The sequence below is a fragment of the Nuphar pumila genome, chromosome 5 (assembly GCF_984573655.1).
Source record: "Nuphar pumila chromosome 5, dmNupPumi1.hap1.1, whole genome shotgun sequence".
Classification (NCBI taxonomy): Eukaryota; Viridiplantae; Streptophyta; class Magnoliopsida; order Nymphaeales; family Nymphaeaceae; genus Nuphar; species Nuphar pumila.
The window spans coordinates 123,263,802-123,335,890 of NC_143253.1; the positions used below are offsets into that span (position 1 = coordinate 123,263,802).

General features: G+C 39.4%; 1 protein-coding gene, 1 long non-coding RNA gene and 3 pseudogenes across 2 annotated transcripts; 1 reads left to right on the forward strand and 4 right to left on the reverse strand.

Moving 5' to 3' along the window:
- Window positions 1-1,139: 1,139 nt before the first annotated feature.
- LOC149838490 (uncharacterized) lies at window positions 1,140-2,389 on the reverse strand. Its single transcript, XR_016432191.1, has 2 exons — window positions 2,208-2,389; window positions 1,140-1,385 (listed from the first exon to the last, which is right to left on the reverse strand). It is a non-coding gene; the product is annotated as an uncharacterized LOC149838490 (long non-coding RNA).
- A 6,967-nt stretch (window positions 2,390-9,356) lies between these two features.
- LOC149838491 (phosphatidylinositol 4-kinase gamma 5-like) lies at window positions 9,357-25,543 on the forward strand. The gene is made up of 2 exons (XM_090006624.1): window positions 9,357-9,679; window positions 22,932-25,543. The coding sequence occupies exon 2, from the start codon at window positions 23,237-23,239 to the stop codon at window positions 25,175-25,177; it is 1,941 nt and encodes a 646-aa protein (XP_089862750.1). The 5' UTR covers window positions 9,357-9,679; window positions 22,932-23,236; the 3' UTR covers window positions 25,178-25,543.
- Window positions 25,544-29,912: 4,369 nt separating this feature from the next.
- On the reverse strand, window positions 29,913-30,314 carry LOC149838492 (L-type lectin-domain containing receptor kinase SIT2 pseudogene; annotated as a pseudogene).
- Window positions 30,315-56,197: 25,883 nt separating this feature from the next.
- LOC149838493 (L-type lectin-domain containing receptor kinase SIT2 pseudogene) lies at window positions 56,198-58,530 on the reverse strand (annotated as a pseudogene).
- A 6,493-nt stretch (window positions 58,531-65,023) lies between these two features.
- Window positions 65,024-67,350, reverse strand: LOC149838494 (L-type lectin-domain containing receptor kinase SIT2 pseudogene; annotated as a pseudogene).
- Window positions 67,351-72,089: the final 4,739 nt, after the last annotated feature.

Genomic DNA, 72,089 nt, shown 5'->3' on the forward strand with positions numbered 1-72,089 from the left:
GATATGGACTCTGTTTGGGCATCCAGATCCTGGATTTTAGATAAGATCCAAGCCATATTCTTCAATTATTTTTTGTGCAACCTTTAGCAATAAATTGGGAAATCATCAGATAAGGCCTGACCTGGCCCATGCGCAGTCAGATCTAGTAGGGAATTTCCCATTTCTTCATGAGAACTGGACCCACAGATTGTGTACAGGAATGCCACTAAATAGTGCACTTTATCGACTTGTTTTTATTCTCTATCCATCTTTTGATATTTATATGAAGGAAAATTTAACAATGTCGAGTTGTCAATGAGGTGGGTCCGACCCGTGTCTCTAGTTCTGAACCTAGAACCCGAATAGTGTGTTTGAGAAGCTAATGTCATCAGGTTGGTTTGCTTAGGATAGGCAGGCCATGTTCAGGTCCAAATTGGTCGAAGTAATTTGATGTGTATACTTTGAGGAAAAAAAAGTGAAGATTCACCTTGCTGGATCTGACCAGAGTACTCTTGAGTTATGGATCTGGATCTACTTGCAGCAGATCCACATAAAGGTCCTTGAATAAGCACCTGCCTAGTTGATCTTCTTATGAGCATACTGGGTCCATTCATAGGCGAGCTTGAACTCAGTTGGACCAAGAACCAACTTGGGCATTCCCAACCCAGATTGAGGTGTGAGCAACGGCCCAACCTGGTTCCCTTTTTTCCATTTTTTGGTTATTTAACAAGGAGAAAGAAACCCCTTGTTTATATGTAAAAAAACACTACAACAGAGCAGTAGATTAGCGACGACCACCTTTCGTCGCTAATCCGTCGCTAACCATGTTAGCGACGGATTAGCGACAACGCGGCGACAGTATGCTTACGTCGCGAATATTTCGACGCTAACTGGCGACGGAATTATTCCGTCGCCAAGTCCGTCGCTAATTGCGACGGAATAACGAGCGCTATATTCCGTCGCCAATCCGCCGGTACTAAACGGCGACCACGGCGTGGCGACGGATTTAATTCCGTCGCTAAGCCGTCGCTAGATTAATATGAATAGCGACGGAATCATCCGTCGCTAATCCGTCGCAAAAACGAAAAAAAATCAAAAAAAAATTATTTAAAAATTAATTACGGAGAACTGTACAATTTATATTTCCTGTACAATTTATATTTCCTGTAAATAAAAAACAAACCACACAAAAAAATTCATATAACAAGTATCTATAATAATTAATCGTTCCACCTTAAAACTAAAAAGTTTAATTATTTACAATTCAACAATTACAATTAGGAAAAATAAAAAAAATAGAACTTCTTCAACACAGTCCTCTAATCATCGCCAAGATTTTGTGCGTCTTCTTGTTCATTGTCTTTATCTGTCCCTTCAGCTCCACTACCCTGATTATCGCTAGCAGCCTACACAAGAAAAGAACAGTCAGTATTGATAAACAAAATATAATGAAATAAATTACACACTATATGTGATTCTATCATGTGCTCATGTGTGATCTAAGGCAATAAAAAAACTCTATATGTGATTCTATCATGCTCATATGTGTGCTAAGGCAGTCAAAAAATTGAATATGTGATTATAGCATGTTCATATGTGTTCTAAGGCATATAAAAAAACTCTATATGTGATTCTACCATGCTCAGATGTGCTTTAAGGCAAGCAAAAAACTATATATGTGATTCGATCATGCTCGTATGTGTGCTAAGGCAGTAAAAAAATTGAATATGTGAATATAGCATGCTCATATGTGCTCTAAGGCAGGCAAAGCCAAAAATTTTATATGTGATTCTATCATAAATGATATATAACATGTTCATATGTGTTCTAAGGCAGTTAAAAAACTCTATATGTTATTATAGCATGTTCATATGTGTGCTAAGGCAGTCAAAAAACAGAATATGTGATTATAATATGCTCATATGTGTTCTTAGGCAGTAAAAAAACTGAATATGTGATTATAGCATGCTTATGTGTTCTAATGCAATCAAAAAAACTTTATATGTGATTCTATCATGCTCATATGTGCTCTAAGACAGACAAAAAGTTAAATATATATATATGTGATTCTATCATGCTCATATGTGTGCTAAGGCAGTAAAAAAATTGAATATGTGATTATAGCATATTCATATGTGTTCTAAGGCATCTAGAAAAACTCTATATGTGATTCTACCATGCTCAGATGTGCTTTAAGATAGTCAAAAAAACTATATATGTGATTATACCTGAGAGGGACCTGGAATCGAAGATCCCCTATCCTGAACAGCGGCCTTGATCTCATTTCGGAGAAAGGGGGCGACGGTGTATTGGAAGTAGTTATTCAGTGATTCATTAATGATCTCGCGTACATCATCACCGGAAAGAATAGTCGGCTGCTTGGAGCTTATGTCGGCGCAAGAAGTTGGTGAGCCGTAACTGGAAGAACCAATAACTGGTGAAGTGTTCATATTACTCCCAAACCCGAACACGCGACCTTTTTTGGGTTCACCTGCTGCAGTCACCCATGCTGTAGGATCAAATGATGGATGCTGAGTAGCGTCTTCACCATATCGCTCTACCATTTGTTGCTCATATGCCTCCTACAAAATAATGTTTAAAGTATTCATTAATAATTAATGATAACATTATGATGACTTGCATATATATTGCAATGATTATTAATAGAATTAATACATACCGTTGTCGTTCTCGCCTTCTCTGATACGAAGACTCCCGTGGTCTTCCGTTTATGTGTTTCTACAAACACATCCTTATATGGTACACTGCCTCCTTTTTCTGCTTCCTGCGAAGTTAAATGACAAAAGATTTAGTACACAAATTTGCAACTATACTTATAAAATTAATATTATATATTGATGAGTTACCATTTTCTTTAGGTGGCTCCCAAATGTCTTAGATCCACCTGTGTGTAGATGGGCTTCGGGCATCTTCGATCGATTTTGTGAAGCCTTCGCAGAGCGATTTTTAAATGCATCTCCCGCCCACATATCGCACATTTCATCCCAGTAATCTCTCCTGATAGTAATAGGACCATGGCCCTTCCACAGTAATGGATCATCTACTACGCCAGATGCTTTTTTTGCTGCAGTCTTCATAGTGTGCAGCATGTCTGCAAATCGATTGGCAGCCACCTTCTGCCACACCTTCCTTGCATCATTTTCTTCCACCGTAGTTGCAAAGCGATTCGAAGCCTACAAATATTTTCAGAAAGTTAGTAGACATTGCTTAAATAAATTAAATATGAAACACATTAACTATGAGGAACAACTGTATACCATGAATGAGGACCACAATCTGTCTAATACCTCCTTTGGGTACTCTTTCCATTGAGCAACTGGTCCTGGTAGATGTTGAAGAAGTGAATTCCTAATCTCCCGTACTACTTCTTGTGGCTCAAACCTCGTGCTGCACATGAATTGTTACACAGTAAATATCAATATAAAATATTTAAAAGATATGCAATAATTGAAAACAAAATACTTACGGTCGATTATCGATATACACTATTCGAATGAGTCTTCTTGTGCCAGCCTGTGAAGACCCTGTTTCCTGTGTTGGCTGTTGACTTGTGCGATCAACTGGTGTAGGTGGGTCGTATACAGGCGCAACATCATCTGTAAAAAAATACACACCAAGTTCTCAGAATGTGCATTTGAACTAATCAAGCATCTAATTAGTTATATGATATACCTATCACAGGAGCCCGTGAAGATGAAGGTTGAGCCTGGCTACTACTGGATGAGCGACCACTATAACCTCCACGAACCATATTCTAACAAATAACATATGTCATACAATACATTCAAATAATTAACATCAAGTATTACAATGCATTCAAGTCATTCACATCAAGCATTGCAATGCATTCAAATAATTCAAATCATTGACATCAAGTATTGCACTAATTCAAATCATTCGTTAATTGCACTAATTCAAATCATTCCTGCAGCATCAAATATCAAATTCGTATATGGATTATCGTGCACCACATTCACCCGTGCATCAAAATCGTTTCTAAATTCTTCTCCATGAAACGTCCAGTTCTGATAATCACTCACAAAACCCTTCTTGTATAGGTGATGTCTAACGCCATGAGGTTCTACAAATCGATTATTCTTACAAATCTTGCAGGGACACCTAATCCGACCTGTGGGATCTACCGTACTGACACTTGCCGTTGCAAATTCAATAAAACTGTCGACACCATCCATATATTCATGCGATAACTCATTGTCTACTATCCTACGGTACATCCATTCACGGTTTGCAGTCATTCTGTCGTATGATGTTACGAATAGTATCCTAACCAGTTAAAAGAGAACCATCAGAATACTATGATGAAGAAAATATCAAATTTATCATGCAATATATGATGTCATACAATCACAAGAATTATGATGCATGCATTGATAACTTAATATTTTCATGTGCAAACTATTCATGACACGATACATTCATTTGAAGCATGCTTTCAGTATACAATTTCACATGGAAGACATAATCAAATTGAAAGTAACTACATGTAAGCATGGATACAATCACATCAAACATTGCAATACATCGAAATAATTCATATCAAACAAATATCAAACATGTACCTGCAGCAAACACACTTCAATATCCCACTAACTACTACCATGCATAGCCTGGACTCCGTACTCCAAAAATAAGAACACTTCCATATTCATACATTAAAATCATGCTCAGCATGATCTTCGAACTCCAACAAAGTAGTCATAGATATCAACAACTAAGTGAGTGTGTGAACAATAAAGTGTTATATTCAATAAATTAAATAACATGTGATGCGCTTGCATCACTTACTCACCACGGGTATTTACCCGATTTGCATTATTTTTGTCACTTACTTACCACGGGTGGCGGGGCACAAGCAAGTTCTGTTGAGAAATCTGCAAAAAAAAATGATGTTTTAAAATGAAGTCACCATGAAATTATTCGACCATATTAAATCATAAAACCTTAAAATACAAGAAAATAAATTATAAATAAACCAAAACATCATAAACTATAAGAAAAATAAACCATAAAATTAAATAAAAAAGCCACAATTTAAACCTTAATCAAACAAGGAAAAAACCTGCCAAAATCAAATACAAAAAAATCCTTCATCAAATTAACTAAAAAGTATTAATTAAAAAAATGTGATTTAAATCCCTAATTATAGAAAATAAAAATAAAAACTCTAAATAAATAAAAAAAACCTAATCAAATTAACTATAAAAGCCTTAATTAAAAAATTTTGATTTAAAGTCCTAACCAAATTAACTAAAAATCCTTAATTAAAAAAATTATGATTCAAATCCCTAATCATAGAAAATAAAAATAAAAGCTCTAATCAAATCCAAGAAAACCCTAATCAAATTAACTATAAAATGCCCTAATTTTTAAATTTTGATTCAAAGCCCTAATAAAACAAAATCAAATAAAAAACCCTAATTAAATTAACTACAAATAGCCTTAATTTAAGAAATTTGATTCAATTGCTTAATAAATGAAAATCAAAATAAAAAATCCTAATCAATGAAAATCAAAGAAAACTAAACAATAAAAATAAAATAAAAACCCTAATTTCTGAAAAAAGAAAAAAAAGAGCAAGAAACCAGGGGGTCGACCCCCGGCCGGACACGGCAGGGGGTCGACCCCCGGCCGGACATCAAAAGGGGTTGACCCCCTGCCGGACAAGGCAGGGGGTTGACCCCTGGCCGGAGACGGCAAGGGGGTCGACCCCGGCCGGACAAGGCAGGGGGTTGACCCCCTGCCGGACATCAAAAGGGGTTGACCCCCTGCCGGGGTTGACCCCCTGCCGGACACGGCGGGGGGTCGACCCCCGGCCGGACATGGCGGGGGGTCGACCCCCCCCCCCCCCCCCCCCCCGGCCGGACACGGCAGGGGGTCGACCCCCTACCAGGGTTGACCCCCGGCCGGACACGGCAGAGGGTCGACCACCTACCGGGGTCGACCGCCTGGCAGAGTCGACCCCCTGCCGGAAAACGCAGGGGGTCGACCGCCTGGCAGAGTCGACCCCCTGCCGGAAAACGCAGGGGGTCGACCGCCTGGCAGAGTCGACCCCCTGCCGGAAAAAGCAGGGGGTCGACCTCCAATCCATTTACGTACCTGCGGTTGCTCCGGGCAGCGACGGCGGCAGCGGAAGGTTGACGGAAGGAAGAGGGCGGCAGGAGGGAGAGGGCGGCGGGCGGGAGCAGCGAAAGGAGAAAGGAAAAAGAGGGCTGGGATTAGGGGTAATGCGACATATAGCGACGGCTTAGCGACGGATTAATTCCGTCGCTAAGCCATCGTAATTCAAAAAACAAAAAAGGCGACAGAAAATATTTCGTCGCCTAGGCCGTCGCTATGTTGCGACGGAATCTTAGCCGTCGCAATTCCGTCGCTAACTGTCGTATTTATTGCGACAAAACATTCTCTCGCAAAATCCGTCGCTACTTAGCGACGGATTTTGCGAGGGAATGTTTTCTGTCGCTAGTTTCGTAAAATTCTACAAATATAGCGATGGATTCATTTCTCTCGTTAATCTGTCGCTAAGTAGCGACGATATAACTCCGTCGCTAAATTCCGTCGCTAATCAACTATTTTTTTGTAGTGAAAGGAGAACTGCTCATTTGGGTATGGATTTTTCTGCATCCAACTTAGGCAAGCCCTCAACTGGGACTAAGTTCAAAACCTGAATGTGCAGTCAGATGTGGATCCAGGAGCGGATCTGGCTAAACAATGAGGACCCGAACATTCTTGCCTTGTACTAAATGGCTACAAACTCCACCAACTTATCTCGGCCCGGACTTCCAGTGCTTCGATCCAATTCACGGGATCTTATCGCTCCACTTTCAGACAATGGGTGGATGAGAATTTTCCATATTTCCTGAAAATCAAACCGATGGTAAGATTTCGGGGAAAATTTCGCCCAATTCCTGAATTTCAATGATACAAACTACAAAGGCACCAATGAATCAATTTTATCCCCATCATCCAAACACAGCTCCGCGTGAACATGACATGGGTAATGGATCCGGATCCAAGTTCTTTCGGATCCTGATGGGTCCCACACAGGTGCAAGCCATGTGCTTTATGGGTGGTTGATGGGATGGGTCTGTCACGGGCCCCACTCTATGTCATGTGAATGATTGGGGTAAGACGGAAGCGCTTCAGTGTTATCTTCCTAAAACAATGGGTCATGTCAATCTATTTGTGTTCGCGCCCGCCGGAAGTTCGACCCAAAAAGAGCCGATGGTGGGCCCCACCGAGAACAATCAGTGCTCTCTTGAGCATGCAATCAATTTAAAAGAAGAAAAACAAAAAAAGTCTCTCAAGCCCCCAACAATTTTTAAATTGTCCAATATGTCCTAAAGGTCGGCAGGCAAGCTGGTTGTGGACCAGTAGTTGTTCATCTTGGTACTGTTGGCACATGTTTGATCAAGCCTTTCTTTGTACTAATCTTGTTTGGTTATAGCAAGGAACCATTTTTCCGCAATTATTTTTTGTCCTTACGTCGTCGCTTATCATATATAACAAGACAAGGATGTGTCCAATTGGTGATTGAGGCATGAACATGGCAGAGTTTTGTGTGAACAATTACTTTTCATCTTCTTGGGTAAATTTGCAACTATGAAACGTCAGATTAACCACTTAAAATTCATATTCTTTTTGTTTCATTTTGAGAAGTAGTTTCTAAGCAATTTCATGTCAAATCTGAAGGTTTGTCTTGCAATCTACCAAGTCAAATCGATTCAATGTACCTCTTTTGCTTGAGTATTGGATCTGTAGTAGGTTCCACATCTGATCCGACTTCTGACTGAGGATCCACTGATCTCTTGGTCTTGTGCAATCAGGGTGCACCCTAAAATGAAAAGGAATTTGGGAATTGCAGAGGGCATTTTAGACCTTCTACAGCAAGAGTACGGAAGGCAGAACAGATGCCATATGATTGCACAAATATTTGAGCATTAGCATCTGATCACCCTCCGTCTTGAGGACAGGCCTGTCAGTTGTGGGGCCCAAGGCTCGATGGAGGGCGATCAGGTCTTAATGCACAAATTTTGTGCCAGGTGATTGCACCTGATCGGGACTCTGACGGTGCGGGGTGAGGAGATTCGGCTGACACACAGGACGCCGGATGATTTTGTATAAAGAAACTCCGACAATTGGCCTTTTTTTAACTAGTCAGATTCTTTTAATTTATTTATTTTTTTATTCTATTGGATAACGCCCACAGGCGTCTGACGCCGCCACGTGTGGGAGGCCATTGACATGATGCTGGACAAAGGTGACCTTCCGTTGACGCGAAAACTTATGTTGAACCCGACCCGGACCGGGCAGTCTTCATGGATCGAGCCCACCCTAAAAGACCCGACGCTGCAGTAGGGCTATTTGATTCCTCCACCTAGCCGATCTTTGGACATCCACCGGGGTTTAGTATTTCCAACCTGATCAGGTCAGCGGTTCCTCCAATGCCGTGTTCATCGCATGAGCAGCATCTGAGGAACCTTAATACTGTCAAGAATATCTCACTGATCTGATCCGAGATCCAAAATAGTGGGCATATAGTTTGACCTATTTGGATCCTAGCCTTAACATGATTTGTAGAAATTCGATAAAAAATTGACACTAATGGATCAACATCACCACCAAGCTGGGTCGGAGGATCCGCTAATTGTTCGACCAACCTCACGACCCGGACTCCTGTGGCCCGAAGCAAATCCCAATTCTAGAAAGTCAAAGGTCCACAGATGTAATCTCCCCTCCCGAACTCACTAGGGCGACCCATCTTAGAATATGATAACTTGATTCTGGGCCGACTAAGATAACCCCGTTACCTTATTTGCCTTTCATGACCAGTACAGGGCTTCGGATATGGTGAGGTCAGATCCCATCTCCTATGTAATAAGCATAACCAGATTTGGATTTGATACATAAACGGTTCACGATGTAAATTTATACGTAAAGCCCAATTAGGATCCGCCGTTTCAGATAATATGGTCCTAAAGAGTCTTATCGATTGATATCCGAACCAAACCCGATTCGCTTACACATCTAATTAATACAAGGGGTATTTTAGACGTTTATGTTGATGGACTAAACCGTCTCTCGTCAACGGCAGTGGAGACACAACGTTCGGGCCCCACAACAGGACGCCTTTCCCAATCATCGGCGGCCACGTCACATCGGACCGTATGGTCAGGGCTCCTGATGATCGGACGATAGAAAGCCTGTCGAGGTGGGATCCGACGGAGGAATGCCCGGGTTTCTAGAGGCTTCGACGGAGGAATGCCCAGGTTAAGTGAAGGGGGGAACCCGGTCAGTTAACCGCGGTTAATTTTTAACCACAGAGGCCCCCGCTTTCCGTCGCGTTAAGATCTTGTGTGAGAGAGAGAGAGAGAGAGCGAGCGAGAGCGAGCGAAGGCGAGGATCTCCTTTTTCTCCTCTCCTCCTTCCCCCTCCCCCCTTTGGGTTTGTTTGCAGACTGAAGGGTTCTCCCTTCTCTCTGTTTTCCTTCTTCCCCTCTTCACAGAGAGAGAGAGAGTTTGACGGTCGATCGGTCTGGAATTGGATTTCCGGCCATCGATCTCAGATCTCCGGCGAGATCGACGGCGGAAGGGATGAAGAGTTAGCGAACTAAGGTTTGCTTAAGTTCTGAGCTTAGAATTGGTGGAGATTTCTTGCAGGAGTACGTAAGGGATTTCTGTGACCTTGCTTTTTGTTGTTTGAGTATGAGATTTTGTAGATCGGAAGTGTTATTCTTTCTTTCTCCTGACGGAATTGCTTTCTTTTTTTTCTTGGACTGTTTCGTGATGGCCGATACTTGTGTATTTATGTAGTTAGCTTCTGCGAGATCAAGATCTCGAGAGATCTCTCTGTTTTTTTATTCTGGATCTCGTGATGCTTATTTTCCGGTCCAAGCGGGTGAGCATTTTTACATTTTAGTGAAAATTTCTGGAATTTCTTGTCGACACCGGTAGGAAATGGGGGGAAATGCGCGAGTTCAATCTTGTAATAGTTTGAAGTGGATCGGATGGGTATTTTGCTTTTATGTTTTTCCTTTTCAAATAGTTTCGGAAATTGAGTAGGTTTTGAGGAGGAGTGGATTTATAAGTCCTGTATTTTCAGCGGTGTGGAGAGCTAGGATTTTGGATAAATTTGTTTGATTTTACTGGGTCGAGTTACTCCGACTTAGGGTCCAGCATCAAAATTTCGGTCTGCTTCTACTTCTTTTCTCACCATAATTTGTTCAGTTTCCGTGAGATTTGAGTTGAAATAGTGTAGAATTGTGCAAATAATAGTGGACATGCGATTGAGTTCAGAGGAAGATGCATAACTCTCTGTCCTTTTGTAATTCTGTTGTTGCATTAAGTCTTTCTGTAGGCTTCAGATGGATTATTTCCTTGGAGTCTAAACAGCAGAAGTTTTCCGTTCAGAATCATAAGGTACCACATGCATGGTCAAAAGAGCAGAGTGATTTCTTTATTTTCTCTGCCTTTGTACTAGTGGATTCTTAGATTTGGATGCACTTTTAATTCTTTGGAAGCAGCAGTTCTTGATGTTCTTAAAGGTGGATGCATGCACAACGTTCTTCAAGCCAATAAAATGGCCTTTTTTTCCCGATCTAGCAGTATAATGGTAGGGTTCTACTTTGAACGAACTTGTTAGTTTGAGTTCATTAAAGAAGTATGTATTCCCTGAATTATTAAAGGGAAAGGAAATCACTGGGTTTTTGGAAATGAAGACATGATTTTTTCTGGTCTGTCACTTGTTCTTGAGTTGACACGAAAATCTTATGGGACTTTGTTTAGCCCAACTGGAATTTCTGATATTATTGTTTGGAGTTCTGTGGATTTAAAGGAATTTCGTAAATCTTCTACTGCTCTGGCATTCCTTTTCTGGGTTCTATATTGATTTGATAGATTTTCTTCATTTATCTTGGAATTTATGAAAAAAGTATTTGAAGTTATTGCAAAACGCTGAAATCTACACAGGATCATAGAAAGGGATACAGAGTTATATATGTCTCTTTTGTCGTGCATTGAAATTTGAACATCGTAATACTGTTGAAGTTCTTCATAATCATGAATTCTTCCTCTGGTAACTGCTCTGGCAGGATAGCCGGTTCAGTTCAGAAGTGGTTTGACTGTTCTGTTAAGTTAATTTTTGACTTGTGCTTTGGTGTAACACTCTTGTGTATAAGATCTTGGAGCCAGATTGGAGTGAAAACTATTTGCTTCATGGTTGCATTGGATTTTTCCCTGGTGCATGGTTGATTCTTAATACATATCTTTTGTGGAAATGTCTTTTTTTAGCAAGAAAGGCAAGATTAGAGTTTGAATAGGGAAGCTACTTTTATCATTATAGTTTTTTCCTGTTTAAGATGGATGGTCCTAATGATGTTATCTTTTTGTAGTCAAATATGCACATCATACCATATACTTCTGTCCTCTTGCAATCATACACCTATGTATGCAAAACTTAAATTTTCATTCTTTGCTTCACATGTGATTTCATTTAATGGAATTATGTTTATCTACATAGAAATTTGTGGAAGCTTTGTTAATATTTATTCCTCTTCTTTTTCTTATTTTAGTTTCTGGGTTCTTGGATATGATTAAAGCTGTCGAAGGTCGGTTGACATTGCTTTTGTTTGAGTATTTTTGTACTGTCTAGGGTAGGATGGCACTGTTGTTTGAGTTTCTTTAGACTTTCTAGGATGTTTGCAGAAATACAAGATCTGTTGGATGTTTTTCCTTTTACCTCAAATACAAATTGCATGCGTTATGGTTTTGAATGAAGTTCACTGGAGGTTTACTGACTTGTATTTAGTCGAGGTGTTATTTGAATTACTATCTTGGGTACTTCAAGGTACTTAAAATTTCCCATTCTACTCATTTTGATGCTGGCACACTTTCTAGATAATAATTGAGGTGTTACTCCAACTTGCCAAAATAAAAAATTAACTCTATCAATAACAACGTCCTTGCAACTAAAATAAACAATAGATGGGGCTAGGTCGTCGCCCAGAAGCGACGCGTCACATCGGCGCCCGGGTGTGGTGTCAAATAAGCAAGGGTTCCCTCACTTTGTTGGACGGGTGGGGGTAAAGAAGTTAGTCCAAGACCATAAAATTAGGTTAGCCACTTGGAACATAGGGTCTTTAACTGGTAAGTTGGTAGAGTTAGTAGATGTTATGTGTAGGAGAAAGATTGATATTTTATGTCTTCAAGAGACCAAATGGGTAGGTGAGAAAGCTAAAGTGATAGAACCTTGGGGATATAAGATTTGGTATACAGGGATAAATAGGAATAAGAATGGAGTAGGGATTGTTATGAGTCGTCAGTTTATAGATAATGTAGTTGAGGTCCGTAGGAAGGGTGATAGAATTTTACTTATTAAATTAGTATTAGGTACGGATATTATTAATATTATTAGTGTTTATGCACCTCAAGTAGGTTTAGATGATTCCATTAAGCATCAATTTTGGGAAGATTTAGATGGAGTAGTACAAGGGATATCTTATGGAGAAAAGCTTTTCATCGGCGGTGACCTTAATGGACATGTAGGCATTAGTAGGGATGGATTTGAGAGTATCCATGGAGGCTATGGTATAGGAGAAAGAAATGAAAGTGGAGAAAGGATTTTAGATTTTTGTTTGTCCTATGATATGATCTTAGCAAACACTTGGTTTAGGAAAAGGGAGTCTCACCTAGTAACATTTAAAAGTGGGGTTAATACTAGTCAGATAGATTTTTTCCTACTTAGAAAGAGAGATAGGGCTTGTTGCATCGATTGTAAGGTTATACCGGGAGAAAGTGTAGCTACACAACATAGAGTCTTAATTTTAGATCTTAGAATTAGACAATGCCGCAAAAGGGATAGACATAGGATAGATCCTAGAATTAAGTGGTGGGCACCGAAAGGAGCTAAACAAGGAATGTTTGTAGAGCAGGTAGTTAAGGAAGTTGATTGGTGTCTCGAGGAGGATTCAGAATCAATGTGGAATAAGATAGCGGGTGGCATGAGAAAAATGACTAAGGAGGTATTGGGTGAGTCTAAAGGCGGTGCACCACTAGGTAAGAATACATCATGGTGGAACGAGGATGTCAAATTAGCTATTAAGGTTAAAAGAGAGTGTTATAGAAATCTAAGTAAGAGTCGTGATAATGAGAATTTGGAAAAGTATATGATAGCAAAGAAGGAAGCTAAAAAAGTTGTTCGAAAAAAGTTGTTCGAAAAAAGTTGTTCGAAACGCGAGGGCTAAGGTATATAAGGAGGTTTATGACAAGTTGGATACCAAAGAAGGCGAGAAGGATATTTATAGGCTTGCAAAGATGAGAGATAGGAAATCGAAGGATTTGGGTATGGTTAGATGTATCAAAGATGAAACACAAAGGGTTTTAGTCAAAGATGAGGAGATTAAGGAGAGATGGAAAGATTATTTTGAAAAGCTATTTAATGATAGTCATGCTCAAGATCTTGAAGACTTCTCCATTCCTTTTCATGAGATAAATCATGACTTCATGCGCAAGATTCAAAAGAAAGAAATTGCAGAGGCTTTGAAGAAAATGAAATCAAGAAGGGCAGTTGGCCCAGATGGTATACCTATCGAGGCTTGGAAATGCTTGGGAGAGAAAGGTTTAGAATGATTGACAAATCTTTTTAACTTGATTTGGCGAACAAATAAGATGCCTAATGAGTGGAGTAAGAGTACTTTGGTGCCTTTATATAAGAATAAGGGTGATATACAAGATTGCACAAACTATCGTGGTATAAAACTCATGAGTCATACTATGAAACTTTGGGAGAGGGTGATTGAGTCTAGGTTGAGGAAGGTTGTCATGATATCGGAGAATCAATTTGGTTTTATGCCTGGAAGATCAACTATGGAAGCTATACATCTTCTTAGACAACTTATTGAAAGATATAGAGAGAGGAACAAAGATTTGCATATGGTTTTTATTGATTTAGAGAAGGCATACGATAGAGTACCTGGGGACGTTCTCTGGTGGACAATGATGAAGAAAGGTGTTTCTCTCAAGTACATTAGTATAATTAAAGATATGTATGAAGGAGTAGTAACCAATGTCCGCACTTGTGGAGGGGTGACAACCAATTTTCCGATAACGGTTGGGTTACATCAAGGATCTGCTTTAAGCCCTTTCCTATTTGCGATAGTGATGGATGAACTTACGAGATCAATTCAAGAAAATGTACCGTGGTGTATGTTGTTTGCTGATGATATTGTTTTGATTGATGAGTCTAGAGCTGAGGTTAATGCTAAGTTAGAATTATGGAGACAGACATTGGAAGCTAGAGGTTTTAAGTTGAGTAAGAGTAAGACTGAATATATGGAATGTCGGTTTAGTAAGCAACGAAGTAGTGATGGGAGTGTAGTGAAGCTTGGTGAGCAAGAAATACCGGTGAATGATTATTTCAAATATTTGGGATCCATCATTCAAAAGTATGGAGAAATTGATGGAGATGTAAATCATAGGATAAAGGTTGGGTGGATGAAATAGAAAAGTGCAACTGGAGTGCTGTGCGATCGTAGAATGCCATTGCGGTTGAAGGGAAAGTTTTATAGGACGACTATTAGACCCGCTTTACTATATGGTACGGAATGTTGGGTTGCCAAGAGACATCATATTCAAAAAATGAGTGTAGCTGAGATGCGGATGCTTAGATGGATGTGTGGAAATACAATAAAAGATAAGATTCGGAACGAGGAGATACGTAAGAAGGTAGGTGTTGCACCCATTGAAAATAAGATGCGAGAGAATTGTTTACGGTGGTTTGTGTAATGAAAAAGAGGCAGAAGCACCAATAGAGCAAATGTCACTCTTAAAGAGTGACCACTAAAGCCAAGAACACAATCACCAAATGTGCACACACAAAAACTCTCAAATATGGAAATGACTTAAAGTCATAAGTTGGATATTGAAGAAGAGAAGAGAGAGGGGTATAAAACCCATACATAAGAAGGAGAACACCTCCTCTATTTATAGAGGAGGGAGGCTCTAAGGAAGAGACTACAAGGGGGCTCCCTTGTAGTCGTTGGGAGCTCCAACGGTCAGAAATATGACCGTTGGGGCCCCAACGACTACAAGAGTGGGGCCCCTTGTGGTCATCCTAAAAGGAAAAAATAAAAAGATAAAAAGTAAAAAGCAAAAAGGGAAAAAAGATAAAAAAGAAAAAGAAAAGTACATTGACAGAATTACAATAATACCCCTATCGGGTATTTCAATAAAATAGAATATGTATATATATATATATATATTTTAACACGCCCCCTCAAACTTTATGGGGAGAAGACTGAAAGTTTGCTAAGGAGAAACATGAATCGTGGAGTTGGGAGCGCCTTGGTGAAGAAGTCCGCTTGTTGATGCTCTGAAGTAACATATGTAATGAGATAGTCCCTCTGAGGTATTCGTCTCGAACATAATGGCAGTCCATTTCAATATGCTTGGTCCGCTCATGAAAGGTGTGATTACTAGCAATGTAAATCGCACTTTTGTTGTCACAGCAGAGCTTGGTGGGAGTAGAAATGGGGACGCCCATGTCAGCAAGGAGACTTCTGAGCCATACGATTTCCATAGTTGTCATTGCCATGGCCCGATATTCAGCTTCAGTGGATGACAGTGAAACCTTCTGCTGATTCTTGCATCTCCACGAAATGAGGGATTCACCTAAAAAAATACACAGACCCGTTATTGAGATACGATCATTGGGATTTCCTCTCCAGTCAGCATCAGTAAAAGCAGTTAAGTCAAGAGAGGAGGAAGAGGATAAGAAGAGTCCTTTGGATATAGTATTTTTGATATATCTGACAATTCTCAATACGACTGCCATATGAACCGAAGTAGGTGCATGCTGAAACTGGCTTACTGCATGAACCGCATGAGCAATATCTGGACGTGTGATGGATAGATAGGTGAGAGATCCAATTAATTGACGGTAGGGGGTTGCATCCTCAAGAAGAACACCATCTTCAAGTCTCAGTTTTGCATTAATGACTTCAGGAGTCTCAACTTTCTTTTCATCAGATATTCCTGATTTGGCACAAATTTCTGCAGCTAATTTCATCTGAGATAAGATGTATCCTCGCGGGGAATAAGCCACTTCAATCCCTAAAAAATATCTCAAATAACCAAGGTCAGCCATATCAAAAGTTTCTTTTAACATGGACTTTACATTATTTACTCCCTTTTTGTCATTCCCAGTAATGATCATATCATCAACATACAACAGAAGCATAATAATGGAGTCACCTGTCCTTTTAACAAAAAGAGCAGTGTCAGTATAACAAGAAGAAAAACCTAAATTTATTAATACATTACTAAACCTATCATACCAAGCTTTAGGGGCTTGCTTAAGACCATATAAGGCCTTTTTTAATTTCAAGATTTTTTCATTTAAATCCATACCCGGAGGCGGTTCTATATACACTTCTTCATTTAAATTACCATTCAAAAATGCATTTTTGACATCTAGTTGAAAGATTGGCCATTTTTTAACTGCGGCTATAGCAATAAGAGCTCGAACACTAGTCATTCGAGCAACGGGGGCAAAAGTTTCATCATAATCTACCCTATACTCTTGGGCATATCCCTTGGCTACCAACCTAGCCTTATATCTTTCCAATGAACCATCACTCTTAGTTTTCACTTTAAAAACCCATCTACATCCAATGGGTTTCTTGCCATTGGGAGGATCAATGATTTCCCAAGTTTGTGCCTTTTTAAGAGCATTAAGTTCAAGTTGCATAGCATCATTCCAATGAGCATATTGCTTAGCATCATTGTAATGAGATGGTTCATGAAAAGAGTGAAGGGCAAGTAGACATGCTCGAAAATTAGGCGAAAAAGAGTCATAAGAAACAAATCTATTTGGTATTTTAGAAATCCGATTTGACCTTTGAGAAGTCTCTTCGATGGACTCATTTTGGGAAAATCTTTCAAGGGCACAATGAGGATTCCTTTCATTCCTTCTAGAGTAGACTTGTATTGGTCTTGAAACATTTTCTTCTAGGTTTTGATCATCGCTTGGATGTTCAACAAGATCTTCACTAAGAGATTCATTAGAATCAATATGATCATCTTTAGGCAATAAGTCAAATAAGAATGAATAATCAATATTTTCATTTGGTTGGTGCGAAAAACCACTTTCCTCTTCAAGAAATGTGACATCTTTAGAGATATAAAGCTTGTTTTTAAGTATGTCAAAACATCGATATCCTTTTTGTTTTTCGCCATATCCCAAAAAAATGCATTCAATAGCCCTAGGGGAAAGTTTATCATTCTTGTGGGTTAAAACAAAACATTTACATCCAAAAATTCTTAGTCTTTTATAATCGGGAGACATATTGTAAAGTTTTTCAAATGGAGAAAGATTTTTCAAAGAGGACGAAGGAGTTCTATTGATAAGATATGAAGAGGTTAGAACCGCTTCGGCCCAAAAAGATTTTGGAATGTTTTTTGAGATTAACAATGTTCTTGTAGTCTCTATTATGTGCCTATGCTTTCTTTCCGCAAGGCCATTTTGTTGCGGAGTGTTGGGGCAAGAACGTTGGTGACAAATTCCATTTTCTTTTAAATAGGTTTGAAAATCATTGGACATATATTCGCCTCCCGAATCGGATCTAAGAATAGATAGATTTCCCAAAAATTGGTTTTTGACCATTGCATGAAATTCTTTAAAGAAGGAAAAAACTTCGGATTTACGACTTAGGAAGTAAATCCATGTGAATCTAGTAAAATCATCAATAAATACAACGTAATACGAAAAACCACCTTTAGACAAAATAGGGGAAGGTCCCCACACATCGGAATGGATAAGTTCAAATGGCCGAGTGGTAAAGTAACTTCTTTGTGGAAATGGAATAGCTTTAGATTTCCCAAAAATGCAATCTTTACAAGGCATGTGATTGTCTTTACAAGTATTGTTCAAAAACGGAAAAAGAGACATTTTTACAAAATTTGGATGGCCAAGTCTCTCATGCCATATTCCAATACTTTTGTCTTTTACAAGATTGCACGATGGCTTAGATGAAAGAGTCAAAAAATCCATGAAATAGAGGTCACCCCTTCTATGGCCTTGCCCAATCAGCTTCCCTGACTGGAGATCCTGCACGGTGCAATCCTTGGGTGAGAAAGAGACTTGGCATCCATGATCGGTAATTTGAGATACGGAAAAAAGGTTTAAATTTATTTTAGGAACGATTCTTACTTTAGGAACAAAAAAATTCTTAAAATTAAGAGATCCAATACTTTCAATTCTTAATGATGTACCATCGGCCGTTGAAACACAAGAAGATATAGGTTCAAAAAAAATATTTGAAAGAGAATTTTTATGAGGTGTCATATGAAAAGAAGCACCGGAGTCTAGTATCCACATACCTGGAGGAGATGAAGAGTAGGCAATGGCGGCCCCGGATGTTGAAGGAGAAGCCTTGAGTAGATGTTGGAGAACTTCAGAGATGTGATTTAGAGTTTCTTTGATATCTCCTTCTTTGGTGCTTTCTTCCTTCTTTGGAGAATCTTCTCCAACCGCGGCAACTTTTCCTTTAAGCTTTGGGCAAACGGGTCTTATGTGCCCCGGTTCATTACAATAATGGCATATAATCCCCTTTCTAGGTCCATAGTTATTTTTGTTAAAGTGGGGAGGTCTATATGCTTTAACATTTGATTCGGGCCTAGTAACGGCCAAAACATTATCACTCTTAATGCTCAAACCAAGCCGAGTTTCTTCTTGACATATCTCGGCAAGGGCATCTTCAATAGGTAGGGCTTTACTTCTATGGAGAAGAGATGCCCTTGTTCAAATTCCGGGCGAAGTCCATGAAGGAATTGAAAAAAGTGCTCCTTTTCAATTTGTTCTCTTCTTAGCTCAATATCTTGTGGGGCAACCCACTTAGGCTCAAGAAGAGCAAGCTCATCCCAAAGGGGGGTTAGAGAGCTAAAATAGTCCCGGACACTCATGTCCATTTGTTTGGTAGAACGGATTTTCTCTTGACAAAAAAATTGTCGAGCAAGATCCTTTTGGGTATACATACCCTTAAGGAAAAACCAAGCTTCATTGGCCCTTCTAAATTTGGCAATATTAGCACAATTTTTAAGATCTACATTGTTCATAAACCATGCCAAAATTTTGGCATGGTTACTTTCCCAATCCTCAATTTTGGATTGATGATCATTAATGGCTTTGATGCGCTCATCGCCATCTAAAGCCTTCTCAATCTCATTTTCAATTTTGGTGAGAACAAGAGAGGGTTCAGGAGTAGTTCCCATAACAAAACCCCAAAGTTTCTTACCTCTTAGGTGATTTTCCATAGCGGAGGCCCACATGAGGTAGTTGGACCCATTTAGCTTAAAAGAGAGCTCCACTTTAGAGTCACGTTCCATCGGCACTAAATATTCTTCTTTTCTTCAAAAAAACTTTGAGAGGCACGCATTCCAAGATGACAAGAGAGAAACCCAATCACCAACCGAGCTCTGATACCATGTAATGAAAAGAGGCGGAAGCACCAATAGAGCAAATGTCACTCTTAAAGAGTGACCACTAAAGCCAAGAACACAATCACCAAATGTGCACACACAAAAACTCTCAAATATGGAAATGACTTAAAGTCATAAGTTGGATATTGAAGAAGAGAAGAGAGAGGGGTATAAAACCCATACATAAGAAGGAGAACACCTCCTCTATTTATAGAGGAGGGAGGCTCTAAGGAAGAGACTACAAGGGGGCTCCCTTGTAGTCGTTGGGAGCTCCAACGGTCAGAAATATGACCGTTGGGGCCCCAACGACTACAAGAGTGGGGCCCTTTGTGGTCATCCTAAAAGGAAAAAATAAAAAGATAAAAAGTAAAAAGCAAAAAGGAAAAAGGGAAAAAAGATAAAAAAGAAAAAGAAAAGTACATTGACAGAATTACAATAATACCCCTATCAGGTATTTCAATAAAATAGAATATGTATATATATACATATATGTATACATATACTTGTATATATACGAATGTATATATATATATATATATATATATATATATATATATATATATATATATATATATATTTTAACAGTTTGGACATATTCGGCGAAGGCCTAATGATGCTCCAGTTAGAAGGTTGGAGAAATGAGAAAATATATTAGTTAAAAGAGGTCGGGGTAGGCCTAGGAAGACTTGGATGGGGATGATAGGAAAGGATATGAATGCTTTGAACCTCACCGAGGACATGGTATTGGATAGAAATGATTGGAGGAAAAGGATTCATGTGGAAGACCCAAAATGAATTTCTTTTTTGGTTCATATCGCTGACCCCAATTGTTTTGGGATGAAGGCGTAGTTGTTGTTGTTGTATGGGGAATTTCTTTGAAATTTCAAGCACTCACTTAAGTTTTATCCTTTCCCCAAAAATTCACCTAAGCTTGCGAATTCTTGAACTACAACCAAGCTTTCCCTTGGTTAACCACAAGCAGATTTTGGCATGGGTTTGTCGAGCTAGTCATTAACATCCATTCATATGTCTTGTTTACTGCTACCAATTTCTTAATCTGTCACTCATCCAATCAGCCAAAAATTGAAAACATGGATAAGGAAAGAAATCTTTTTCGTATTCTGTTTATGTATCTAGTACAAACATGGAATTCTTCGTAGAATAGAAGTTTTTGCTTACCATGTGTTTGCTAATGCTAACTTATAGGCATCCCACAAATTCTGCCAAACAAGCATAGGTGCACTTTCAACTTCTTATAACTTAACAATTCCCATCTATGGATTTAAAAGAAGATGATTCAATCAAACCCAGTAACAATACATGAATTTTGGAACCTAAAGAGTTGAAATGCAAGACTCAGACTTTCAACAATTGGCCAATTTCCTTACAAGTATCTCATTGAACCAAGTACGCATATTAGACAAAAAAAGTATCAAGATCTGATCCTGTTTTGATTCAAAAGGAGAAAGACATTTTGAAGCTAATTAAAAGAACCCCCCAAAAAAAAGTGACAAAAGAAGTAACCCAATGTGGATCCAAAAGCAATAAGAAGCAAGAAAACAAGGACATCTAAGGTAGGGTAGGTATCTTTGTATTGTAAAATGTCATATGGTACAATGCTTTACGACTTTTACGAGACTCCACAGTCAATACACACACACAAACACACATATATGTGTGTGTGTGTGGATCTTGGTTTTTTATTTTACAGTCACTTTTAAAAATTTTGTTGGATTATTTACGGTTCAATTTTCAACTTGGATTTTTTTGTTAATGGTTATTGTTCATAATGGCTTAAGTGTTGTTTGATTTACTCATTTAAGACAACAATCACTTTTAAATGTTTTATTTTGTGAATTCTGTACGCATGGACAGGCATGTATGTGTGTGTGCATTTTGATGGTCACATCCTTATGCTGTAGTTTTATGTCTTTTTTGTCATGACATGCATCTCAGCTTAAATGGCGCACCCATGTATGCCTTTGTAACATATAAAATCCAGGAAACAATGAGGTAAATGCACCTTCTACATTTGGTTGAACAGTGGAAATGTGCTTCTCATATATGCAAGAATAATTCATATGGTAAAAGAAACAGGATTCTCACTTCGGAGGGCACACAACCACAATTCACAATTATGGAAACAGCTTCCAATTCAGAATAGCACATTGAATGACGTTGGAAAACAACTATACTTGCCCGAATACAACCTACTGCTATGAGAGATCATCCTCATATTCCAGTGCGCTCAAGAAAAGGGACAAAAAAGGAGGCATATACCCACAGCCTTCCTTCAAAAAGAGCATGTGCCACACCAGTTACCATGCCTGCATTTATGTTGCACAAGGAAAACTTAAGTTACATTAACAAAACATAGATGTTATCGTGATTCTAAGCAATAAAATGATGTGTTTGTATGAGTTCGATTGAGAAGTTTCAATGCAATCGATTGGATTTGTAAAAAGAGTTATGCTTTGCGATTCCATAATCCCAATTTTTCGATGCAAATCATGAAAATGTGGAGGCAGAAGTGCCCTAAACTCGGAATATTAATGAATTTGTTCATCTGTTTGTGATTGTCATAATTAGGGCTTGTAGTAGATCCACGGATACCAATACTGGTAGCTAGGTAATATCTTTGGTGCAATTTCTTCGCTTGGGAGACGTAAAGACAAATTGTGTTGCTATGGAAGTGCAGGGAGTTCATGGGATAGGCTTATAAAAAATGAATGGTTCCAAAACAGAAAAAAAAATGCAAATTGCAATAAAATGAATGTGATCATAAATTAAAATTTTTAGACATACATTTTCTAAAGCCTTTCAAATTTGAAACAGTATGCTGAATTAATGCAGATATTGTTTGTGACACTCAAGGGAACTATTTTATGGTTTTGCAGTGAGTGCAAAGCAAATTAGCAGGTTTGTCCTTTGCTATTAATTCTAGTTTTCAAACAATTGTTATGTGTGGATTTATTAAATTCCTCTGTTGATTTGGTTGCAGAAATAAGTGAAAGAAAATTAGTGGTTAAATCATGTGTACAACGAGTAGGAAATTTATTAAATTAACTTCTCAATCAAAGTTAATTTTGAACCGAGCACATTTTGTCAGGTTTGTAACTTTAATTGCGTAATCAAATTCTGATCACCGGGGAAGACCCTTTCTCTTTTCCTCCTTGAATTCATGTAGAATTTGTTTTATTCAGTAATCAATAATTACAGCTTTATTTGGTTATTATTTTGATCATATAAGGCTATCTCTTTTGTCAACTTCTTGTCAATATTTTTCTTAGGTTACATGTAGTTTTGTGCCTGTATGGTTCATCATTTATGGTTCTTTAGGTTTCCTAATTATAACAGTTCAGAATAATTGGCTATTCTTCTCTATATTTTGTTCCTGTCTTTCTTTCTCAGTTTTCTAACATGCACAAAAACATCTTACAGGCTTTACAGCCATTCCATCTGATGTATTTTCGAGGGTAGAAAGGGAACTTTTAAGTGACATGGTGAATGAAATGGCTTCTGCAATGTAGAAATTCTTCAATTCTATTTGGATATCTATTCTGATATCGTGGTGGTTTGGGCCTGAGGATAGCAAGTGCCAATTTTCCATAACTGCTTCATGATCATTACTGCAACTATCCATCTTTCCCTCTTTGAAGCAGGGTCGACATTGGAGTTCGGCACCTGCTGGGGGGAAAAGTTTTTCATCACCTGCCTTCTTGTAGGCAATCTTCTGTCTTCTGTCCATGTCTCCTAATTTGGATAGCCCTGTCCAGACTCAAATGGCTGTTGCAGTCTTTAATAGTGCTCTCAGCAGTGAATACCATGCTAATCAGAGAATGGCAGGGACTGTTGGAAGAAGGCGTGTATTTGTTCAGACAGACACTGGGCGTGTTCTGGGGATTGAATTGGATAGGGGCGACAATGTCCACACTGTGAAGAGAAAGATGCAGCTAGCTCTCCATGTGCCGACAGAAGAGAGCTGTCTCACTTTTGGGGATCTTGTGCTGAAGAATGACCTTAGTGCTGTAAGAAATGATTCTGCTCTGCGCTTGACGAAGAATGTCATGCACAGGAGCTCTTCTACTCCCTGTTTGTCACCTACCAGCAAGGATCTGCAACACAGAGACCGTAGTGGTCCAATTGAGGTATTATGCTACTCTGATAAATGTTCCAGAACAAAACAACTGGTTAAGGATGTTGTCAATGCAATCAAAAGCGGTTTAGATCCAATTCCTGTCCACAGTGGCCTCGGTGGTGCTTACTATTTCAGAAACACTAATGGAGAAAGTGTTGCCATTGTGAAACCAACTGATGAAGAACCCTTTGCTCCTAATAACCCAAAAGGTTTTGTGGGTAAAGCTCTTGGTCAGCCAGGTTTGAAGAGGTCTGTGAGAGTGGGTGAGACTGGGATCAGAGAAGTTGCAGCTTATCTTCTTGATTATGATAACTTTGCAAATGTACCGCCTACTGTTCTTGCGAAGATCACTCATTCAGTTTTTTGCGTCAATGAAGGTGTTAGCAGTAACAGAACCCGAAACAGGAATCAAGTTAGCAAGATTGCTTCTTTGCAGCAGTTTATGCCCCATGATTTTGATGCAGGTGACCATGGGACATCCAGTTTCCCGGTTTCTGCTGTGCATAGGATCGGAATACTGGATATTCGAATTTTAAACACAGATAGACATTCAGGCAATCTACTGGTTAGGAAGCTTGATAGGGTTGGAAGGTTTGGTGAGGTGGAACTGATCCCAATTGACCATGGGATGTGTCTCCCTGAAGACTTGGAGGATCCATACTTTGAATGGCTGCACTGGCCTCAGGCATCAATTCCCTTCTCAGATGATGAGCTTGATTACATTGCAAAGCTTGATCCATTCAAGGATGCAGAGCTGCTCAAAGCGGAATTGCCAATGTTTCGGGAGGCATGCTTACGTGTACTGATTCTGTGTACCATTTTTCTTAAGGAAGCAGCAGGCTTTGGGCTCTGCCTTGCAGAGATAGGAGGAATGATGAGCCGTGAGTTTCATGGGTTGGAAGAGGAGCCTAGCGAGCTAGAGGTTGTCTGTATTGAAGCAATGAGGCTTGTGGCTGAGGAAGAATCATTCTCTGATGACCTGGAAGGAGAGGAGCTTGGCTCGGATCAATTTCAGTTCCATATTGACTGTGAGGAAGAGCTCAATCAGCCAAAACATTCGCAGGTTGATTATCAGAGCAAAGGATATATTGGCTCTAGTTTCATTCCTAACCTGAACTTTGAGTTCAAACATTTTCCTGCTTCAAGTTTTCTTTCTCCAAAGGGTGGAAATAGCAGAAGCCCTTTGTCCAAATTAGATGAGAGCTTGGAAGAGGAAGAAATGGACAATAGAGATGAAACAGCAGTGGTTTCTGCACCGAAAGAATACATCTGTAAACTTTCAAAATCGTTCAAAAGCATGGACATCACTGGTAAGTATCAACGCCATGGGGGCATTTGGGGAGATGGTTCTCTTGCTGGTGGGAACAGACGGAGTGCCGAGGAACAGGTCCAAGTTGGGGCAAGCTTTGTGAAACTACCAGACATGAGTTCGCATGAATGGGGGTCATTCCTGCACAAGTTCCAGGAGCTGTTGCAGGGTGCTTTTGAGGCAAGGAAAGGCATGAACATAAACCAGAGGCAGAGGCTGGGCACGTCCTGCCAATTTTGAGAGTTGGAAGAAGTCTGATGGTGTGTGTATAAAGAAACAAGTAATGGTTGAAGGCAGATTGCAGGTCTGGCTTGCTAGCTAGCTGTTTTCTAGTTTTAGTCGCAGAATGGAGTGTCATTAGGTGGAGTGTCATTAGGGTGTTTGTAGAAGGAAATGTGGATGCTTCTGCTGGTGTCCGTGGTGTAAATATTTTCTCACTTCATGTAAGAGGATGCATAAGTGTCAATTAAGTAGGTTTGAATAGGGATTCCTTTTCTTTTCTTTTCCTTTTTTTTTTCTTTTCTTCCTATGGCGACTGGCTAGGAGAAGAAAAAATCTTATGAATAAAACTATAAAAAAAGGAAAAAATTGTACAGTGGCAGAAAATATTGCAGTCCTGAGCTTTAGGACATGGACTTTTTAGAAATTGTATGGATTTGGGTTGCAATACTTGTTTGTTTATTGCGAGACAAAATATGGCATATGCTCTAGATTAAGTACAGCCTTTAACTACCAACAGGGGCTCCGCCAGTCTGGCAGGAGCAGTTAATGCATGTCACCTTGTGTTGGGATGTTGCAAGTTCGAACTCCATACGGTATAGTTGTATAATTGTTAGGGGGTGTAACCCCAGCTTTCTCTGTGGAAAAAAATTTACAGCTTTTAACTAATGTTTACTCTGGCTCATAGATCTTCTCTAGTTTGTGTGCATAATCCTGAGCGTTGGGTGTGTACTCTATCCTCTGCCCAACGAGTTATTGGTCTGATATTTTATTTTCAAATTGACTTGGTTATTCTTCCGTCCCAAATTTATTTGATCTTCAAATCGTCTTGCGAGTTAGCATTGTTGGCGTTAGTATGCTGTTAATTGTTCCTACTGTTCTTATTCTGTTATTTAACAGTTAAATACCTGTTTTAGGGCAATCCATTGTTCTATAAAGGGCCGACTCTGTTTCCAATTATTTATTGTTATGTTATCCCAATGGACATTGATGCCCCATTGCAACGGATTTTGGAAAATGACTAGCGGCAAGTGCTGCTCGGGATGGATATCCATGGTTGTGCTGCTGATTTCGGATATGTAGGGTTAGATTTACCCAAAAAAATTACAAAAGCACTTTTGATTATAACTATAGCTGACACGTGTCTGTGTGGAGAGAGAGAGAGAGAGAGAGAGAGAGAAAGAGAGAGAGAGAGAGCCGAAAAGCGATCAACGTTACTTAAAAGTGAAACTCAACAAAGCGTTGAGACCCACAAGCACAAACACAACAGCATAACATGAGAACACCAATAACACAAAACAGAACACTCATAGAGGACCACAAACATCTATATGAGGATCGGTTTGTGGCAGAGGCAGGACGGTTAAGGTTGAACAGGACATCCCGAAAAGTAGCATCATTTCTGACCATCCATATGAACCACCACACTGTAAACAACCAAACTCTCCAAATAATCCTCCACTTCTTTTCGCGTCTACTTATAGCAGGGCCGAGGATAAGATCTAACGCAAAGCAATCCTCCCGCACAACAACTGAGAGAGAGAGAGAGAGAGAGAGAGAGAGATTTGGTCACGGAGTCTGCCACCTTTGAAAATTATAGGTGCAAGTTGTTTTGATCCATTTGATTATGTTCAGCATGGAAATGATTCTTCACTCGTTTTTTTTTTTTACAATAAAACATAATTATGAGTGGAGAAAATATCATACATTGTAGGCTGTTGATTTTTGAAGCCTTGCCGATGTCATAGTCAGCCGATTTTCATTAAACAAGACATGTAGATCGCATCTGTGAGGATAGCTTAGCGAAAAACAAAAGTAGAAAAAAGAGATGTTTGTATTTCTTGACTATACAGATGTGATCTGTGTGCATGATTTTATATGGATAAGCTCTTGGAGCACTTAATCCCAACACATGTAGGTTTTTATGAGCTTTGAACAATCGAGAAACCAAAATCTTTGTAAGCATCGAGGTTTCAAGTATCGGGTTTTTTCATCCAAAAGATTCGGGTGACGATTCCTAGTAATGGTTCATGTTGAACAGATCTATGGGGTTAGAATTGCTTAATTTCCATTGTTCCTGCTTTCGGTAGCGTAGCTTATTATAAGTAGTTGCTAGAGGTAGTTTTCTCGTGATCTCTAACTCAAGATTACGCCACTCTCTGTCCTGACCCTTTCACTCATTTATTTATGAGAAAGTATTTGGTACCCTCTCGTGGGCAAGGAACTCCTTCGTTGGAACTTATATTGGGAGGTTGTTTTGACCAAATCTAACCCCATGGATGTGTTCATCATGATCAAAATAGTAGAAAATGACTCCTGAATCATATTTATACATCCCTGCCTCTGGTGGCAAACTAACTTTTTTTTTTTTGTACTTTTTTGTAACTGGGAATTCAGTGAAGCGGGAAGTCTTGGCCAAGGGATTCACGGGCATGACCCATTTTGAAACTGTTCACATCAAGGTACCACCTCCATCGCTTATTCATAGGAATCTCATCCCAAAATTTGAACATGGGACGTCTGAGAAATGCTTGGACAGTCGTACTCACTCACCCTTGACCAGGGGAACCGAGCTTGGGTGGGCCAATTCCACTTGTGTTGCATAATAGAAACAATGTGGTAGGCATTAATTAAGGGCCCATTTGTTTGGGTTGGGATCAGGTGATATTGAAAATCACCACCAATGGTTATTTTACCCGGACGAACTTGAGAAGTCCCTTCATCTTAGGACAAATCAAGCTGCCCCCTAGCCAAGGGTGCGAAGCCCGCTCTACATTACTTAACCATTCCCTTGTAGATTAAATAATAAGCAAATTAATAAAACTAATTGCAGGAGCACATAACTGGTATAAAGTTTTGAAGATTACCACATTGCACAAATACAAACATTTCTGCACTAAAGAAAAAGCAAAAACAGATATAGATAGCTAATCCAAATAAAACAATTAAGACTCTGCAACTTGTCCTAAGATGTTGGCAACACTTGTGTCAATGAAAATTTAAAATCCACTATAAGATCCATGCAAGTCCCTGGAGATGTGAAGAGTTCTCAAAGCATCAACTAGACTTTGAGTTATACTTATCAGAAGGATATTCTAGGACCAGTTGGTCAAAGCCTTGATCATCCTCCATGACCAGCTTCTCCGTTTGTTCAGCTCGTTTACTAGCCTACTTGACACACTTTTTAATTACAGATCGGACTCCCATCAGATAGGCAGAACTAGGAAAAAATAATAAAGGAAAAGATCAGTGGAAAAATATATGTTGAAAAAGGAAATTTGTAGTTGCAAATATGTTCTACAAATATTTTATATCATAAAGTGTACATGTTGAAGAGTTTAGCGTGCAGGCGATAAGACTAGAGTTCATATCCTATTGCTTACAACTTTGAAGCTACGTATTTATTTTAGAAATAACCTGGTTCGAGCTCAACTTAGCAAAAAACTGAAATAGATACGAGAAGTGATGCTTGAAGTGGAAGCGGGAAAGCGAGTACTAAAAAAGTAGTATGAAGCGAGAAGTTGGGATACGGTTGTGAATCGATTATGCAAGCGCACAAGTATAAAACCAACATGCGAACTTGTTATAAAAAAAATTATTATTATTTAGTATGAAAAAGAAAGAAGGTTATGGAGAAGCAAGTGAAAAGTGACAAGGGAAAGGAAAACGTTAAAAGAAGCTAAAGAGAATCGATTTAAAAAATGAGGAGAAAGAGGGCTTCCCACTAACGAGAATCGAGTTTCCCAAAGCTTGCTCTTGATAAAGCGAGGAGTTTCCCGCTTCCCAAGTGAGTTTATGAGGAAACGATCTTCCCAATGTAGCAAGAAGCTTCCATTAACTATGGTTTTGAGTTCAATTCTATTAGTTTTAGCTTTGAAAAGATGTATCTTTCCATCTCAAGCCCGGACAGCTCGGTTGGGCACGCTACAAGAACAAGCTGAGTTTGTATACCCTTTGTTTGGTTCGTTCTGCTCATTTACCAGCCTTAAATACAGAAGATCCGATGGGATTATCCCTCCCAACTCCGGGATTCTGCTACAGCCTCAGAGGGGATGTTGTTGCCCAGAGAGTGGATCAGGTCAGGGGTACCCCTGACGGTAATCCGTTACATCTCTGTTGCTAGAAAGGAAAATAGATCCATCAAAGAAGCAAGCCTAGCGTTTGACGAGATGCCTGAAAGAGTTGTGGTGCATGGAGCTACCATGATATCAGTTTTTGTGATATGAAGTTTGCAAATGTAATGCCTTATTTGGTCACCTTGATAACCTTCTTTCTTCCTGCTCTCATCTTCGTAATTTGAGATTGGGTGAACACATTCATAGTCATATTACTGTGAATGACATTAGATTGGACACTCGCAAAGGTAAACAACGTGTTTCTTATACTTATGAATCGTAATCATAATCAAAATGCATCACATAGCCATTTCGTCGATGCAATCATCATCATTTTCGCAACTACTGATAATTAACAACTGCTTTATTTAAACAAACATTAGGAAAAAATAAGAAAAATTAATACATGCAGACATCTTTTCGAGTTTTAACGCTGAACTTCTAAATAAAGTAAGACCTTTCATAATTTACATTGAAATATGAGTACTCCTGTATCAGAATCTGTTCTACATCTAATGGTAAGGTTCAGGATCTTGCTTGAGTTGCACCGCGTTGGTTCCAAATGTTGAAGTGCTCAGAGCTGTACAAGCTCAGCCTGAATCCAGTTGACTTCTATGAGTGACTTCAAGGCTTTCTCAAACTTAAGCGCCAGAGTTTGATGAGACCTTCTCGGAAGATGGATAGGCTAAGACAAGCTGGTCGAAGCCTTCATCATCCTCCATGATCAAATTCTCAACAGCATACTCTTCTAAAGACACATCCCCATTCAGAAACTGAACCACCTGCCTCATGCTAGGCCTGGCCTCAGGTGCTGCCTGCGAGCAGAGCACACCAAGCTTGAGCACCAGCCCCGCCTCTTCCCCTGCGTATCTCAGACCCATCCTCTCATCCATTGCCTTCAGTATCCGTCCACTCTTCCAGCATATAAGCACCCAGTCCACCAGGACGATATCTTCACCTGGTTGCTGTAAATCAATAGGTCTCCTGCCACAGAAAACTTCAAGAAGCAATGCACCAAAGGAGAAGACGTCAGAGCAAGGCATGGCCTTACCGGTGCGCTAGAGCTCCAGCACCATATACCCCAGCGTGCCCACAACACGAGTTTAATGAGAAGCAGATCTATTATCCTTAGCAGAATGGAAAGCATCTCTACTGTGATGAACAAGGAAAGCCTCAATAGAAATCTGCTGTGATGAACAGGGAAAGCATCAGAATGAAAATCTGCATACACGTTATGGTTACTGTGATGAACAGAATGGAAACCTGCATACACGGATTACACGTTATCTTAAGCAAATCAAAGAAAATGGAAATGAAGATAAAGATGTGCAAAATCAAGAATATTATGAACATGGCAGGAAACATAAAAAAAAACCATCAAGTATTGGCAAGAGGAGAAGAATACTAAAATTGATCCCTAGGAGGAAAATTCAAAAATGTACAAAAGCATAGATTATGTATTGAACAAGTAGTGATTTTTCTCTCTCGTGGATGTAGGCCCTCACCGACTGAACCACGTAATTTCCTTTGTCTCTTTTTCTTTTTCTCTTCCCGCTTTATGGTATCAGAACACTTGTAAGTGAAAGTCGAGTTTCACTTTACTATTCATCAATGCCTGCATCAAATGTGTCGGGTTCATCTTCCATCTCGATTTACCTGTACCCAGCATCCTTGAATGTCTCGAACATCATCTCTTTGAAGCTCAGCCATTCAAATTTTCTCCTCTGGCAGATGCAGGTCCTGGCTCTTGTTGAAAGCCAGGACATGTAGGGATTTCTCACTGGTGAAACCCCCATGCCAAAACTGGCGATGATAGAGAATCCGACAGAAATGGGGATGCTCGGAAAGAAGTCCCCGTTTTTGTGGCCTGGCATAAGTCTGACAGGTTGTTGAAGGTATGGATCACAAATACGTTGTCGGAAAGCTTACTTGAAATTGTCTTCAGACTTGCAAAGCAGGTTATATGTTCTCCCCCCCCCCCCGAACAGGGCCGGTACTGAGATCTCATGTTCGGGGGTTCCAAATAGCGCCACGTATAAGATCCAGACCCCGATGACTGTCCGCATCATACTGCATCGTAATTTGGTGCCGCAACAAAGACTTAAGTACCCTTTACCGCCATTCGCTTCATCTTTCTCGAACGGACATAAATGCCCTCCTTCTAGAAAACTGAACCGTCGGTTCGTGAAAAGGACAAAACTGCCCTCCATCGTTATCGCACCAAAACGTTCTGCAGAGTTTGCGTATGTAGCAAGCGTTATGTTGTAGGATTCAAATAGTTCAAAACAATCCATTCTCGCTCTAAGCACTCTATCGGAGTTTCTTTGCTTTCATCTGGAGTCGTCGGAGCATCCTTTCCCTTTGTTCCAGAGCATCGGTTTCCGTCTTACGCGCAGGCGCAACATAATAACCACCTTCTGTTGCGTATTAGTTGTTACTGTTGCTTACTCTACAGTTGGAATATCCAAATTCCCATCGTTTCGGTGAGTTTCGTGTAAGGTTTCTTTCTTCAATCTGAAGCTTGCTTCTTATACAACGATTTGTTTCTTATGAACCCAAATATTCCAACGATTTCTAATCGTGATGATCGTGTAATGTGTTGTGCAGGTTATCAATGTTTGCTCCTCATCACATTAGAGATACCCCGTCGTTCTATGGGTTGTCTATTAGAGAAGTGATCCGCCAGTCCCATCTATCTAAGGTTTTTGAAAGATACCAAAATATACTTAAGATTGAGAACGATGAAGACAGAGAAAAAGCCTTGGAATCGTATTATGCGGAGGATTATTCATCAGATATCGAGGTTGCGGACCAAAGGAAGAACTCTGAATAACGAAAGATGCAGAACAAGGATGACGAATTGAAGGCAAAGCAAAGAAATATTGCCGAGAATATAAATAGAAGGCGGAGGATTAACGCACGGGAGAGAGAAAAGATGAAGAAGAATGCAGAGGAGTTTCAAAGTTATGTTAGCAATTTAGTGGATGAAACTGCGGCACAATGTAAGAGAAGAGACTTGGAGCGCAGTGCAATGTTTAACAAGGCATGGCTACTGAAGAAGGAGGAGGAGAGGCGAAGGCAAATGAATAAGGAGGAAGAAGAGAAGGAACAAAATATTCCTCAGTATGAGGAAGAAAAGGAAAGGCGAATGAGGGAGAAGGAGTTTGAGGAAGCTAAGGAAATTCAAAGGCAGGAGAAGGAGAACGAGGAAAAGAAGGAAAGGCAACGGAAGAAGAAGGAGGAGGAGGAAGAAAAGGAAAGAGAAAGGAAGAAGCAGGAGGAAGAATTGCAGGAAAGAAGGAAACAAGAACTGGAAGAGAAAAAAAGGCGGCGGAAGGAGAAGGAGGAGAAAGAAAAGGAAAGGGAAAGGAAGAAGCAGAAGGAGGAAGTGCAGTAAAGGGAAATGAAGAAGCAGAATGAAGAGGCGAAAATGGAGAGAGAAAGGAAGCAGAAGGATGAGGAGAAAAAGGTGAGAGAAAGGAAGGAGGAGGAGGCGAAAAAGGAGAGAGAAAGGATGTAGGAGAAGAAAATGGAGAGAGAAAGGAAGCAGAAGGAGGAGAAAAGGGAGAGAGAAAGGAAGCAGAAGAAGGAGGAGGATAATAGGGAGAGAGAAAGGAAGCAGAGGAAGGAGAAGGAGAAAAGGGAGAGAGAAATGAAGGAGAAGAAGTTGGAGGAGAATAGGGAGAGAGAAAGGAAGCAAAAGAAGGAGGATGAGAAAAGGGAGAGAGAAAGGAAAGAGAAAGAGGATGAGAAAAGGAAGGATGGAGAAGGAGGGCGAGAGAAAGGCATGCGATGGTGGAGCCGGTAGAGATGAAGATTGAAAGGCAATTGGAGGCAGTGGACCCACCAAAATGTCCCAGGTTGAATGGAGAACAGGAGAAAATAGCAACCAAGGTAAATATATACATTCTGTCTATGAAGATTTAATAACATGTTTAGCGATTTTGGTATAGTGATTACTGTGTTAGGTATTAATATATATAGCAATTACTGTGATAGTCTGTCTGCAACCAATATTATTTATAGCGGTTAGTAGAATAGTATTTATAAGTACAAATGAAACTAATTTACAATTGGTAGGAATAATATGTTATTTTGTGTTACAGGGAGTTCACAGGAGAAGTAGAACACCAGGTGAAAAGCTCGAAGGTCGGTGTCAATGGCCTGTAGTTCTGTCGTGGTATGGTCAGCTGAGTGCATATCAGAAGGACCGATTACGAAATATGCACTTCGGTGGCCTTTTGGACCAGCAATATTTTGAAACTTGCTGGAATACCATGACCCACCTGGTAAATAAATGGAATGATAAGACGAACACATTCCAGTTTGATTCTTTTGAGATCACCATGACTCTAGAAGATGTGACGAGGATCACTGGCCTTAAGTGAGATGGCAGTGCTGTCCTGTTACGGCATTCAAACTATAACACAAGGGAGAAATGCACGTCAATGTATTTTTGGTGGAATAAATTCCACATCAATGAAAGTCTCATTTTTTCGTAATAAATGGGAAGACCACTCCGCTACTTATGTATCTGAAATAGCTGACCAAGAGTTGCGCGGCTTCCTTCTATATTTTTTTGGTCTTACATTATTTTCCGATTGTTCTGGTTCGAGAATAAGTTCCATGTGGCTGCAGTACCTGGCAGACTTAGACGAAGTCGACGACTATGCATGGGGTGCCGCTATGCTCGCACACTTGTACAATCAACTCCACCGTGCGAGTAACAGTACGAAAACAATTGGTGGATTTTGGCCATTTGTTCAGGTATTTGTTGATTACATGCTTAGTAATTGTAGAACAATCTCATTGCAAGTTGTGATGTTACTAATAATATTGTTTTGGTTAGGCCTGGGCGTTGGAACATATTATCCCATTGCGTCCACGTTGTGGCCCTCCGATTTGTGGTTTTCCAAAAATCGGTCGCTGGGCTAGAATAAACGTCGCAGTTTATAATGCTAAGTCCATTTTAGATGGGCTGCAACTAAACGAGGTAAACGTTCTAAAATTGTTTACAATCGCGTCAGCATTTACCATTGAGTATTATAAATCGTTGTAATGTTCAACATTCTTAAGTATCCATCGCTGCAGGATTGTCTTCCGTAGTACATATCGTTGTTGCCATATCATGCGTAAATAAATTTTAATATATTTGTCATTCGTTGTTAAAAAGAATTACCAATGTACAGGTTTTGTGGAGACCTTATAGAGATGGGGAGGACGATGATGAAGACGTTGTTGCGGAGGCTGCTAGATTGTCTGACCACGATTTGTGGCTATTCTGCAATTTTGAAGCCGAGTTGCAGCAAGGTAGTCGAGTTCTTCTACAATCTGGCTTGGGGCAGTCTATCTCAAATAAGCCTTTGGAAGTGAGAAAGAAGATGAATAGTGGTGGGGGCAGGAACGTGAATTGGCCCGATCGCTACAAGGACAAATTATTAAATTGGAACTCAGGTGGTTTCCCTGTCGTATCGTATGATCATGAAGGACGACAATTTGATCCCTTCTATTTCGAAAGGTATTGGGAACCAATGCGGCAAAATCTGAAGATTGAAAAAATTGTGAACCCATGCCTCCCAACTGCCCCTTCTCATGTTGCAGCCCAGCCTCTACAACCAAAACGTCGTCTCTCTCCGGTTACTACGACTAGTCCCTCAGTAACAAAGCGCGAGGAAGAGTGAACACTTGCACTAAAAAAAAACATTGTCTCTGCCGCAAGGTTCAAAGTTATGGAGAGGGAGAATAAGAAATTAAGGGCAGAAGTAAGCACTATGGGGATTCAATTGAACTCAGTGGTAGAGATGATGACAAGTTTTCTTAATAAAGGTCTCGCAACGAAGATGCCACACAGGATAGACAATGCACAAATAAAAAGTGAGAGACAAGTCTATGATATTTCATCTGATTCGTCAAGTGCCTCAGAATAAATCGTAGATTTTCATTTTTATCACACTAGGTTTTTGTTGTAGTTGTATAATGAGTTGTAGTAACGTGACATTCTTTTATTGTTTAATTCTTTATTATTACATCTTTTCGTCTGTGGATCTCGGTAATAAATAAACTTTAATCGAAAATAGATGTTTGTTCAAAAATCGTGGCATTGTCTAACCTCTTTGGCATCGCTAAGATATATCATTTTTGTTTAGCAATCGTTGTATTTGTCTCCGCCTCGATAGAATATCGCAATAAGGATTGGCGATGTAAGCCGTGAACAATAATTTAACAAGTTCTGACGGCGTAAATGATAACAATCAATAGCGATAAGAAAAATGTTTGTTGTTAAAAAACCGCTGAGGAAAGTACGTTGCATGAATATATCGATGTATCCATATACGATAATCAATAGAATAATCGTGAAAGATTATTCATATCTGAAAGCTTGTTATAATGTGACCGACAAATGACAGGGTTTTAATTATTTAAAAGTGAATAATTAAATTTCTGAGGTGTTTCCGAAAAAGTCTGGCATGTGAGACGACGTATTTTTAATTATTTCTATCAAAAAAGGGCGGTTTGTGGAAAGACGTATTTTTAAATACTTCAAAAGCAATCATTTAATATGGTGGCGACTTTCGAAAAAAGGGCGGCATGCGAAAAGATGCATTTTTATTTATTTAAAACACAAACATTTAATTAGTGGGCTGTTTTCGAAAAAGGGCGGTTTGTGGAAAGACGTATTTTTAAATACTTCGAAAGCAATCATTTAATTTGGCGGCGGCTTTCGAAAAAAGGGCGACAAGCGAAAAGACGTATTTTTATTTATTTAAAATGCAATCATTTAATTAGCGGGCTGTTTTCGAAAAAGGGCGGGACGTTAAAGGACTTTACCTTTGTATTTGACTGAGGACAGTATTTCCGTATCTGCGTTGCAAAGGTGTCATCGATATCTCCGTCCAGACATGGCGCCGAAGAAGGGGACAATCGGAACAGTACGACCAGCCATGGCGTCCAAGAAGAGGACTACGGGGGCAATACGACCCGGCACAACGTCAAAGACGATGGGAGCACTACGACCGGGCATGGGGGCAATGAAGAGGACGATGGGAGCAAAATGACCAGGCACAGCGGCAACGGAGAGGACGATGGGAGCAAAACGACCAGGCACAACGGCAACGGAGAGGACGATGAGAGCAAAACGGCCAGGCACGGCGCCGAAGAAAAAGACAATCACATCCACAGTACCAGCATTAGCGCTTAAGACGTATATTTTTTGAAACGCCTGAGCGGTTTAGTCAACATTTGCCTTTTCATGTCGTATTTGGACTATTGTTGTTTACTGTAGACAATAATTTCAATGTCGAATCCTGAATACCACGCTCATGGTGTACTCAGTTCAACATCCACAGGCAAGGTTGGGCGGCAATGCCCTGACGAGTGCGTAGATGACATCGAGCAGATGCAAGATGAATTTGCAGTTGAGAACACTATCAGTAATTTTGTAAGTATTTAACCACTATCAATTTCTAGGTCGTTCCGGTTTGTATGTTTTGAAGTTCGTAAATTTGTGCAACCAGACAATGTGTGATTTTGTCAATTACATCCAAAGCAACCCAAAGAGCAATACAGTACGCATCATCAACCCTTATTTCATGGTATGTCTGGTCCGTTGTTGTGTTGTTTGCTTTTATGACGTACTCACGTTTCTTGATGGTTAAATCTTACTATTTCGTGCAACAGATGTATGTCCGATGAAAGCCATACAACATTGGATTCAGAGATGCACTACCTTGTTGAAACAACGATGATTAGTGCCTAGACATTTCAAAATTTGGAAAGGTAAGTGAACAAACCTCTTCTCCAATGTTTAGTCGTAACATCCCCATCACGATATGTCTGCGAAACATGAAAAATTATTTTATCGATTCGCAGATTTTACTTTCTACACTCTGGCAAAATCCCGACCATTGGGTCCTATACGAGATGAATTTTCTGGAAAAACAACTATGGTGCTACAACTCATTGGACTGCCACATTGGCGTAGAACGCGACGCTATGCATTTGGTATGCTTGTGCCCATAGGTGAATCTTAGCTTTTCGAGGTGGATCGGACTGTAATATATTATCCCTTTATCACAGGCGGGATTCCTTAACGGGCTTGGTGTCGACATTGCCAAGTGGATGTTGCTCTGTGCTGACGATGCACCTTTACAAAGTAATGGGGTCGATTGTGGCATATTCGTAATGAAGCATATTGAAGCAATATACAATGGAGAAGAACATTATTTCCACGCTGTATGAGCTTTGTATCCGATGTTATTGTTTATTCTTGTTATATATTGGTTTCACATTACATGTTTTGTTGCAGGATCATATGCCAGAAATACGCTACGAAATATGCCAACAATTGATTGAGTTTAAAAAGAACGACAAACAAAATATGTAAAGTGAAACCTATATATTGCTCTTTCTGTACAACCTAACTAGCTCCGCCATCACCGTTCTCGCCCTCCTCCTCAACAGCAACCCAGTCGGTGTAGTCGCGCTGAGGATGGCCAGCAGAAGCTCCACCATTGTTGTATACGCATAACCAATGCTGGTAAAAGTTGTTCTTCAGTAATGAAAAATACTGTACGACGAAAGATCTTTCTAAAAATTGCATTCCGTGAACTTATCAATGAGAAATGTTTGTTCTCAGAAATCACTGTATTGCTGAACCTACGATAATGTACACTGATGTATACCTAAGGCAATTTTTTGGGACACGTGTGGACGTACTTGTGGATTTATTTGAGATCAAAAAATTCGGTCCAATCGCATTGATTACTATTGAGAATAGCCCTCTGGCATGACATTGTTCAATTTTTGTCATTAATGCGTAGTGCAGTAATTTGCTTTTGGTTTAATGAAACTGACGTATATACTTGAAAACTGACGGAGGGTGATAGGACGTTTCATTAATATTTGAATGACACAACACACACTTCCACTTTGCTTCGCGAATAAGGAACCGACAAATCGATAATTCCTGCATATAGGCGGCTTCGACGCAGTTGTCGTATCCGTTTATACTTTTTTCATATGTCTGCAAGATCATAATTAAAGGAAACGTCATTTAAAATTCAAGAAATTTTCAAATTCTTTCACAAGTTTTCATGGTGGTAGCAGTGTAGTTGACGGTAGACCACTAAGTGTATCGCTTTGTACTATTCGTAAAATACGAAAGCTACATTAATGGCTCTTATTCACCACTTTTTTCATATGCCAGCAATAAAGCGATGTTTAGGCATACAACATTTCATAGCGATGTTGAATATTATCATTTCGAACATTAGAAGTTTTTGTTCATTAAAATACATCACAGTCTCACTCAGCGACTGTCAACCACGCGGGTTGAGCGCACATCTTTTATCAATTACAACCCTTTTAGATGCTCGCGAGTCCTCCATCAGTTTCTCCTCCGCAATTAGATAGGACGTCAATTTTTTGCAGAGTTATTCGCGGAATCTGGGTATATCAACCTGCAAAAACAGATTGTAAAGTAGAAGCAATAAACATGCACTTAATCCCCAATAACAGAGGCGAAGAAATGGCATATAGCGTCGAAACAGGGTTCTGCACCATTGTATATTGCTTCAATGTACTTCATTACAAATACACTACAATCAACGTCATTATCTTGTAAAGGAGCATGGTATGTCGTGCGATAGATTCACTCGCTAGCATCGACTCCCAAAATGGCTTTGAGGAAACCGATCTGAGAATAATGCGACCGACAGTAAATTCATGACCCCAGTACACGACTTGTTCCTCACATAGATATTGAAACTTACGAGATGGGAAATGTCTAGTCGTAAACCACTGTCAACTTCCAACAAATTGTAACACCATAGTTGTTTTTCGCGTAAATCCATCACGTATAAGACCCAATGCTTTTCAGATTGCCAGAGTGTAGGAATCAATATCTGCAAATACATCGAAAAAATGATGTTAGCACTTGTTATGCTGTAATAATGCACTCTAGGTTTGTTTGCTTACCTTTTTACTTGACAAAAGGTCTCTGCAGTGATTACCTTTAACCCAATCAGGTATGCTGTCTTGAAATCCACTAGAGTATGGCAAACGGCGTAAGATAGTCTGCAAACCGAAACATTGCTAACACCAACGATAACATACAAATCAATTGGACTAAATCAATAACGAAAAGCAACATAAAATAAAACCGATATACCATGAAATACGTGACATGTGCTTCTTGCCTATCCTGATGCTTTTCGCCCTGACAAAAAATATGGTATTTGTGCATATTCTCGGTTTGCACGAGTCCTTCTATTTTGCAATTCATGACATGCAACACCTTTTTCTTGATCCATTCAAATACAGTTAGTGTATACAGAGCTGCAGGTCACATCAATATTTTTATGCCAAAAGTTTGAGGTCGTGTATTGAAGCATTTCACGTCTTGTTCAAGCTCATTCTGTCTTAGACCATCTACAAATAATTCATATTGTTACATGAAACGAAACATTGTTAAACATGAATACAGAGTTTTCTTTAGGGTGGCATGCATAGATTCGGCTCTTTGTGTGCTTATCATACCTGCACAAAAGTATTGTCTTCCATATGTCAATGCCCACTTCTTTTTTTCTGCATATAAATTTTGTAACCACAGACAGCCAGTAAGGTCGTATATCTTAATCATTTTGTCCCAATCTGACTTAAAAGTGACCTCGTCTACGCTATGAAGTACACACCTTGTAAACGTTTTGTCAAACCCTGTATTCTGATTAAATATGTGTCCTATGTTCTTTGCTGCATTTTGAAAGATATGCCACAAATATAGGCGATGATGTGCATTTGGCCACACATGAAGCACTGCAGCCGCAATTGCGTGATCACCATGTGTAAGTACAGTTTCAGGATGCTTCCCGTTCATTGCCTGTGTAAATACTCTGAACAACCACTCAAAGCTTTCCTTGGTCTGGTCATACACAAAAGCACCGCCTAATATACAACTCTGTGCGTGATGGTTCACTCCCACAAACTGCGCAAATGGCCACTGTTCAGTATTAATCTTTACTATAGTATCAAACACAAGTACATCATTGAAGCATTCATAATCTACTCTAGACTTTGAATCTGCCCAAAACATATTCACAGCATATCCATCTTCGTCCACTTGCATTGCACTAAAGAAACCATGTTCATTGCTTGATTTATTCTGTAAGTAGCGAACCAAACAACATATTTCTCGGTTCTTCATGTTATCTGTCCTCTTCCTTCTCAAGTGGTTTCTTAGATCCAAAGGTGTGAATGACACATTTTCGCGACCACCATCTATGCAGGTAAACAAATTGTATGTCTTCCTTGGTGCAATGCCGACGCTATCGGCTATTTCAGCCATTGCAGCATGCGCTATAGTTACTTTACGATATGACCTTAGCATAGCAGTCATAAATGATGCAGATAAATCATGATTATGATCACTGATTAAAGTATGCATGACAAATTTCCCATTCAGATGTCTTCTCAAAACCAATCTCGCCTGACATCCACATCTTGATTCTGTCATGCTCCTTGTTGGATTTCCCATTGATTTCTTCCAACCTTGCTTGGAACAGACATATGTCTTTCTAACCAAGACACCCTGTGCATTTTTTGACCAAGAAAACCTTCTCACACTGAAGCCAACTTTTAAGGCATAATCATTGTAAAATTTATATGCATCTTTCTCGTTATTAAACTGCATTCCTTCTACAGGAACATAGTCACGTGTAATTCCATGTACATTCCCAGTTCCTACGGTTTTATTAAGTGTACTGACATCAAAATCTACCTCATTATTGAATTGCATTTCTTCTCCTGGAACATTCAAGTCAAGTGTACTTCCGTGTACATTCCCGGGGCCTACACTTTTATTATGTGCACTGTCATGGTAGTCTACCTCATTATTGAATTGCATTTTTTCTCCTGGAACATTCAAGTCAAGTGTACTTCTGTGTACATTCCCGGGGCCTACACTTTTATTATGTGCACTGTCATGGTAGTCTATTTCGTCATTGAATTGCATTTCTTCCACTGGAACATGCAAGTCAAGAGTGGGTCTAATGCCTGCACCTTTCTTTTCATGTGCATTGTTAGTGCAGATGTTCAATTCTTCAGTTGCGTCATAAGTATAGATATTCAATTCTCCAGATCTTTCGATTGATTCAGCTACATCGTCTTTATTACAACCTGATGATAAGCTCAATAATGTTTTAAGCAATATATCAATTTGTGTTTGCAGCAAAATTACAAACAAATCGATATTAACTAAAAAAAAGTGAGTCTGTTACTAATACAGCGGTTTGAGATACAATGCATACGATGAATGAATGTAGGATACCTGATGGGGTAGAGGCCCTTCCTAGCATCTGCAAACAAGCATTCTTGTTAATAGGTCCCAGCATTTTACAAATATCGATAAGTTTCCAACCTTCGTAAGAACAAGATCTACCTGCAATAACCAAACAATGCCTTAATGGCACACAAGACGACATGCCTTCTTCATCGATTGCATGATGAGATGAAAATCTACTCACGCTGCCTTAATGGCACTGGTTTGAATGTTTGTGCATAATTGCTTTCTCCGATAATGCCTAACAACAACGACAAATAAAAGAAGACAGTGGAATGTTTTGTAAGCAATATATCAATTTGCGTTAGCAAGCAGCATAGGTTTACTACGATTTAATCAGAATGCATATAACAACGGATACCACTAGGGTTAAGCAAGTCAAAGCAACGATTTAATGCATGAAAGTATCAAAGCAAGTGCAGTTTGATGTTTGCTTATACTGAGCATCGACTTATCGCTTACCATGCCAATAAAATACACATGTAGTACATGTGTGTTGACGATAACGCTCTCATAATATCCACGAGGCTCTAAAGCGAGTTCAATAGAAGTCAATGAGAGAGCAGCGATATGCATGCGAAAATCGCCCCGCCATGAGTGTAACGATGTGTTTCTGCAACCACATGTTTTCAAAGTCTGTGTACAAATATCTAACAAATACATATTACATGAAATATAATATATAACAAAACGATATGTATGTATAGCGATTTGTAAGGTATTGAAAATCGATACGGCAGTTCAGCATAATAACTTACAACTCGACGATACAAAACAATACTATCTAAAAGGTCGATAAATATATCGCTCAATAAATTACAAATCGATAAGGAAGAACTTGAGCATAATAGCAAACAAATCGATATTAACTAACAAAAATGTATCTCACAAAAATGGGAGTCTGTTACTAATACAGCGGTTTTGAGATACAAAGAATACGATGAATGAATGTAGGATACCTGATGGGGTAGAGGCCCTTCCTAGCATCTGCAAACAAGCATTCTTGTCAATAGGTCCCAGCGTCTTACAAATATAGATAAGTTTCCAACCTTCGTAAGAACAATTTCTACCTGCAATAACCAAACAATGCCTTAATGGCACACAAGACGACATGCCTTCTTCATCGATCGCATGATGAGATGAAAAGCTACTCACGCTGCCTTAATGGCACTGGAAGGAATGTTTGTGAATCATTGCTTTCTACCATGATGCCTAACGACAGCAAAAGTGAAGAGAAAACACTGGAAGGAATGTTTTGTAATGCAAGGCAGTCACGAGAAGGCGACAGTGTGTTGTACAACAGGATAAAAAACAAGGCGGAAAGCTCGACTCGAGACGAAGGAAAAGTTTTGGTTGATAATGGGAGCAACTGTTACAGCAAATGGCGCAGGAGTTTAATGAATAGGGAACGTCTCCACTTTAAATGGTTAACATCAAACTTTCTGGATGTAGGACTTTTTTGTCTTTTTATCGACCCGTCGTTTCACAACTTTTGAATGGAGGATATTTTTGTCATTTCCTCGAACCGTCATTTCAGGGCAAGAAAAGCAAGTAAGGGTGATTAAGTCTTTGCAACAGCACCAGAGTCCGATGCAAAGTTATGTCAACATACACGGGAATACGAGCCCCATGTGCATGAATACGTGGCGCTCATTCGATCCCCCGAATACAAACGTGGGATTCAGTGAATCATCGGGGGCGAACATACACCACCCTCTCTCAGACTTGAAACCTAAAGAGAAATATGGACGGCTTTTGCGCAGGACTCTCAAGAATGCGAGTTTCAACTGATGCAACAAATGACCACGCCGAAGAAAGGTGCAAACCCTCTAACTGAGTACATTCGAAAGTTTAAATTTATATGTGACGACCTTGCTGCAATTGACAAGGCCGTTGAAGACACAACCAAAGTTTTTTGGTTCCTCGAGGGTCCTGGACACGATTATGAATCATTAGTGTTATCTATGTTGAAGCCTTCAGTTCCCCCTTACAAAGACGATTTGCCTCTTCTTCAGAGACACAAACGACCTTTCATGGAGCTGATCAATATAATCAAATGCAGATGGCTTATTTTGGCCAACAAGATCATAATAGAAGGAGATGAATGTTAGTGTATGCTTAAAATTGAAACAGGAATACAAAAATAGACACCTACTGGTAGACGCTATGGTTGATGCGACATGCGGGTGCTCTCTCCTCAGCCTATCAACGCCCATGATGACCCTAGGCCTTCAAGTTGATGGTGAACAGTACCCTTAACCCAATGACAATTACAAACAATACACTGTATACTACTGGTTTTTGAAGCCATCTATTTATAACGGAAGATAGGGAGTGATCAAAGAATCTGAACTCTTCATATTTATGTAACCTCTACCCCCACTAACTTCTATGAAGAGTCCACTAACAGCCCACTAACCCTCTCATTAGTGTCAAACCGGGTCACACTATGGGTTAGATCAAAACCTAAATGTCTAGCATTCTCATTGATACTAAAAGAATACTAAATCAAGGTTTATACCATTATCTCAACTTAATTCTTTATGTGGATTCACATGCTATCTTATATCACAAGAATAAATCATATGAGTGATGGAGATGATCATCTCTTTATGAAATATCATATTTCCATGTACTACAATACAACTCATTTTCAGTGTTTTAGCATGTTAAAATTACTTTTATGAATAGGTTGGTCTCTAACATATTCTATTAGTCCTTTAATATTATTATTTTGTTATTCTCTCTAACCAAATGAAAGATCTTTTATACAAAATCAATAATACTCAAAGCCATAGAGAATTAATTCATTTTTACAAATGTAATCACATAATGTATTGTCATACATCAGAATGAATAAAAAAAACCCACCCCCTTTACATATTGGGAATACAATCCTGATGCAAGCCCTTTAATAAGGTGATCTACAATCATTTCCTTCATAACAATTGTATAAATACATATCAGATGATTCTCTATCATTTTTTAACCACAAAGTACTTTAACTCCATATGCCGACACGAGGTTGAGCTCTTGTTGTTATTTGAGAATGACACGACTGCTTCATTATCATAAAAGATCTTTAGTGGTCTCTCAATAGAGTTCATAATCTTAAAACCCATAACAAATTTTCTTATTCAAATGGCTTGAGACAAAGTCTCGTATAAAGCAATAAATTTTACCTCTATGGTATGAGCAATAGTTATAGACTGCTTTTTACTTTTTCATAGGACGACACCACTTGGTAATAGGAAGATATATCCAGTAGTAGACTTTCTACTATCAAGACATCCTCCTAAGTCCGCATCAGAGTATCCAATGACCTTTAGGTGGTCAACTTTTCTATAGGTCAACATGTAATCCTTTGTTCCTTATAAATAACACATGACCTTCTTCACATCCTTCCAGTGCGTAATGCCTGGATTTGACTGATATCTACCAAGAATTCTCACAACAAATGCTATATCAGGGCGTGTGCAGGTCTGCGTGTACTGCAAACTCTCAACCGCTGAAGCATATGAGATAATTGTCATCTGAGCTTTTTCATTATCATCTTGAGAACAGTCTTTTAGGCTCAATTTACCCCATCTCACTATGGGTGCTGAACCAGAAGAACAATTCACCATCTTATTTCCTTTAAGAACCTTAAAAATATAGGATTTCTGTAAGAGGCCAAGGACACCCTTAGTTTTGTCATGATAGATCTTGATTCCAAGGACATATGTGGCCTCACCAATGTCCTTTATATCAAAATGAGAGAAAAGAAAATCTTTTGTCTCATGTAGTAGGCTCAAATAATTAGTTGTGAGAAGAATATCATCAACATATAAAACCAAAATTATGAACTTACTCTCATTAGTCTTAAGATATATATACTGATCAACAATGTTTTCGGTGAATTCAAAAGTTCATAATTACATGATTAAACTTTTTATACCATTGGTGGGAGACTTGTTTAAGTCAATAAATTGACTTCTTCAATTTGCAAACTAAATGATTCGAGTCATCTACATTGAAACCAGGAGGTTGTTGTATGTATACCTCTCCTTTCAGATTTTCATTGAGGAAGGCAATTTTCACATCCATTTGATATAGTTCTAAATCAAAATGAGCTACGAGGGCCATGATTATTCTCAACAATTTTTTAGTTGAGACAGGAGAAAAAGTCTCATTATAATCAATGCCCTCTCTGTCTGTGAAACTTTTTGCAACAAGCCTAACCATGTCCCTCTCTACTTGACCTTTAAAATTTGTCTTGGTCTTAAAGACCCACTTACAATCAACAGGTTTAACTCCATCAGGTCGAGGTATAAGATCTCACACTTGGTTCTTTGCCATAGAATCAAGCTCTTCATTCATAACATTGATCCAATGTATTGATCTTTTACTTTCAATGTCTTTTGTAAAGGTGAAGAAATCATCATCAATATCGATAAAATTATTAGACTCTTGCAAATACACTACATAGTTCGAATGTATATCAAAATTTTTAGTCCTCATAGATTTCCATACAAGTACTACAGGTGGTTCAAAATGAACTTTTGTATCCTGTTGTTGTTATATATTCTCATCAACGACTTGCTCTATTTGGGATTGATGTTCATTGACCAGACTTTCTTTAACATTATCTAAAGAAACAATGACAGGAAAAGTTGAGTCTTTATCCTTTGCTGGTATGGAACCTGAATCCTGCAATTCCTCAAATTCAATACTTTGAGATTCATCTATTTCAAAAGAATCATTTTCAAGAAATCTCACTTTATTTGTTTCCAATATCTGTGGTGTATGGGATGGACAATAAAACCTAAAGCCTTTTAATCTTTCTTGATAACGATTAAAAAATCTACTAGGATCAAAGGCTTATATATATATATATGTTATATAATTTAGTTTCTGTTGGACATCCTAATATACACATATATGATAAAGAAAGTTTCCTACCAGTTCATAACTCCCCAAACCCGAACACACAACCTTTTTTGGGTTCACCGGTAACAGTCACCCATGCTGCAGGATCAAAAGGCAGATGCTAAGTGGAGTCATCGCCATATCGTTGTATCATTTGCTTCTCGTATGACTCCTACAAAGTAATAATTAGAATATAAATTAATAATTAAGAATTACAATATTTATGATAACGTAATTCATAGTAACTTGTATATTACAATGTTTATTAATATAATAAATACATACCAATGTCGCTCTCGCCTTCTCTGATACAAAATCTCTCATGCTTTTATGTTTATGTGTTTCAACAAACACATCCTTGTAAGGCACAATGTCTTCTGTTTATGCTTTCTGCAATATTAAATGATAAAACAATCGATTAATAAGTATGCAGAAATACTTACAAATTTGACAATATATATATATATATATATATATATATATATATATTTATATTGATGAGTTACCATTTTCTTCTAGTGGCTCCCAAAAGTCCTAGATCCACCTATGTGTAGATGGGCATCGGGCATCTTCGCTCGGGTTTTGTGCATCCTTTGTTGAGCGGTTTCAAAATTCATTGCTCGCCCACTTGTTGCACATGCCCTCCCAATAATCTCTTCCTGACAGTAGAAGGCTCATGGCCCTTCCACTGCAGTGGATCATCTATCCCACCAGCTGCTTTTTTTGCTGCAGTCTTCATATTGTGCAGCATGTCGACAAATCGATTGGTAGTCACCTTCTGCCACACTACCCTTGCATCTTTCTCCTCGTTTGCAGTCGCGAAGCGATGAGAAGCCTACAAATACTTTCTGAAAGTTAGCACACATAAATATGAAACACTTCTTATTATGATAAATGATTGCATACCATGAATGAGGACATTAATCTGTCCAACACCTCTCTTAGGTACTCTTTCTATTGCGCTACCAGTCCTGGAAAATGATGCAGTAATGACTTCATAATTTCTCGTATTACTTCTTGTTGCTTAAACCTCGCACTGCACATGAATTGATATACATTAACAATCGACTGTCGATATATATTTTTTATAAGTTAAGTATTGGACAAGTGACAATGAAATACTTACGATCGACTATCAATATACACTATTTGAATTATTCATCGTGTGTCATACTAAGAAGACCCTGCATCCGGCGTAGGTGGGTCATGTGTAGGCGAAATAGCACCTACAGAACAATGAGTTAAAAATTCACACAATGCACATTTAAACTAATCAAATATACAATTATTTAAATGATATACCTATCAAAGTAGCCCGTGAAGATGATGACTCAGACTGACTACCACTGGGTGTTCGACGACTGTGACCTCCATAAACCATATTCTAACAAATAAAAAATGTCATGCAATATATTCAAACATTGCAATATCTTTAAATCATTCAAATCATTGTAATACATTTCAATATATTCAAATCATTCACATCAAATATTGCAATACATTAAAACATAAGATATGACATCACTTGCTAATCATGGATAACTTATCCTTAACTTTCAATACAATTGCATCAGTTACACAACTCTATATCTGCATGGATACATATTCAAATTGAAAAAAACTTCATGCAAGATATTCACATCAAATAGGGGTATGTATTATAAGATGTATTTCACTAGCTTGAGAATGCTTCCTCATCACTTGTTTGACTTTCATATTCTTCTTCTTCCTTCTCCTTTTCATCATCTTCTTCTTCTTCTTCATTGAGCCCGCATCCACTTGGTATATCATTTGAATCACATTCTTCCATGCATGTTTTGATGAGTACGATCAAAGTGCCTCTAAGCTTCCACGTCAACAGGATGTGTGATCTTGTCTTTATCATGTCGAACTTTATTTGCATGCCATATCATTTGTTTAGCTATCCTCGAAGACATATACAGTCGTTGCAATCTAGGGGTGAGAGGAAAGTAGCAGAGTGACTTATATGACACTTCTTTTGACATTGTGTTACTATTTTTCTTTGTCTTTGGCTTGAACCGAGGATGTCCACATGATAGACATGATCTGCTATTTTCTTCATCTTTAAAATACAACATGCAGTGATTTGGACAAGCATCTATCTTTTGATACTCCATACCTAGAGCATTAACCATAACCTTCGCACGATAGAGATTTTGTAGCAGTTTCTCATCTTTGAGCAACATACTTTTCACAATAGAGCATAAATGATCAAAACATGACTGACTCAAATTATACTCTGAATTCAAATTCAGTAGTTGAAGAACTGCAAACAAGATAGTGTGACTCTCGCAACCATTCCACAGTGGCTTATCAACATCTCTAAGTAAGTCATAAAATCTACTAGCTATATCGTTTGTTGCTTCTTCCTCTACTACAGTTGGTGCATCACTATGTCCCATAACATAACCCGTTTCTGGTCCTACAACATCAAATATCAAATTCACATATGGATTATCGTGCACCACATCCACCCGTGCGTCAAAATTATTTCAAAAATATTCACCATAAAGCATCAAATTTTGATAACCACTAACAAAACTCTTCCTATATAGGTGATGTCTAATGCCATGAGGTTCTAAAAATTGATTATTCTTACACATCGTACATGGGCATCTGATCTAACCGATGGGATCCACTGTACTGACATTTGTCGTTGCGAATTCAATAAAATTGTCAACACCATCCATATATTCATGCAACATCTCATTATCAACTATCCTACAATACATCTATTCACGGTTTGCAGTCATTTTGTTTTATAATGTTACAAATATTATCATCACCAGTTAAAAGATAATCTTAATAATGTTATGATGAAACAAATATCTAATTTATCCATTAATTCTTGTTTGGTGATTGTCTATAAGCATTTTTTGTTTAAATTAATACATAGATTTTCGTGTGTAACATCATCGCATCATATTTATACACATCAGAAGGATATTTAGAAATATGAAATCACATTACATAAAATGATACATTCATTTGAACAAAAAATTTATGATACAATTTCACATGGAAGGCATAATCAAATGAAAAATAATTTTATGCAACCATGAATACAAACACATCAAACATTACAACACATTCAAATCATTCATATCAAAACAATATCAAACATGCACCTGCAACAAACACACTTCAATATCCCGCTAACTACTACCATGCCTAGCATGAAATCCGTACTCTAAAAGTAAGAACACTTCTATTCTCATACACTAAAATTATGCTCAACATGATCTCCAAACTCCATCAAAGCAGTCTTAGATATCCACAACTAAGTGAGTGTGTGAACAGAAAAGTGTTGCATCCAATAAATTAAATAACATGTGATGTGCTTGCATCACTTACCACAGGTATTTACCCGATTTGAATTGCTTTTGCCTTTGCATTTTTTTCTTATTTATTTTTGCATTGCATTTTTATCCACATGCGATGCTTAGCACTAAGCATTGCGCAATTAGCTCAACAACGTACCTGCGAAGCACATCTACACAAAACAATACAGGGAGGAAGCTCGACCCCTCCCTGGCAAAAAAAAAAGGAAGGGGGCTCGACCCCTCCCTCTTATCCTGTAAGACAAAGAGACAGGGCGGGGGCTCGCCCCCTCCCTGGCAAAAGAAAAAGGGAGGAGGCTCGGCCCCTCCCTCTCATCCCGTAAGACAAGGAGACAGGGAGGAGGCTCGCCCCCTCCGTGGCAAAAAAAAAAAATGGAGGGGGCTCGACCCCTCCCTCTCATCTCGTAAGACAAGGGGCAAAAAAAAAAAAAATAGGGAGGGGGCTCTACCCCTCCCTCTCATCCCATAAGACAGGGGGCGAAAAAAATAATAAACAAGGGAGGGGGCCGAGCCCCTCCCTCGCATCCCGTAAGACAGGGAGACAGGGAGGGGGGCTCAGCCCCTCTTTAGCAAAAAAATAAACAAGGAGAGGGCTTGACCCCTCCCTAGAAGAAAACAAAAAAAGGGGAGGGGGCCGAGCCCCTCTCGGACATCCCGTAAGACAGGGAGAAGGCGCAACCTCTCTCTGGCGAAAAAAAGAGCAAGAAAAAAAAGGGGGAGGGGGCCGAGCCCCTCCCACAACTCCCATAAGACAGGGAGGAGGCTCGGCCCCTCTCTAGCCAAAAAAAAAGGGGAGGGGGACAAGCCCTTCCCGCAACTCCCGCAAGACAGGGAGGGGGGCTTGACCCCTCCCTGGCGAAAAAGCATAGGGAGGGGGGCCCGAGCCCCTACCTCACATCCCGTAAGACAGGGAGATAGGGAGGCTTGGCCCCTCCATTGCGAAAAAGGTAATGGTCGGCCTGAGCGTCAACGAAGGGGGAGGTCGGCAGAAAGAGACAGGGCAGTCGAGGGGTTACCTAAGCGTCGGTGAAGGGGGAGGTCGGCAGAAAGTGGGGGGGGGGGTCGGCGAAGGGGGAGCGTCGAGCGACAGAGATGAAACAGAAAAAAGAAATAAAAGGGTTTAAATTAGGGATTTACAAAAAAAATACCGATGGATTCACGATGGACAAATTTCGTCGCTAGGTCGTTGCTACTTGGCGATGGGTCAGCGACGAAAAAGTTCTGCCGCTGATCTGTCGCTAAGTTGCGACGAAATAAATTTCATCGCTAATCTGTCGCTAATTAGCAATGGATTCCCAACAAAATATTTTTCATCACGAATTTTGTAAATAAACGAAATGTTAGCGACAAATATCTTTCTCGCGCTAATCTGTCATTAATTTGCGACAGATTTTTTTTGTCACAAATTTTCATCGCGAATTACCATTTTTCTTATAATGTCAGTCACAGACCGCTCTAGTGGGAAACTTTGAAAGAGAGTTGGCAAATTCTTCTAGTCAATGAGGCTAATAAATTATATAGCACAACAAACACCATATTTGATTGGTTAAATCAGAGTTAGGAACATTGAGTGTGTCCCTTCAAGGCAAGAAAAAAGAAACAAAACATTAAGTACTGAATCACTAGCATTACTATAATATGTGCATGATTGTAGGGTTTATCATGAATTATCTATTTACTTTTGAAGTTATGCGTAGTAGAATAATTAACATGAATATTGATTATAAGCATGTTTGGCTATGAATATATGCATTTGACTTATATTATTATGTTGTATTAAATGCTTTAGTTGATTGTCTGAAGATGTACTCAGTGCTTATTTCTTGTGTTTGAGTTACATTCATGTTTATATCGTTTGGTGTATCCTATTGGGGTTGTGAATTAATGTCCCCTACTTTAATATTTTTCAGATAATGCATGAGTTGGTGTGATGTCGGGTTGCTATGTCAGTGTCAAAGGGATCATCATCATTCTCTTACCCCGGGGATCTAGCTTTTTTTTGGATATTTTTATATTAAGTTGGATTTTTGTTGAGACATATAAACTCTGTATTTATTTGAGTATTGGTTTGAATTAATTTCTTTAATTATGTTTTTTAAATCCAGTTGTGTGTGTATTGATGTGTTATTGTAACTGCCTAAAGATTGAATCATTTCTGCATGAATTATTCCGCAGTTTTACATTTGTTAAGTTATTTAAAAAAAAAACTTTTTAAAAATTTCGATAAAATCTTGAGGCATTTCAAGTAAACTCCATATAAAATTCGTAAACTCCTTCTATTTAAGGAGTCATCGTCCTCTATATTGCGTATCCTAATCAATAAAAGAAAAAGGCCCATTGTGATCTTGGACGTGAGCAATTTTTGTCGAACCATATAAAATCTTTATTTTCGTGTGTGGTTGTTTTCTTTTTTTACTTTTTTCGTGCTTGTTTCTTTGATCCATTGATAGGTCAAAGGGTCGTTCCCTATCAGCATGATCACCAAAATATTTTTCAATCAGGTCATGAATCAGAGTGGGTCCAAAATTTACGACACCCACAAGCATTTACATGGCCTGTCTCTCTGCACACTTTGTCTTGTTCGAAGGTAGGTAGACCATGATCATTTTTGCAAAATAAAGTAGCGGTGTGAACAGACACGAAAAACTTAAATTTTGGCATTAACTAGGCTTCATCTCAAAAGACTGACCTCAAGGAGATTCTCAGGATTTTGAGTTGCAACTAGCTTCTACTCACTCTGTTGTATATTGTCGCATTGGTTTCATTCTCCAAAGGAAGAGTGGTGACACCATTGTAGCAAGAGTTTTAAATAGAGTTACTGACTTGATCCTAGCTGAGAGTCTAGTATGGTACCACATTGAGCAGTTTTGCAAAGTTGATGCAGCGAGTTTTCGTTGCATCGGTTCAGGTGCCAAAACTGGGTCATCAATTTTTTAGATCTCGGAGTTGGATCCAATGGGACATTGAAGTTTCTTGAAATGGGTTAAAGCATGTGGTTGGGAATATAGGGAAGACGTTTGGAAGGTAGGAGGGTTTTCAAAATTATTTTGTCTATGTCCCTAGTGGTTAGAAATAGGGGTTGGTAGGTAGTGAAATTAAATATTTTAGGTAGGCTTACTTTTAAATAAGGTAGGTAGTTGTTTTACACAAGGTAGTTTGAATTTAAAAATTTAGTTGAATAGTAGATGCTGGATACAAGATACTAGATACTAGGTCTACGTCTTTTTCTTTTCCTAATTAAATGTTCTTTGTAAAAAGCCAAATGTATGAATGAGTGATTTGACTAAAAAAAAAATTGGAACCTCTTGTGCATGTTTTCTTTGTGAAAATGGAAAGATAGATAGAGAGAGCGAGTGTAGTTAAAATCATGGGATTATGCTTGAAGGCAGGCCGAATTTACCTGTACCATCAAGTGCTATTGTGTTCACTTCTTTGCTGGTCAGTGTTGGAGCTAAGGCTGCGGACCTTTGGCCGATTGCTCTCTCCTGTCCATCTGTGCGCTAGTGGGGTGTTGCTGCACCCATTGATCAGAAACGCTGATGAAGGTTGTCCTTGTGTATTGATCATGTTATGGCCGGCATTGATGATGATGCATGATCTAACATTGTCTATCATGAGCTTTGACCATTCACATCATTTGGTATCAGAGCGTAGGTCACCGAGCTTCTCAGATCGACATGATATATGACATGGAGCGAAGATGAAATTAAAACTGCCCTACAGTTTGCATTCGGCCCTGAAGGTGCTGTATCGGTCAAGGGGTTGCACACTTTGAGGATGAAGCAAATCGAACCTTGAGAGTCTGAAGCAGCGAGTTTTCACCGTCTCGGTTTAAGTGCCAAAATCGGGTCCTCATCCTGCTAAAAGACCCCTTCTTAAGCTGTGTTCCTCATCCTCTGCTCCAATTTTTGCTAAACCCTGTCCACTTGTTCCGTACTAGGGGTTAGAGTGGGATCAGACAACAAATTTGGCTGAGTGACTTACCACTTGAGTGCTCCATGGAGGAACACTAAGGTATATGTTGTAAAGCTTTAATAAATGGAGGGGAGCCTACCCCCAGCATTCTTTATAGGAAAAAGTGGACGTTGAAGGCCTTTAAGGGAAGATCTAAACTTGTCATCAATCAATTAACATAATTAAACTACTAGGAACTATCCCTCAAATCTACCCACGTTCGGTTGGATCATTCTGATTTACTTTCTCATTTAAAAAGAAAGTGAATCTGATTTGTATAAGCAGCCGTATTATTCTGATTTACTTTCTCATTTAATAAGAGAGTGAATCTGATTTGTATAAGCAGCCGTACATAAAAAGTTAAGCTGTGAGAAAGTGAGAGTCACTTTCTAATTTGCTTGAGATTCAAAATCACATGAAAATCCATGTGATTCTGAATCTCAAGCAAATTAAAAAGTGAATCTAATTAATCATGTTTTTTTGAAAGGAGCAGCCATACGTACCCTTAGTGTTCCAACTCTTTATGTTTTCTGTGCTCCTAACCTCTTTCCTGCTGTCTCTTTTGCGAAACTGCTGTAGCTAGCCAAATTTAGTAGACCTGATAATGATGGATATTTCATTTTCCTTTCCATCATTAATAAGTAGGGGTGTCAATGGGTTGGGTTTAACCCGGACCCAACCTGTACCAATTCCTATATTGGTGACAAAGAAAGAGGTCCAATTAGAAACCAGGTCAAATCCAAAGGGTCTAATTATTATATGGAACCGAGTATGGTTTGTGAAATTTTATACCAGACCCAAATCCGACCCCAGTTGTGATTAAGACCCATGATTTTTCAATATAAAAAACTAAAAAAATATTATTTTACTGGGTCTGGTTCATGTAATCCTTATTGGACCTGGGTATGTTTTCCCTTATGGCGGACCCAATTAAACCCAAGTCCAGACCTGTACCCACACCGAGAAATCATGTTCAGGTTTGGAGTCACCTGGGTCTGAACCAGATCCGATCCGTTGACACCCCTATTAATAAGAACTGTTAGATTATTCGAAAGAAAAAAAAAATTAATCAAGGTCAATGATGTTATATAAACAGAGACACTTTCTATTTGCTTCATTAAACTGGGGAAATGGAAACCTAAATAGTGGATTAGTAATACTACCTTGTTGACTTGATAGACTTTTATGTGCTTTAGTAATAAATGAGCTATACGTTTGGGTTTCTATATGAGGCTAAATCATACACGAATTTCTTAATGTTCTGCACATTATACTTTTCAATTTTTTTAGAGAAAAGGAAAACTTTTATTTTGGAGCCCGGTCAAAATTGCAGTAATGTGTATGGAATGGAAAAGATTAGGAAAAAGGTGGTTTCCATTCTTGAGTAGAAGAAGCTTTTGTTTTCAAGTTTTCTCATCCAAAACATGATAAATAAGGCTTTAGTACGCCCCTTTCAGCATAAAGCATTAATCATCAATTAGGCATACCCCAATTCAAGGAGTCTTCCATAGGAGGTCCAACCATAAGTGTTCAACCCTTTGCCCTCTCCTTTGAAGAAATGAGGAAGATCACAAAAAGTAGTCTATACTCAAGTATAGGAAAATGGGAATCTACTCTACTCCATCCATGCCCGACCCGTACCCGATGGGCTTTTTTTCAAGCCCAAAAAATTTATACATTATAATGCTAGAGCATTAATAGTGCTACCCTAAACAAAGCACTACGTTGCAAACAATTAAAAAAAGCACCAAAGTCGAGTTACATTAGAATTTCTTACAAATGTACTCAATAATCTAATTTGATCCTGATGCAACTGTGCAACATAAATTGGAAAAATTAATTATGATCAATCACTCTAAACGTATAGGGCAAGGTTGCACTTTGGGATGGACAGTATCATGCTACATTACGTTTGAATTATTTTTATCATTATACTGTTCAATTTCCAACTTCAATTATCAATCTATAATTAAGGGCTTGATTGTTGCACACGGTTGTATATATACTAGAGAAATATGATGATAAAAAAACAATTCTCTCTGTAAAACAATAACGAAACTAATTAAGAGAATCAAATGGCACAAACCATAAGTAAAGCACCCAAAGACACTTACATGGCCTAGCTTCTCAAAGATCTATTTAAACCCCAATATGACCTAAATAACTCTGGGTGAAATGCATGTTCAAGGAAAGCAGTAAAGATCTAAAAATAGAACATTGACCAAACAAGATATAAGATCGAAACCTCGGATCTCACCAAACCATTAGATCTATATTATTATGACCTCTTCCAAGCATCTGATCCAAGTAGCATTCACCAAGGTGTAGATCTTTGCTACAAAACAAAGTTCATTCAAGGATATGTCATATATAAGCTATGCTCTAGATTTATACACATATTTAGGTTGATCATAATATTTCCAATAAACTGACAAAAGGATCAGATAAACACTTCAAATAATAAGTTTGCTATCGAACAGGTAAACTAAACAGGCAGGATCCCAGACCTGAACTGCATCAATCATGTTGAGCCTTTGCAAAGCAGACACCATTCTCTGAGCTCACTTGGACAACGGCATTTCCATTTATTTTCACTTAAGAATTTTACACCAAGAATGATCTGTGTAATGAACTGCCTTGATGCTTTTTTCCAAGTCTGCACTTGTCATAATCCTCAAGTTATGCACTTGTGGTTGACGATATCTTGTCAGAGGAAGGATACTGCAGATCTAGTTGGTCGAAGCCTGGATCATCCTGGAAAACCAAATTCTGGAGTTCTACATGTTGTAGTGACGCATCTCCACTAAGAAACTGAATCACTTGGCGGATGCTCGGCCTAGCCTCAGGTGCAGCCTGTGAGCAGAGCACACCAAGCATCAGCACTAGCTCTGCTTCCTCCTTCACATAGTTCATCCCAAGCCTTTTGTCTACAGCATTCAGTATTTGTCCATTCTTCCACAACGAAAGCACAAATTCTACCAGAAGAACCTCTTCACCAGACCTCTCAGGTTCAATAGGTCTCCTCCCACAGGCCACCTCAAGAAGCAATGCACCATATGAATACACATCGGAGCTCGTCGTGGCCTTGTAGGTGCGCGAAAGCTCAGGTGCCATGTAACCCAGGGTGCCAACAATATGGGTTGTCCTAGGGTTGGTCCCATGCTCGTAGAGCCTTGCAAGCCCAAAATCACTCAGCCTCCCATTCAGATCAGCGTCCAACAAGACATTGCTTGCTTTGACATCTCTGTGAATAACAACCTGCCCCCATTCTTCATGCAAATACAGCAGACCAGAAGCAATTCCCTTAAGAATCTTGAACCTTTCTTCCCAGCTGAGACATCTCTTCTTCTCCTCAAAAAGAAAACTATCTAAGCTCCCATTTGGCATGAAATCATAAACCAGAAGTAGGTCCTCTCCTCGCCTACACCACCCTTGCAATTGAACCAAGTTCCTGTGCCTCAACCTTCCTAAGCTCGATACTTCTGCTATAAACTCCCTCATCCCCTGTTTTGCACCATGTGACACTTTCTTGACTGCAACCTCCATGCCATTCCTGGGAAACACACCTTTGTAAACAGCACCAAAACCCCCTTTACCCAATAGTTCCTTCTCCTTGAAACCTTTGGTTGCTCTGTAGAGATCCTTGTACGGCTACCGGTGCGGGTAGTCCAGCTCCCATTCTTCAACCGTCTCGGATGTCAGCTTCCTCCTCCTATACACCACATAAGAGATGGTAACTGAGATCACAAGAAGCAAGAGTGATACTGACACTACAGAAGTGAATGACAAGAGCCTTCGAGACTTCCACATAGATGTAGAAATCCTGGGGAGAGAGGGAAGGTGTGAGAGGTCCAATTCTGGAGCTTGTCCATTAATCATGAAGCTCCAAGCCAATATATAGTGCTCACTTACAAGCTTTTGTGTACTGGAAGAGAATCCAACATACATGTATTCGAGCAGAACAGGGGATAGATCTACACCATATGATATCAATGGGCGGTTAGGCTTCGGTGGATGTGCTAATGGAGCTATGGTCACATTGAGCAGCTTCTCCTGCCCATCATAGTCTATCCATGCCTGGATCAATGTCCTGCTGTCTAACATAACTGTTTCATTCTTACCATTGTCTGTGTAGTAAGCAGCAGTTTCGGAGGCACTGGAAATTACACTGTTGATGTCAACACCAACATGGTTTGCATTAATATCTTTTATAAGTACTGATTGAACCGTGTCTAATTCGACTGCAAACACATGGTTGGATGAGTTTCCATTATTCGACATGTTGAAGAGGCCGAGGTAGGGGCCTCCGACAGCGTTGGAAAAGTCGGTGGAAGGCGCGATGACGAAGGCAAATCCATGACCACCGGATTCGTTGTATTCGGAAACGATTTCGAACACGAAACGAGTACTGAAAGATTGAGTTGTGTGAGCAGCAGAGGAATTCTTGAATTGCAGGGTGTGGGGGTAGAATGCATGGGACTTGATGGCGTCGTTTATGGTACGGGAGCCATTCGTTAGGCGCAGAGCCCCAGATTTGGTGATGGTTGCAGGGTCAGATAGAATCAAACTGGACTGAGGAAAGCCACCATTGAAGACGAAGTTGCTGTCGTTCGAAGTTGCAGGTTTGCAGAGTTGAGCAAGAAGAAGAAGATGAAGCAGAAGGCAAGCTGCTAGTCCAGGAGTGGGGCTTGAGTAGGCCATCAAGGCAAGGAGCTGAAATTTACACCAGTCTGTTTTTTTGGTGTGGAACTCTGTTTGCTTCAATGGAATTCAGTAACAGGTGAGAAAATGTTTTGACGTAAAAATTGGGTCAAAACTTGGCCGGGCCCGCTTTTGGTATTTTTTTAGAATTTGGTTGCATGTACGTTTTGTCGATGGCTTTCATGAAAGAGGAATGAATATCGGATTTAAACCATGTCACAGGGACACGCCATTTGAACTACATGTCTCTGTCTCTACGGACACGTACACTTAGACATGACCGGACATGCATGTGAGTCCCGATAGGGTGCAATATGATTGCACAAAAATTCTGCGTTAAGCACCTGATCGCCCTCCATCACGTCTTGGGCTCCACACCTGTTAGGCCTGTCCCCAAGATTGAGGGTGATCAGTGCTTAGTGCACAGATATTTGTGCAACATATTGCACCTGATCACTGTTGACAGGGATACCAACATATGCATATAAATGCTATTTTAATATGTTTAACATTTTTTTAATATTACTTTAATAAAAATACATTTTAAATATAAAAATATCAGAAAATAGTATCTTATTTATTAAAAATTAACAAATTCGTGTCGTGTCATGTGTCAAGTTGTATGCTTGTCTTTGTGACATAGGATGTAAACAAGCGTCCCCTTAAGATTCTTTCCTTCTTCTTTTTTTTGAGTAAAGAAAAAAAAGGTGCATACACACCAATTCTATCAAAAGAAAACAAAAAAAAATTTACCCAATCTGGATCTGATCTTGTATGGGATTGGGTAATTGCCAAATCCAGTAAAAAATGGGGGTATGGTGTGGGTTCAGAACCTAGTCCATGGTGGAGGAGAATCTTTGGTTAGAAAAAAAAGGAAAAAAATGATTGTAACAAAAGTTTTAGAAAAAGCACCAACGGGCTCCGCTTTGTGTGGTAGGTAGGAGCAGTTTGTGCACTTCATCTTGTGTTCGGAAACGTTGCAAGTTCAAAACCCACTGGTACATGTACAGCTGGTGGAGTCTCTAACCCCAGCTTGGCTATAAAAGTAAAAAAACACTTCATGTATTAGCGATAACAAAAAAACATACATAAACATTCAAAATTGTTGAAAAAGACTTAAATCTATGCTCCAACATCAATAATACGTTTTTGTCATTTATGCTTCGTTTATCATAAAACTCGAGCTGATTTTTAAGATAAAATTATTATTTTACGGTTTTTACCCAAAAACTTCATTTGGTGGGTGCTTCGTTTGTTGAGTGTTTTTTTTAGACAATGTTTCCATGAAATGGCAATTATATATAGTACATATTTAAAAGCAACTTTTGATGTCGGGTAGATCACATGTAATGCTTCAAAATTTTAATCCTTTTAAAATGATGTAAAAATTAATTTTTTTTGTATATTTAAAAACAAAATAAAAATATTTTCAAACAGGATTCAAAACCTCAGGTAGGTTACATTCAATACAAAAGCTCGATCAAATATTATTTTGCACCTTTTGCAATACATTATTCAATACACAAGGTTTTGGGATAAAAAAACATTCATTTCAAGTATAACAATTGTAAAATACATTATTTATTCTAAACAAAGCAGAAGTCTGCGAGTCCTTCATGTTGCACCCTCTACCTATCCTCTCAGCACTTAAAAATTAGTTGAAATAATGGAGGTGATACAAACAATAATGTCTCAATATGATCCGGCACTCAACACACATCACAAGACAAGCATACAAGCATCCATCGTGACCAAATTAAACTCCAATTCTAAGGATCAAACTAAGATAGTCTTTCAAAGGTCTCAACATTATTCTGTGCTAAATCACCGATAATGTCTCAACATTATTTTTTAATTATTTTTGTGGATTTTCAGTTAATAGAAAATGGCTGTCATCAATTTTCTATTTGCAAACTTTTGTCACCAGCAAATGATGTGTGAAAATGTGACCGTTATAAACCGGGAATGTATAACGAAATTCGATGCTAAATTTTCTACTAATTGTTCCATGGAACCAACCGGGGTCTGCGTGGCTGATAGGAGCTGTAAGTTCCAGTCTCCTTGTTGTGGGATGTTGCAGGTTCTAACCCCAACTTGCCCTAAAAAAACAAAAATCCATTCATAGAAGTTTTAACAAAGGTAATATTTGATGCTCTGATGGTGACAGGCCGCACCAGTTGCCATTTAGTGCGGAGACAAAAGGAGTGGCATAAAATTCAACGATGTGTGACAAAAGCAAATGATAAATTTCAATACAGATTCTTTAAAATCAAAGGGAATAAATTTGAAGAGGATATCTGAAAAACTTGAACACATTTTTAAGCATCACGTTAGTTAGATGTCATACTCCTGTTATGAAAATGCTATGCGAGGATGATTTGTCTTTTATTGCCTGTATAAGGAAAAATATTAATTAGTTTGGTTGTTGATGACTTGAGGGGGTGCATTTTTCTTGTATGCTGAAGGGAACGCGTTTCCTTATGTTGGGTCTCTTTCTCTCTCTCTCCATAATAAATCCTAAGTCGACATCGTACAAAGAAGATGGTCTCTCTCTCTCTCTTTGGAGGGCTCCATCAGTTGTTGTGCGAGAGGGTTGCTTTGCGTTAGATCTTATCCTCGGCCCTGCTATAAGTAGACGCTAAAAGAAGTGGAGGACTATTTGGAGAGTTTGGTTGTTTATAGTGTGGTGGTTCATATGGATGGCCAGAAATGATGCTACTTTTCGTGTTGTCCTGTTCAACCTTAACCGTTTGACCCATAGGGTCTTGGCTGATGTGTATGCTATCTTACGCATATATCTCAAAGACCTGCCTCTGCCATAAACCGATCCTCATATAGATGTTTGTGGTCCTCTATGAGTGTTCTTTTTTGTGTTATTGGTGTTCTCATGTTATGCCGTTGATCGCTTTTCGGCTCTCTCTCTCTCTCTCTCTCTCTCTCTCTCTCTCTCTCTCTCTCTCTCTCTGAAATGTTAATAATAGACAAGGAAAAGTAAGCAGTCTCAATGCCCGTGCCAGCACGTAAAGTCTTGTGCATCAGACATGGTCGCCGCTCGTCTGAGCGGGGCCACCTGTGAACTTCACCAAGTTAACCGGGCGTCAAGGGTTCAAAAATCATAAAAAGCATCGCTTGATGCAAGGTTGAAGCTGAATGTACTCACGAATAAACAAGAGAAACCCTTAAGGGTATTACCAACTTGCCAATGTGCGATCAGTAATTGAGTATCTTTTGGCAAAAAACTAATGAATAGTGGAACAACTTTATTGCATGGCCAAATTGTTTAAATTGGAGCAGCTGGATGTGCCTAGTCTCTTCCATAACACATGCATACTTGCATGTGCATACATAGGGATGGCAGTGGACCAGGGGAGAAAACAGTCTTTGCCCCACCTCGCCCTGTTTGGATTGAGGATGGAGAACATGAAACAGGAATGGAGGCGGGGATGGAGGTTAAAATCAAAACCCATGCGAAGATAGAGGTAGGGGTGGACTTACGCATTCTCCCGCTCCATCCCTAATCTCTATTATTAAAACAATTAAAATACCCTTCGACGGTTCAACCTCCTTCTTTAATTAGGGATGGCATTGGACCTTGCCTCGCCTCGCCTCAGTTTGGACCGGGGATGGAGGACATGAAACTGAGATAGAGGTTAAAATCAAAACCCGTGCATGGAAGGCGGGCAGAATTTTGAGATGGGGCAAGGGTGGAGACCTTGTCCCCCCACATTTGCCTCGGTCCACCGCCATCTCTACACGTACACATACACACACAAAAAGGATAAAAGTGGGACACTATGGGACAAAATTATTGCAAAGTAGACCCAGTGGACCTGAAGAAGTGGGGATCCGTCCAAACCCGATCTGTTTGAGGAGGGCATGAAACAAAAAATGAACCGGGGATAGAGGTGAAAATAAAAACCCGTGCAGGAATGAACTTACACTTTCTCTCACTCTGCCCTGACTCATTCCTAATCTCGATTAGTGAAATGACTAAAATACCTTTAGTTATTTAATAAAATTACATATAACTCCTATATATACTCTTAATACTAAAATTTTAACCCTAAAGCCTAAAATAACCCTTTCAGCTTCTTCAGTTCATCTTCCTGTCCTTTTTCTGGTCATTGTGGTAGACCCTTTCGGCCTCCTTTCACGGCCCCCTCATGCAGCTTTGTGTGACAACTCGACCCTCTCGACGGCTCAACCTCCCCTTCTTCTCCTCTTTCTAATGAACGTAACGATAGGAGATGATGACGGTAAATTTGGTGAGATGTAGGAGACAGAACGGGGATGGAGATGGGGATGGTAAATTTGAGATGGGACGGGGGTGGAGGTCCAAAGTCACCCCTGTCATAAGGATGGACCAGGAATGAAGGTCACTATTTTGAGATGGAATGGGAATGAAGACCTTGGCCCCAGTTCACTGTCATACCTTCTCATGGGATAAGGCATGATTATGATGATGTTTATGACCCTACAACTAAACTAAAGGGATTAAGTTGATTTTTAGGGCAAAGATAGGTCTTATGATGCCATCCTTTTGTCGTCTCCTTGAAGTTAGATATATTGATGCAAATGACAGGAAGAAAAACTTAGGCCACAGTAAATTAGAAATTTGATTATCTGTCTACTGAATTAAATTTTAATAAAAGAAAACAAGAAAAAAAATCAAACTAATGAGATATGAATCAATCAATAACTCTTTAAAATTAACCCTCCCAATATGCTTACCTACAGAGTTCTAATCCTTCCAAAAAAGATATTGGTCATGAAATTTTGGTGGGATCCAGAAAGATACTCATCCCAAAATAGAGTTGAATCTAAACCTTCATGGCTATATCATGTTTGTCACTCTTGGTTTGATATATAATTTCTTATGGATATAATCTGCCCCATGTTAGAGAATGACTGTCCTTTGAATCACGATCTTTCACTAGCCCTTCCTTTAGTTATAGTCAATTCTATTAGTAACAGACATAATATGAGACATCAACTCAGTAATGATTCATAAACTAAGAGTGTATAGTATAGGGCCCACTCTCTACACTCTCAAACTGTATGTCATCATCTACCATATCTCCTTGTTGAGTTAGACTCCGTAGATCCAAATCAAGTTTAGGTGGATCAAGGTTCTTAATGGGTTGGAGTGAACAAATATTATAAATAATACACATTAAAATTTCTTACATATAATTGTATACCTAATAACAGGGGTGTAGCTAGGATTCATGTGAGGGGGGGGGGGGGGGCAAACAGGGGTGTAGGGGAAAAAAATTATTTGTTCGATAGTTGGGGGTTCGGGGGCAGCGCCCCCGAAATTTTTTTTTTTAGATAAAATAAAAAATGGCTACAATTATTAATAAAAATCTATTTCATATGCACAAATCAAACTATTTGCTGCAGTCAGGGCTGGGCTAGGACTGGACTGGGCTACAAAAATGGATAAAAATCTATTTCATATGGAATCAGGACTGGGCTTTTAAAAAAAAAAACTAAAAAAAATTAACTGTTTCGGGAGGCAGGACTGGGGTACAGCCCAGTCTTGCCCCCCCCTAGCTACGTCCTTGCCTAATAATATGTTCTTCTCTCTCTAGAACAATATGGCGGTTATGCTCATTACTAAACTTGTGGTAGAGATGAAATATAACAAAGGTGTATCTGTTTGATCAGAGGTTGAATCGATCATTAAAAACAGAATTAGGTCAGAAATGCCCTATCCATGGATTAACAAAACCATGTAAAAGCTCTATTGGCCTCTGATCCAAATGCAAATATATGTGTAAATTGGAAAAGCTAATTGTGGTTAAGAAACCTAAAGCTCTAAGGCAAGGCAAGAACTTTGGGATAGTTCCTTAAAAAAAAGAACTTTGGGATAGGTAGTTTTGTTGCATTTAAATTTGAATTATTCACAGATTATCTTGTCTGGTTTCCAATTTGAATTATCAATTTCTATAATCAAGGGATTTATTGTTGCATATATATATATATATATATATATATATATATATATATATATATATATATATATATATATATATATATATATATATATATATGCGAAAACCTGTATCGTCAAACAAGTTTTCATCGAACAAGACTTGGACGCATGGTCGAGCAAAAAATTTCAAAAAGTGGGTTCATCTCTACCGTAACAAAGAGATGATAATAAAAATTATCCAATTCTCACTGAAAGCCACTAATGAAAATTAGGCTAATCAAATAGCACAAACAACAACAAATAAAGCACCAAAGACAGTTACATAGCCTGGCTTCTAAGAAACCTAATTACACTCCAATATGACCCGGATAACTCTGGATGGAAAATCATTTTCAGACAAAGCAAGAAAGAGCTAACAGAAAATTGATTCAAACAAGACATAAGCCTAAGAACACTCACATGAAACCTTCAAATCTATATATTGATATTCATGATCTCTTACAAGGTTCTGAAAAAAGTCACCAAGGTGTAGACCTTTGCTGCAAAAACACAGTTTGTTCTAGGATAAGCCATATCTAATCTATGCTCTAGTGTCATACATAATTTTAGGTTGGTCAAGAACATGCCAAATAAAACCATAAAGGATAAGCTCAACATTGGCTCGGATACACTTCAGCTAAACAATCAGGATCCCTGACCTGCAGTGCACCAAACATATAGAACATCAACAAAGTAGATTACATTCTGTTGGTTTACTTTTGACAAATCATGTTTCGATCTATTAGCTGAGAATTTTGAACAATATACGTGGTGATCAATTTTGATGCTTTTGCAAGTCTGCACTCGGCATGATCCTCAAGTTATGCACTTGAGGTTAATGATATCTTCTCAGAGGAAGAATACTGCAGAACTAGTTCGTCAATGCCTGGATCATTCAGGATAATATGATTCTGGGGTTCCAAATCTTGTAGTAATGCATCGCCATCAAGCAACTGAATCAACTGACGCATGCTCGGCCTAGACTCGGGCACAGCCTGTGAGCAGAGCACACCAACCATCAGCGCTAGCTCTGCTTCCTCCTTCACATAGTTCATCCCAAGCCTTTTGTCTACAGCATTCAGTATTTGTCCATTCTTCCACAACGAAAGCACAAATTCTACCAGAAGAACCTCTTCACCAGACCTCTCAGGTTCAATAGGTCTCCTCCCACAGGCCACCTCAAGAAGCAATGCACCATATGAATACACATCGGAGCTCGTCGTGGCCTTGTAGGTGCGCGAAAGCTCAGGTGCCATGTAACCCAGGGTGCCAACAATATGGGTTGTCCTAGGGTTGGTCCCATGCTCGTAGAGCCTTGCAAGCCCAAAATCACTCAGCCTCCCATTCAGATCAGCGTCCAACAAGACATTGCTTGCTTTGACATCTCTGTGAATAACAACCTGCCCCCATTCTTCATGCAAATACAGCAGACCAGAAGCAATTCCCTTAAGAATCTTGAACCTTTCTTCCCAGCTGAGACATCTCTTCTTCTCCTCAAAAAGAAAACTATCTAAGCTCCCATTTGGCATGAAATCATAAACCAGAAGTAGGTCCTCTCCTCGCCTACACCACCCTTGCAATTGAACCAAGTTCCTGTGCCTCAACCTTCCTAAGCTCGATACTTCTGCTATAAACTCCCTCATCCCCTGTTTTGCACCATGTGACACTTTCTTGACTGCAACCTCCATGCCATTCCTGGGCAACACACCTTTGTAAACAGCACCAAAACCCCCTTTGCCCAATAGTTCCTTCTCCTTGAAACCTTTGGTTGCTCTGTAGAGATCCTTGTACGGCAACCGGTGCGGGTAGTCCAGCTCCCATTCTTCAACCGTCTCGGATGTCAGCTTCCTCCTCCTATACACCACACAAGAGATGGTAACTGCGATCACAAGAAGCAAGAGTGATACTGACACTACAGAAGTGAATGACAAGAGCCTTCGAGACTTCCACATAGATTTATAAATCCTGGGGAGAGAGGGAAGGTGTGAGAGGTCCAATTCTGGAGCTTGTCCATTAATCATGAAGCTCCAAGCCAATATATAGTGTTCACTTTCAAGCTTCTGTGTACTGGAGGAGAATCCAACATACATGTATTCATAAAAAACAGGGAATAGATTTACACCATATGATATCAGTGAGCGGTTGGGCTTGAGTGGATGTGTCAATGGAGCTATGGTTACGTTGAGCAGCTTGTTGTTCCCATCATAGTCTATCCATGCCTGGATCGGTGTCCTGCTGTCTAACACAACTGTTTCATTCTTGCCATCGTCTGTGTAGTAAGCAGCAGTTTCTGATGTACTGGAGATCACATTGTTGATGTCAACACCGACATGGTTTCCATCTCTATCTTGTAGAGTTGGGGCCTGAACCGTGTCGAATTCGACTGCAAATATATGGTTGAATGATTTTTCATTGCTCGAGACATTGACAAGGCCGAGGTAGTGGCCTCCGGCAGTGTTGGAGAGGTTGGTGGATGGAGCGACGACAAAGGCAAGGCCGTGACCGCCGGATTCCTGGGATTCGGAAACGATCACAAAGACGAAACAGGTACTGAAAGATTGAGTTGTGTTAGCAGCAGAAGAATTCTTGAATTGCAGAGCAACCGGGTAGAATGCATGGCCGGTGTTGCCCATGTTTGAGGTATGGGAGTTGTTAGTTAGACGCAGAGCCCCTGTTTTGGTTGTCACTGAAGAGTCTGATAGGCTCAAGTCGGTTTGATGAAAGCCATTGAAGACGAAGCTGCTGTGAATTGCAATTGCAGGTTTGCAGAAATGAGCAAGAAGAAGAAGAATGAGGAGAAGAAAGCACCTTGGTAGCTCAAGAATCGGGTTGGAGTTTGCCATCATAGAAACGAGATCAATTTTACACCAGTGTTTTCTTTTGGACTCAAAACTTTTTGCTTCTATGGAAGCTCTGTTAAGGTTAGGTGCAGAAGGCATTGAGGAAGGTGATTGGCGAGTTCATTATCAGCCTGTTTAGAACTTTGCCGCAATGAAAGTGGGCCATCTTCTTGGTTCTCACGTGGTTTTTTAATTTGGTTGCCTGTGCATTTTGTTGGCGGGCTCCATGAAAGAGAAAGACAGATTTTTTTTCACATTCTGAAACGATGTATGGATAGCCATTTTCTTCTTTTCTCTTTTCTTGGAGAAACGAAGATCTGCATGTCAAACCATGGTGATAAAAGTCTAAAACAACAATTAAATGACCAGGGCAGTTAGCTACATCTCATGTTCGGGGTCCCAAAGAGCACCAAGTATGTAAGCATGTGCATCTCGTATCCCCATGTTTGTCAGCATTAATTAGCGTTGGAGTTTGATGCGATTGCAAAGACTTAAGTACCCTCTCCTCCATTGGTGTAAAAAAAATGACGATTCTTGAAAAGGAGTGGTTGTAAAGACTTAAGTGCCCCGAAGATGATTATTTAAGACTCGGTCTCTGCACTGCAGGATTATCCGAGAAAGAAATCTCTTCTGGAAGAGGCCATGAACATCAACCCTCTCACTCTCTCTCTCTCTTCTATTTCTGCTTCTGTGCACATCCATTAGAAGATCATACATTGCTCCATCAAGCACCGACTGACCTACACATTGACTGTTATGGAGCCTGATTCGGAGTTTTTACCCTTACAGGAGGAGGGTTTGGGGGCTCATCCCAGCGTGGGTAGCATCATTCAACTAAATGAGTTGTAGATCATGATTCAGAGTTTTTACCCTTACAGGAGAGGGGTCTGGGGGCTCCTCTCAGCGTGGGTAGCATCATTCAACTTGAAGAGTTGTGGAGTCTGATTTAGAGTTTTTACCCTTACAGAAAGGGGGGTCTGAGAGCTCCTCCCAGTGTGGGTAGCATCATTCAACTTGAAGAGTTATGGAGTCTGATTCAGAGTTTTTACCCTTACAGAAGGGGGGTCTGAGGGCTCCTCTCAGCATGTTCATGGAGTCTGATTCAGAGTTTTTACCCTTACAGAGTTTTTACCCTTCTATGTCTGCTTCTGTGCACATCCATCAGAAGATCCTACATTGCTCCATCAAGCACCGACTGACCTGCACATTGACTGTTGTGGGTCCTTACTGATGAGTTGCCTCTAAATTTATTCGACTATGGGTCCTTACTGCACTTGAAGTTGAGTCGTTGTATTTTTTGTTGTTCGGTGGGTGGTGAGGCACTCCTCTACTCTCTCAAGACTCTTAGCTTGGGCAATCTTTCTTTTAATGATTATGGTTGTAATGTATCGTTGAAGTTAAAATGGGGAATGAAATGATAATAGAAATCGCTGAAAAGTTTACAGAAATAAACTAGACTCAATAACGAAGACACCACTTTTTACAGATTTGGAATATGACCTCCGGTTATGGAGATATGGCCCTAACAAGTTGGTCCTAATTCGGGTAGCGATTTACAGCGATTTGCTTACTGAATAACACTAACTCCGCCTGTGTATAACTGTTTAGTTATACACTGCCGGTCCCAAGCCCGAATAAATGAGGAGGGTTGTGGTAGGCCTGTGACAGCCAGCATAAAAACTTAGTCATACCCTATGAAAATGAACCAATATGAGAATTTCGTTGGGGTGACAACCAATTTTCCGATAACGGTTGGGTTACATCAAGAATCTGCTTTAAGCCCTTTCCTATTTGCGATAGTGATGGATGAGCTTACGAGATCAATTCAAGATAATGTGTCGTGGTGTATGTTGTTTGCTGATGATATTGTTTTGATTGATGAGTCTAGAGCTGGGGTTAATGCTAAGTTAGAATTATGGAGACAAACATTGGAAGCTAGAGGTTTTAAGTTGAGTAAGAGTAAGACTGAATATATGGAATGTCGGTTTAGTAAGCAACGAAGTAGTGATGGGAGTGTAGTGAAGCTTGGTGAGCAAGAAATACCGGTGAATGATTATTTCAAATATTTGGGATCCATCATTCAAAAGTATGGAGAAATTGATGGAGATGTAAATCATAGGATAAAGGTTGGGTGGATGAAATGGAAAAGTGCAACTGGAGTGCTGTGCGATCGTAGAATGCCATTGCGGTTGAAGGGAAAGTTTTATAGGATGACTATTAGACCCGCTTTACTATATGGTACGGAATGTTGGGCTGCCAAGAGACATCATATTCAAAAAATGAGTGTAGCTGAGATGCGGATGCTTAGATGGATGTGTGAAAATACAATAAAAGATAAGATTCAGAACGAGAAGATACGTAAGAAGGTAGGTGTTGCACCCATTGAAAATAAGATGCGAGAGAATCGTTACGGTGGTTTGGACATATTCGGCGAAGGCCTAATGATGCTCCAGTTAGAAGGTTGGAGAAATGGGAAAATATATTAGTTAAAAGAGGTCGGGGTAGGCCTAGGAAGACTTGGATGGAGATGATAGGAAAGGATTTGAATGCTTTGAACCTCACCGAGGACATGGCATTGGATAGAAATGATTGGAGGAAAAGGATTCATGTGGAAGACCCAAAATGAATTTCTTTTTTGGTTCATATCGCTGACCCCAATTGTTTTGGGATGAAGGCGTAGTTGTTGTGCTTACTGAATAACACTACAAATCGCTATAGCGATTTGCGGAAGACACTACAAATCGCTATAGCGATTTACGGAAGACACTACAAATCGCTATAGCGATTTGCGATTTGTAGTGTCTTCCGCGCCGGAGGGGAGCCCCCGGACCCCCCTTCTGTAAGGGCAAAAACTCTAAATCAGGCACATAAGTAGAGAGAGAAGGGAGAAAGAGTGAGATGGTTGGTGTTCATGGCCTTCTCCAGGAGGAACTCTTTACCTCCCTTGATTTCTTCTCTAGAGAGAGAGGGGGTTTTACAGTGTTTTACGAAGAAGGAAGAAGAAGATGACGATTGAGCAATGTAGGATCGTCTGTTGGATGTGCACAGAAGTAGAGAGAGAAGGGAGAGAGAGTGAGAGGGTTGATGTTCATGGCCTTCTCCAGGAAGAACTCTTTGCCTCCCTTGATTTCTTCTCTAGAGAGAGAGAGGGTTTTACAGTGTTTTACGGAGAAAGAAGAAGAAGACTTTGAAGAGTCAACATCATCCTCGACTTTTTGGATAAAGGACATGTTTGTCCTTTTTTTGAAAAGAGAAAGAAGAAGACTTTGAAGAGTCAACATCATCCTCGACTTTCTGGATAGAGGACATGTTTGTCCTTTTTTTGAACTGTTTGTTTTTTCTTTTTTGAATGAAGGGCATTTTTGTCATTTTCTCAAACCATCACTTTATGAGAAAAATAGCAAGAAAGGGTACTTAAGTCTTTGCAACAACACCAGAGTCCGATGCAAAGTTATGTCAACATACACGGGAATACGAGCCCCATGTGCTTGTATACTTGGTGCTCATTCAAAGCCCCGAACATAGATGTGAGATTCAGTGAATCATCGGGGGCGAACATACACCACCCTCTCAAGAGTTTTAGATAACAACAGGTAAATACTATAAATACTTCTGACAGCATGACATGATGAGTCTTGACCTTTTTGTTCAGGTTATCCTGCTACAGCTCCACAGTCATTTTTGTACCTCCTCCTACATTGAGGTTCATCTATGCATCTATTATCTATATGGGAGCCCTTGTCTGATTCGAACCATACAGAAGGAATTCTAGATATCGCGCTCTCGTTGGCAATTTGATATATGGGTGGTCATATGGTGATTGAGAAGGTGAGGAGTAACATTGGAGAAAACGGTAGGCAAAAAAAAGGTTCATGGTTCATCGTCATCTTCCTCACTATCATCTTAATTATCGGTATACCTTTCATTAAGAAAAAATAATATCGTTAGACCTAGCAAAATTGTCAGCTAGGTCGCTATCCATCCGGATGCAGGACATACGCACACAGAAGAGAGAGAGAGAGAGAGAGAGAGAGAGAGAGAGAGAGAGAGAGAGAGAGAGATTTGAAGAGAATAATCTGCGAAAAATCATAATTGGGGTAATAAATTCCGACTATAAGTCACTATCTAAATGATCAAATACTCCAAAATAATCAACCGAAGAAGGGAATCGTCCGATCCTTCAAAACTGAGATGCTAGAATCTGGTGGACAGTTTGTGGTTCAAAAAAATTTGGAACAAGTTGCATTTGACCAAGCCAGATCAAACGACACACACCATAATGACAAATATCGGCCGTTTCTTTGACAAAAACGTGATATTTTGCCAGCCATTTAAAATGATGAAAATGTCGTTAGAATTCCTTTCCCATTATATATGTTTTTATTTGTATTCCTGTGTGAATATTTGTTTTTTTAACTACTTTTGACTGATTTTTTCAACTTTCTGAAAAAATGGCTACCTTTATTTTTTCTGTTCTAAATTTTGTCACCTTGTCACCGGCTCATGAAAAGGCACGTTGTTTCATGTTTCATGAGCGAAATTGACTATTAAACTGGAAATTCATAACAATATTTCACGTTAAAATTCTATTACTTTTCTACTGTTGTCAATATAAGTTTACCAAGGGTGTTATTGATGCTTTGCATGCATGGTGATGGGACATGCCTTTGTCAATCAAGAAATAATGGAACTAATTTCTTGAGACAAAACACGCCGTGTAAAGTGGGTTCAAGTGAGAGCCC

Excerpts from the sequence above, each read along its gene's own strand:
- LOC149838491 (XM_090006624.1), top strand. The coding sequence starts at position 23,237 with ATGTCTCCTAATTTGGATAGCCCTGTCCAGACTCAAATGGCTGTTGCA.